Here is a 72,089-nt window from a genome sequence, read left to right as displayed (position 1 = left end):
CCTCTCATCCTGCTCTTATCCAGGAGTTCCAAGCACAGAGATTCCAGCCAGAACAGCAGATGCAGAAGCAAGACCAGGGATGCACAAGGTCTATTATTAGAACTGCAGGTATTTGTGGTTATTTTAATACAGGAGAAGAATTGAGAAGTGGTTCCTGCCATCAGAGCAGCCAAGGAAGAAAGCTTAATAAACACATTGAATTCAGAGACTTGGCAAAGAACAGAGCTCCTCTGAACGGAAGATGGACCCATCAACCTCCAAGACATTACAAGAACCTTAAAAGACAGGACTTTGCCACAGTTAGTGCCAAGGATGACCAGAAAGCATCACTGCTCGTCCTCCCCAGGGGATGCTGCCAGCATCAACAGTTGAAAGGCAAGGAAGGGAAATATTTGGGAGATTTGCACTACTACAGAATCACAGAATGATCTGGACTGGAAAGGACCTTAAGATCATCCAGTTCCAACCCCCTGCCATCAGCAGGGACACATCACACTAAACCATGTCACCCAAGGCTCTGTCCAGCCTGGCCTTGAACACTGCCAGGGATGGAGCATTTATCACTTCTTTGGGAAACCCATTCCAGTGACTCACCACCCTCACACCAAAGAACTTCTTCCTTATATCCAATACAAACTTCCCCTGTTTCAGTCTGAACCCATCACCCCCTGTCCTATCACTGCAGTCCCTAATGAAGAGTCCCTCTCCAGCATCCTTGTAGCCCCCTTCAGATACTGGAAGCTGCTCTGAGGTCTCCACGCAGCTTCTCTTCTCCAGGCTGAACAGCTCCAATGTTCTCAGCCTGTCTCCATACAGGAGCTGCTCCAGCCCCTGATCATCCTCGTGGCCTCCTCTAGACTTGCTCCAACAACTCCATGTCCTTCTGATGTTGAGGACACCAGAACCGCACACAGTGCTGCAAGTGCGGTCTCACGAGAGCAGAGCAGAGGGGCAGGATCACCTCCTTCAACCTGCTGGTTGATGTTTCAACCAAATTAAAAGCAGATCAACAAAACAAGCAGCTCTAGCCAAAACAAAGTCCTTTCACTCAATTAATTAAAAGCCAATTAAAAGAAGCAGTCTAACTTATTCTTGCAGAGTTCAAGACAGTGAAAGCATCACTCTGCCCCAGACAGAACTCTGGTATAGTCTTTTTCTACTTAAATGCATTTATTGATTAAAGTTCCCATGTAGGCAGTGCAATGAGTCACTTCTTACTGCTCTCTAAAGTGTAAAGGGATGGAGAGGAACAGTACTTAAAGAGAGGATGGAGACACAAAGCCTGTTAGAAAAGCTTTGAAGGGGATCACAGATAAAGCAAGGCAGCTCCTTACATGGGCTCCAAAACCTTTCCTCTATCTTCATAGCTTTCCCAAGGTCTGAGTCTGGCTGTCTGCTTGCTTACAGCCAGTACAGAAATCCACCCACTCTTCTCCTCCCAAAAATAACTTACCAAGCTTACTTCCTCCCTGGAAAAGCTTGGGAAGAGAGATCTGAAGCTCTAGTAGCAAGCAGGAAGGATGCTCCTCCTCCAACAGACTTGATGGCTCTCAAGTATGAACAGGACTATTACTGCCCCAATGGAACAGGATCAAGGCAGTCGATATAAGTTGGTACCATTAACAGCACAAGGTATTTTGTCTCTTTTACCCTTGCATCCAGAGAAGCCCCAGCAGCCACCAGCTCAGAGTGAGCCACAAATGTCCACACAAGTGGGTGAAGCCTGCAAGCAGCAGTTACAGTTGGTTTTGTGCTGAGGAGGAAGAGTCCATCAGATCAGCGATGCCAAGCTCAATGAAAAGCCTTTATCTCAGACTGGATCTGCAACAGCCCCGTTGGGTTCCACAACTGCTTTCACAAGTCTCAGGACCTTCATTCACCTCTCAAGTGCTCCTTTCATCAACAGAAGCTGTAAGGAAGCAAAGTCAGCATGGAGGTGTGACACGAGTCAGCAGAGAGGCTGGACAACAGGAATGGCACATGTCAGTGCAGCTTTGATTTATGTTGACTGCCAATGGGTGAGGGCTAGAATAACACCCACCATGAAAGCAAAGGGAGAGGCCACCCTAGCAGCTCTCAGCAGCATACCCAGACCTACTTGAACTAACCTTATCAGCCACATGCAGCAAAAAGTGATGAAAATATAACTCCCTAACCCCAGAAACACTCAATTTGCCAACTCAAATCTCCATAGGGATTCTGACAGCACAACAGCTACTGCACAGCCCCATCGCCATGTGGTTTAGATAGACTTTGACCAACAGACCCAAACCCCTTGACTGACCAGCATCAGCTATCCAAGGATGGGAAGTCGAAGATACCACAAAGAGCATGTTGCACCATCTATCTCCACGCCTGCAAAAGCTACCTGATAGTTACCAGATGGATGCTGTGCTGATGGCAAATGGGATCCCTTCAAACTTGTGCTCAGTCCTTGGGCAAGAAGGACCCTGATCCTTTGGAGCTTCCCAGCATTGCTGCAATAACACAAAGCCTAAAACAGGACCACCTGAGTCCAACTCCACTGCTGCCACAGTTTTCCATCCTGCTCATGTATAGCAGCAAAGAACATCCTCTTCTGGGCATCTTCTAGTAGAAGATGCTCATTCTCATTGCAGGGAGGTTGGGCTGGATGAGCTTTTTCCCTTCCAACCCAAACTATTCAGTGCTTTTATGATTCTATAAAACTGCTACAGGGATGGCCACAACCACGGGTCATACCTCAAGGCAGAGATCTTCTGCCTTACCTAGAATGGTATCTCTTGTCTGTCACTTTTCTATCTATTTATTCTACCTGAGAATGAACTTTCATTTATAAAGAAACAAAAATTAATAAAATCAAACCCAAAAGTGATCCAAAACCTCATAAAGCATATAAAAAACCCACCAAACTTAAGACAGAATCTAGTGAAACTCTTTCCCTGCCACCTAGCCTGCTTCCAAAGGGTTCACATGCCAATCTAATAATAAAGCTGTCATACGGGGTGATGTGATTTTAGCTTGCAAGCTGAAGGTTGCTATGGGAGGCTGTTCCCAGCAGCAGCACTGCACAGCATTTGTAGAAGGTTCTCAGCACCAGACACAGCTCTGGTTTTTGAGTAGGAAGGAATGCATTCTTTTTCCTAATGAAATCCCAGAAAAAGCAGCAATCCTAGAAAGAGATGGGGAGAAAAAGAAGTAACGCTTTGGGCTGTAATTCAAATGCCTACAGCAGTGTGGATGCAGTGAAATCCCATTATCAAAGCTAAAGCACTGGGTAAATCAGTGCACATCACTCAAGCCAGGGTCGCTGTAATTGCCAACACCAGGTTTGCTCCGATGTGGGAGAAGTTACAGACAACCAGATGTTCTCACACACCTTATAATCAAGGAGGAGAAATGGGAACAGTTATGGCAATGCCTTCTGGAAGCAGCACACTAAGCTGCAGGGTGTGTTGACTGTGCATTTAAATCCTGGCTCTACGATAAAAATGAGGTATCACCTCACAACAGGTTGAAGAAGTTTATCCTGCATGGGAAAAGCTTTTTAGAATATTATATATATATTTAGGGAGCTGTGGAAGGGATAAAATTCAATGATTCTATAAAATTCTATGATTCTAAAATAAGATCTATGTGCAGACAGCTATGCAAAGCTGGTCAAATACAAATGACTCTCTTACAAGCAACAAACAAGGAAATACAGAAGATATTTTCTATATCAAATTGCAAGATATAGAAACCTGTTAGAGCCTGCAGGATTGACAGAGGAAACCCAAGGAGGTTTACCAAGGATTTAACACAAGGACATAGCCACGAAGCAGCAGGAGGGGGAGATGGAGTAGCTATGTACCCTTACACAGGGAGCTGAAGACTACCAAATACTGATTTACAGAAGGCTTCTAATTCATGTTGTCAAAGCTTCCAACCATTAGGTGCTGTAATTCTTGGCAGATTAAGTACAGCAGAATTGGTAGACGAGACATATCAGTAGCGATGGACACTTGTAAAGCAACCACACTGCAATGTGGATGTGTGTCTATATAAGGTTAATGTAAAGATAAACATACAATTGTGTTATAGAGCTAACAAGGAGAGATGCTATGCTGGACCTTGTTCTCGCCAAGGAGGGGATGATGGGGAGTGTGAAGCTCAAGGGCAGCCTTGGTTGCAGTGATCATGAGATGGTAGAGTTCAAGATGCTTAGGGCAGCAAGGAGGGTGCAGAGCAAGCTCACTGCCCTGGCCTTGGAACTGGATGATCTTAAGGTCCTTTCCAACCCTAACTATTCTATGATTCTATGACTTGAGGAGAGCAGCTTCCAACACATAAAGGTGACCCACAAGAAATTTGAGAGGGGCTTTGGACAAGGGCCTGTAGGGACAGGCCAAGGGGAATGGCTTTAACCTGACAGAGGGGAGGCTGAGATGAGCTCTTAGGCAGAATCTCTTCCTTGTGAGGGTGCTGAGGCGCTGGCACAGGGTGCCCAGAGAAGCTGTGGCTGCCCCATCCCTGGCAGTGTTCAGGGCCGGGTTGAACACAAGGTCTTGGAGCAAGCTACTCCAGGGGAAGGTGTCCCTGCCTGTGACAGGGGTTAGAGCTGGATGAGCTTTAAGGTCCTCTCCAACCAAAACCATTCCATGATTCTATTTAAAGGACAAACTGAGAAAGCAAGAATATTGCTGATGATAAATATAGAGTAGTAGATGACACCTTTTGAGTGCTTACCTACATCTGAGCAGTCAGCCAAAAACTAGTGTACTTTGTACTCCAGTCAAGAAATGAGACATCTTTTCCTTTACAAATGACAACAGAAGATGCTATTTATTACAAAATGACCACCAGTTTCAGCAGAAATAAACCAGAAAGCCAAATCCTTGTGTTCATAAGGCTGTTCATACACTTGCCTCTGCCTCTAAAGCCTCTCACGCTTGTACCTAAGTGAGCTGCAACAATTCACTCTCACCCAGAACTTGCTCACTGCGGATCCAGTGCTCTGGTCTGTTCAGAGAAAAGGCTGGAACTAAAGGGGTTAAATTGGGCTCAAAATGGGTGGGAAATGGCAAAAATTAATTTGATTTAGTGCTGCTCTATTTCAGGCAAGTTTCCCTTCTTGTTACTTTAACCTGTCAATGCAAAAAAGGCTGTAATATCATATACTATATATTACATATTGCATATTATGTATTATATGTTATTAATATATTCATATATATAACATATATTTATGGACATACATTATATTTTATATAGACCCATTATAAGCAATAGATGCTTCCCTATTCCACACTGTTGTAATTGTGAATAACTAAACCTTTTCACTTACAACGTCCCAAAGACACAGACCTAAATGTTAACCACAAGGTCTCTGGAGATCAGGGAGATGATTTTCAAAGGCTCTCCGACCATCAGCGGCATCAACACCAATACCAGCAAGGATAAAAGGCCAGGATCTGGGGTCTATCATGGAAAGACTCTTTTCCCACTCTAGTATCTTGGTTCCAGAGGATCAGTGCAGATGTGCTGTCTATATGGTTGGAGGAACCTGGCTGATGACACAGGAGCCGTCAGTTCAGTGGATCAGTGGAGCATCTGCTCTATATGGAAAACAGGATAGCAAGATGGGCTGAAAACAGAACCAGGTCTGGAGTCCTGGTAGATGTAAAGGAGTATATGTAAAAAGTAGATGTGAACCTGGAGGATACAAGACTGCACCCTCAATTCTACTCAGCACAGCTATCCCCAGTGAGATGCTCATTCTTCATCAACACCAAGAGCCAGCAGGCTCTTGTCCTCAGGTAATGGTTGGACTTGATGATCTTAAAGGTCTTTTCCAGCCTAACTGATATATGTTTCTATGATCTTAAGAGAAGAGAAGAGAAAGAAAACCGATTTAAGGCCAATGTTCAGATGCTGGAGGAGATCTCCAAAGCATGGATGCACTTGGGTTCTGCACATCCCAGATAAGCATTTCACAACATCTGACACAAAACACCACCATGGACCAGAGAACCTCTGGCCAATGGGAATTTTACTGTTAACCCAAACAGAAGTCTCTATCAAGGAATCAGTATTTAAGTGCCCATATACTTCACCAGCAACAGCCCTGAGCCCACAGTACAATGCGAGAAAGACACTGAGATGTACCAACTACAGCAGCAGTACAAGGAACACATCATCCAACAGAAGTTATTGTATTAACTATTATTGCTTAAAGCAAACCAAATCATTGCAGAAGACCTTGCTATAAGACCAAGGCTTCAGAGCCCAGCCAGCCCACCAGCATCTACCACCCATCACATCCCACTCTGTTCCCAACACTCCTGTTAATAAGCTCAGGGATGCCCTTCCCAACAGTCTCAAGGCCTTGTCAGCAGAAATTCAAACCAATCCAGGTCTGGAAGCAGCTGCAGCAAATAACTGCATCACATTCAGCATTTTAACTTCTCCTATTGATGAATACAGTCAAGCTTGAAATCTCCATTTCCATGCAGACCAGTGATAAAATGATCCTGGGAACTCCAGAGCACAAGAATTACCATATGGGAACACTTTCTCTGTTTCAGCATCCCTTTTTGTCTATGAAGAGGGCTTTCTTCCCCAGAAATTAGGGTAAGGAACACCGCGCTTAACAGGAAAGCACTGCTGATACAGAATCTGAGTAACAGGGCAGCAGGTACTGGATGTACATCTCCAAATAACCACTAAGATCATCAGGTTTTGAAACAGAACATCTGCTTGAAGAGGGATATTCAAGCTGCCTTGAATTACTTCTATTTTACGCAGGCTGGATGGAAGGGCAATTCCAATTCCTTCCAGATTGATTCTTAAACTCATCAAAAATGGTTCTTTTAACAGCATTCATTTCTCCCCATGATGGGAACAGGAACTCTGTAGCCTTCCTAAATGCAGAAATCTCAGCTCATACTCTTAGAGCCCTTTCTCAGTTGTCCATCCACCAAACAATAGCAGCAGCACCAGCACCCCATCACCAGGTCACAGTCAAAGAGAGTGACTGACAACAACTAGATATGAATTAAAAGGAAAAGGAATTCCCACCTTCCCAAAGGATCTGCACTCTGCTGTTCACCTCCAACTTGCTCTTTTAATTCCTACAACAAATAAATGGTGCCATCATTCTGCTCTTGTTGGAAATAGATGGTTTATTATCCAAAGTGTGGGCAGAGGGAAACAATTTGCAACCAGATTTTAGGATTATTTAAAGAAGGGGGAAAAATGAGTGTAAGCTAATAAAATAGTCCTATTTGGGAAAAAAGCCTAGAAATCTTTCACTGAAGCACTTTGCTTCTGATACCAGCTATTGAGAGCACAGATATAATCATCTATTTCTCTCATATATAGTAAAAAAAAACTTTCAAAACCAAAGATAAATCACATGGGACAGAATCCAACCACAATCTTCCCCACTAACTCGAGAAGGATGTTCTATTGAATACTGCAGGCGTGATCACACTCTAACAAAAAGGCACCATGCCATGAAGTCCTATAAATTATTCCCACTCATAGAATCATAGAATGGTTTGGGTTGGAAAAGACCTTAAGATCATACAGTTCCAACCCCCTGCCATGGGCAGGAACACCTCAAACTAAACCATATCACCTAAGGCTTCATCCAACCTGGCCTTGAACATCACCAGGGATGGAGCATTCACAACCTCCCTGGGCAACCCATTCCAGTGCCTCACCACTGCTTCCACGCAAAGATGCCAGGAGGCTGGATAAAAAACCATGCTCCCAAATCAAAGTGAAAGACACTGAAGAAACATGGGGGATCTTTCAAACAAGCGTGTTTGAATCATAGAATGGTTTGGGTTGGAAAGGACCTTAAGATCATCCAGTTCCAACCCACCTGCCATGTGCAGGGACACCTCACACTAGACCATGGCACCCAAAGGCTCTGTCCAACCTGGCCTTGAACACTGCCAGGGATGGAGCATTCACCACTTCTTTGGGCAGCCTGTGCCAGTGCCTCACCACCCTCACAGTAAAGAACTTCTTCCTTAGCTCCAACCTGAGCTCAAACACCTCCATGGGTGATGCACGAGCTCAGAGGGACTCCACATTCTCAACTGGTGAATTTCAACCAGGATTCCCAAACATCTTCTCTTGCCACAGTTTCAGGTCCAGATAAGGGCAATGGAGCTGGTAAAAGGTCTGGAGCACAAGTGTGATGAGGACTTGAACATGAGTTGATTCTTCCACTTACATAAAGCATTCAGGAAATGTAGTTTGATATGAGTAAGGATTATCAACACTAGGCTGAACAACGCAAAGTGATGACGGATGCAAAGTGTTAGAACATGCACACACCTAACACAACCTGAAGCCAACAAAAAGGATGTCACCATCACCTCAAAGAGCAGCTTTGCCTAAGACTTCTTTCAGGTAAGCATAGGAAAGACTGAATAATATAGAGATTATGATTAAAAAATATAATTAATAGATGTTATTATAAGGACAAATGTTCAAGGCCAGGTTGGAAGGGGCTTGGAGCAACCTGCTCTAGTGGAAGGTGTCCCTGCCCATGGCAAGGGGTTGGAACTGGATGAGATTTAAGGTTCCTTCCAACCCAAACCATTGTATGATTCTTAAAGAAGCCTTTTATAAGCAGTGTAAAAGGCTCATTAAGTGCCATGAAAAAGGCTCTTTGCACAACCTGGTCTTGGTGACAGAACACCCCGAAATCTCTTTCCGATCAAGCTCTTGATGAAGCTTTTCAATGCATTTCAATGGGAAAAGAAAGTCCAAACTACACATGGGCTCAGAAACAGCCATCCTGGAAGATACTAAAAATATTACCAACTAAACACAGGAAGGTCAAAAAATAAACTCTTAACTGCCTTCTCAACAGAACGCAGAAAGCAAGTCTATTCTTAAGCACTCAGCAAGGCCAGTGAATTTGGGGAAAAGACAGATGGGAGAACATGTAGGAGAATATGTTCCCTGAATAATTCCACAAATAGGCTACCAAAAGTCAAGAGGGATGCTTTGTCACTCGGGCTGCAGAAGTCACAGGAGATGCATTACTTGACATTCTCCAGCAGGAGATCTTCTGATAGATAGAGAAGGCTTTACTATTTGTTACCGTGGGATTGCCTCCAGGCACTCATCCCATGGTTTTCCCATATTGCAAACAAAATGGTCAGTCTCCCATGGGCATGGAGTGACAGACACCACTTTCTCAGCCTTTCCCAGCAATGCAGTGATGATTACCACACAGAGAATTACAATGATACAAGAACCGGCAATGGTCTGCGCTGCCTTTCCCATTGACCAATCCTATTCCCCTGCCCTTTCAGATGCTCCCACAACCTCAAGCTGTTGTCCAGCTTCAGTCACATTGGAGAGGGAAAAGAATGAAATAGAAAGAATCCTAAAATATAATTACCACCCCCAAAACAATAAGTGAATTAAGAAGGGCTGAATCAAGGAAAGAAAGATGAGCGAACACCAGTAGAGACTCTTCATTAAGGACTGCAGCGATAGGACAGGGGTGATGGGTTCAAACTGAAACAGGGGAACTTCAGGCTGCATATAAGTAAGAAGCTCTTTACTGTAAGGGTGCTGAGGCACTGGAATGGGTTGCCCAGGGAAGTGGTGAATGCTCCATCCCTGGCACTGTTCAAGGCCAGTTTGGACACAGCCTTGGATGACATGGTTTAATGTGAGGTGTCCCTGCCCATGGCAGTGGGGTTGGAACTGGATGATCTTAAGGTCCTTTCCAACCCTAACTATTCTATGGAGAAACAGACCAAAATACAACACTTGCAGCAACTCTCCAGCACATGGACTGTTTATGAGTAAATTAATGGGCAACCAGCTAGAGTCCTGATTTTGTTTTGGTGGGGATAGCCAAGAGAGATGGGAAGTGGCAGAAAGTGTGTTAAGAGGTGAAAGGCACATGTATAGGAAACCAGGGGCCTTCGACTTGCTCTTCAGCAGATGCAGTGCAGAGAGCAGATGGGGATCCTCCTCCTGAGGCTCACAGAATCATAGAATGGTTTTGGTTGGAAAGGACCTTAAGATCATCCAGTTCCAACCCCCTGCCATGGGCAGGGACACCTCACACTAAACCATGTCACCCAAGGCTCTGTCCAAACTGGCCTTGAACACTGCCAGGGATGGAACATTCACCACTGGCAAACCCATTCCAGTGTCTCATCACCCTCATAGTCAAGAACTTCTTCATTATATCCAACCTGCACTTCCCCTGTTTCAGTTTGAAGCCATCACCCCTCATAACCTAGGCATAAATAGCAAGGTCAGTCTGGGTGTTGTAGCCAACAGTGGTGCACCCAGCCGTTACTGTTCCAGCTCTAAAGCCACTTCAGGCACTTGGGCTGCCTCTCATAGACATAATCTGTCAAGCACCAGATTATCAATATGTTGCAGTCCAAAAATCTCCTGTGAGGAGCAGCCATCCCATAATGATAACCCTGAAGTCCATGTCATTACTTCTCAAGCATACAGCACCCAACCAGCACACTGCACAGTGTGTTTGTACCATAAACCTTGGATGCTCTGAAGAATGCATCCATTCACATTGCTCCCCCATTTGATTCAGAAACTGGGACCACAAATAAGTGAAGCAGGGGCCTAGGAGTCAAAGGAAAGACCTGATCTTTGTTGCTTTACTCCAAAAACTAGACCTACATCATTCATTGCATGAATTTCCTTTCCTAAAGACTTTTGCCATCTACCACATACTCTTGTTTGCACTCAAGTCACAGCAAAATTGATGAATGCCAACACAGCTGGATGTCAACAGCCCTTCCACTAAACTGCAGTGTGAAAACTAAGGGAATGCCAGAAAAACACAGCAACATTCCTGTAGGACTCCAATCAAAAGTCATCTCATGTAGATGGAAACAACCCCAGGTGCAGCGGAAGCATGCAAAGGGAAGCACACATGGCAGGGTTTGTATCAGTGCAGCTTCTAACTAAGTCACAGCTGCCTTTATTGCAGTGACCCTCGTTGGCATTTCCAGTTGTGAGATAGGAAAATCAGCTGATGTGAGCATCTTTGCCTTTGAAAAAGAAGGATGAAGAAGACAAAGAGATTTATCCAAGCCACATAAAGAACAGAAACATAGAATGGTTTGGGTTAGAAGGGACCTTAATATCATCCAGTTCCAACCCCCCTGCCATGGGCAGGGACACCTCACACTAGACCATGGCACCCAAGGCTCTGTCCGACCCGGCCTTGAAAACCGCCAGGGATGGAGCATTCACAACTCTCTGGGCAACCCATTCCTGTGCCTCACCACCCTTATACCAAAGAACTTTTTCCTTATCTCTAACCTGAACATTCCCTGTTTCAGTCTGAACCCATCACCCCTTGTCCTATCACTACAGTCCCTAATGAAAAGTCCCTTCCCAGCATCCCTGTAGCCCCCTTCAGACACTGGAAGCTGCTTTGAGATCTCCACACAGTTTCTCTTCTCCAGGCTGAACAGCCCCAACCTTCTCAGCCTGGCTCCATACAGGAGGTGCTCCAGCCCCTGATCATCCTCATGGCCTCCTCTGGACTTGCTCCAACAGCTCCATGTCCTCCTTATGTTGAGGACATCAGAACTACACACAGTGCTGCAGGTGAGGTCTGATGAGAGCAGAGCAGAGAGGCAGGATCACCTCCTTCCACATGCTGGTCATGCTCCTTTTGAGCATTCTTCTTTCTTTCCCTTATACCAAGCTAGCTAAAGCAGTCCACGTTCTCCAGTTTCCACCACCAGCATTTATTTATCACTATCCTCAATTCTGAAAGCAAACTCCAAGTGATGCTGCATAATCCTCCTGCAAAACTAAACTGAGATGGATGGAGAGTGAGAGGTATAATTTAAGACAGCTTATATTGCTCACAGCACCAAGAACACTGAATTCAGGCTGCAGGAAAGGTCACTGGTAAATTGAAGTCAGCAGAACACAAAGCACATCTCTACAGGAAAAGGAGCTAATTTGGGCAGTCAGGGGAAAAGAACAACCAGAGAGCAAGTCTGGGTATTCAAGAGCCTTCCTCATCACTGACATACGATCACACTCATCTTCAGGGGCCCTGACCATCTTATTTGAAGCATACAGGATTTGCAGTAGTGTCATCAATAGCAGCACCCAGGGTGACAGAAACCTTCTCCTTGGCAAAGACAAACATACAACACAGGAGAACACTTTGGAGTTACTTCCCATCCTGTTTTGACCAGAGGAGATCACAGAGATGCTGCAAGGGCTGGAGCAGCTCTGCTCTGGAGCCAGGCTGAGAGAGCTGGGCTGGGGCAGCCTGGACAAGAGAAGGCTTCTGAAGGGGACACCTGAGAGCAGCTCCAGTGCCTAAAGGGGCTGCAGGAAACCTGGAGAGGGGCTTGGGACAAGGGCCTGTAGGGACAGGACAAGGGGAATGGCTTCATAATGAAAGAGAGGACATTTAGGTGAGGTCTAAGGCAGAAGGCCTTTACTGTGAGAGTGCTGAGGCACTGGAATGGTTGCCCAAGGAAGTTATGAATGCTGAATCCCTGGCAGTGTTCAAGGCCAGGTTGGACAGAGCCTTGGGTGATATGGTCTAGTGTGAGGTGTCCCTGTCCATGTCAGTGGGTTGGAACTGGATAATCTTAAGGTCCTTTCCAACCCAAACCATTCTGTGATTCTATGAAGTGAGAAACTTCAGACTCCCCAAAACCCACCCAACCAACAAAATCCATTTCCAAAATCACCATCATAGTGCTCATCTATTCTCACGTTCATACCCCTGCCCCAGACACTGCCTTTGTATTTAACTCTCTGGTTCACCAAGCCCACTGTGCTCCTTTCACCACCTTACAAACCACATCTGACTTCCTGCTCTGCTGCTAATACAGCGGCGAGCAGCTCATGCTGTAAATCACATCAGTGAAATACTCAGTTAAAAATAACAGCCCAAACCTCCTCCATTGCAGGAGAGCCTTTAGTATTACAAATGATGAAAGCATGCCGCTAAAAAAAGCAAGCTGAATTGAGAGCCATTTCTGAGAAGGTGACAAAAGAGCCCAGCACCAAGCCCAGCCCAGCAGAACAAGGGCTGGGCTGCTCCAAGCATTGCTGGGTCATCAAAAGAACTATGATAGTAGGAAAATGGGTCTCAGCATCCCCAGCTAGTGGTCACCTAGATCAAAGATGGTGCTTGGTTCCCAACCTGGACCTGTGTGGTGATGCTGTAAGAGCAAGACATTGCTTGGCTCCCATCCTGGACCTGTGGGGTGATGCTGTAGGAGTAGGATGATGCCTGGCTCCCACCCTGGACATGTGTGGTGATGCTGTAGGAGCAGGATGGTGCTTGGCTCCCATCCTGGACCTGTGTGGTGATGCTGTAGGAGCAGAATGGTGCTTGGCTCCCACCCTGGACCTGTGTGGTGATGCTGTAGAAGTAGGACATTCAGAGCATACCACTAACATCTGCTTGTGAGCTAGTCCTCAGACATCTCCTTGCCCAGAAGGACACGTTATTCCTGTGGCTGGGAGCCAGGGGGAAGATGTTGGGATGCAGCTTCCAGGGTCAAGAAACAGCATCTTTGTGATGTGCACAAGCATTTGACCTATGGTGCTTACTGGAACTGTGAGAGAAAAGAGACATCTCTGAGGTTCTTTACAACTATATATACATGTGTATCAGGTGGAGAGTAAGAAAATGAGAGTGAGAATGAGAAGTCATTGCTGTAGAACCCGTGTTTTAAAGTATCTTGGTTGATTTTCCATTTTCTTTGGCCTTCCTTACATCCCTGGAGAGGGACTCTTCACTAGTGACTATAGTGAGAGGACAAGGGGTAACGGGTTAAAACTGAAACAGGAGAAGTTTAGGTTGGATATAAGGAAGAAATTCTTTACTGAGGGTTGTGAGGCACTGGAATGGGTTGCCCAAAGAAGTTGTGAATGCTCCATCCTGGCGGTGTTCAGGTCCAGTTTGGACAGAGCTTTGAGTGGCATGGTTTAGTGTGAGGTGTCCTCACCCATGGCAGGGGGTTGGAACTGGATGATCTTAAGGTCCTTTCCAACCCAAATCATTCTGTGATTCTATGATTCTACCTGGATGATTGATGCTGAGAAATGTGAGGGATTTGGGGGCTAGAGATTTCCTTCCGCCTTTTGTCTGATCTACGCACCTTTTATCTAAGCACACATGTGCTTAGATAAAGCTAAACATGTGCTGTCATCATCCTGCAATCCAGATGGGATGTACCCCCCCACCTTGCACCACTGTTTCACCCACAGCAGCCAGATCCATCAGCAGGAGGACCTGCAATAGTAAGATGCACAACAGCATCGCATCTCCCATTCCCAGCCCTAGGATGCAATCCTGCTGCAGCAATTGTGGCTTTTAATACCTTTTACAAGCACCTAATTCACCCCATATTAATCCCTTAAGAGCAGTCACTCCTTCATTTTACCCCTGGAGACACCAAGCTAAGATATTTGTGGGCTTGAACGCGCAAACCTAGAGCTCCAGGTATTCACTCAGGACAGAGGAGTTGCTGTTATGCAGTTCTGATATAGTACAGCAGTATAACACCATCCCCGCAATAAAAGTACAGAATGAGCTTCTAAAGATGCCTTTGGAAACTATATGTTTCTAAGTGAATTTAGGTTTCATGACAAGCTCTTTTTGCTTACTTCTCACTTTTTCACATCCTCTTCTTTGGGGGCTGCAGGCAGACAGGGGTTGCTCTTTCTCAAGCTCAATATTAAATAAGAGGCACCCAAAACTGCATTGAAAATGAACTCTTCAGGTATGGCACACAGTATATTTCAACCAAATGGAGCTGAAAACCTCCTCATTATCAAAAGCTATTTCAATAAGGGGTTTCACTTACTTGAGACATTCACACAACTTCAAAGCTGAATCTCTTCCAAGTATTTTAACTCAATTGCATGGACAAACCCAGCAGCACAGAAAGGTACCAAAACCCCCATGGGCTATATTTCCACAGTGTTCCCAAGCTCCAGAGAGCTTCCCAAAGCTGTCTGCATGGAACATCAGGATTCCTCAGGACCTGAAACACCTTTGCTGTGAGCTGGGCTTTGCTTCCAGCCTCTCAACTGGCTCTGATGCTGATCATGTTCGAGTCCAGGTTACACAGAGCCTTGGGTGCCATGGTCTAGTGTGAGGTGTCCCTGCCCATGGCAAGGGGCTGGAACTGGATGATCTTAAGGTCCTTTCCAATCCAAACCATTCTATGATCATCTCCTTGCTTCCTTTCACTCTCCACGAAACTCAGTTATCCAAGTAAGGAAGCAACCTTCTTGTCTTGTGCTTGCACATCTTCCAGCTCACAATACCTATATCCTACAGCAATGCTCAAACACAATAATTGCCAGGTAATTCAAATGCTCAAACTCAATAATTACCAATTCAACAACAGGACACATACTGATACAGCTCTACTCTGCCCACATGCAAGGAAGAGGTTTTTGTTGCAGCACTCAGGCTCAGTCCCTTCTCCATCATTCCTGCCATACACCTCCACCACACTCCAGCTTCAGCCCACCACAACAGGATACAGCTTATTTTAGGATGAGCTTTCAGACACAGTCTCTCAGCTGACTCTTGCAGACCATATCCAGCTATCCCCAGACATCTTTAGCATCGCAAGAGCAAACCATGGAGGCGTGTGTTAATACGTGTGTATCACCCACATCTCAGCCATAACAAATCACAAGCACTGGACAGGGCCTGATACATGCTATTTTATTTGACCTTTGACTACCAGGCAAAGCAAGGTGATTCCAGCTTATAAATATTCCTGACTCAGCCAGCATATGCACACTGAAGAAGCTCAGACCTCAAATACTGAGGGTAAGTGCACAACAGTACTGAAGCCCTCCAATAGACAGGAGGGAGGTGCTGACACTCCAGTGATGCTTTGCAATCAGACAATATATGTTCCATTGCCAGGCTTGCATCAACTCTGAAATGAAGTATTGTGCATGTAAGAGAATTAAAGACAAGGCACAATCATCTCACCTGCATCCAAAGCATCCTAGTGCTGCTAAAGACTCTTGGTTTAAGAAAGGGTTGTTCTGCTTCAGTAGAGCACAGCAAGAAATGCATTTGCATCATTTTAATTTTTAACCTTCAAGTAGATTAAAAAAGGAAATTAAAGAAGAAAAAACACCCACGAAAGTAAAAAGACACAACCATTATCATCAAGGTGGCAAGAAACTGGCACCACGTTTATCACTGCAACAGTTTGGGAGTTACTCTGAATCGGTTCCTACCATTGATCAAGGCATTCCTTTGCCTCAGCCTGCTGCAGCAGGCAGATAAAACAGAGCTGCACCGTGTGCATAAAATGTGTGTGGATGCATAAATCTTAAGCAAAGTGGCTTCTTATTCTGAGGCAAAAAACAGAGAGAATTACATGTTGAGTTAAATATTTTCTCCTCTGGCCTCTCCTCGGCCGCCTGAAAGATCAATGCAAGTGCTTTTGCATAAAGCAGGCAGAGAGAAGCACTTTCCTAGTAAATAAATACACAATCTTGGCTTCTAATACGATTTCTAAAGCAAACGAGCACAGCAATTGAAAGATTTCCAGCGTGAAAGAGAAGATGCAGAAGGTTTAATCATCCACTTACAAGGTAACGAAAGAGATTCCTCAAGTTGTAATGTCTCTTGCAAGATGTCAAGTGCTCATCGCCAGTATTAGATGCAAGCTGAACAGTTATCCCTGCCCTCACACAGGAACAAGTGCAAGTCCCTCCCTTGTACTCATACAAATACGTTCTGTGCTTCCTTCACTTCTCTATTTGCAAAGAGATCAAAATGAAACTAGAAACAATCACGGCATGGCTTTTAGCAGCTTCCTCCCCTTATGAAGGTCTCGCTATCCTGCATATCACCAACATCTCCTCCAGCTACACTGCAGTGTCTGGAAGCAACCAGCACGAGGTCTTCGCATGCTGACCAGTAATGTGACTCTTAGCAATAAGAAAGCATCACTGAGTTCAACTGGTCTCCCAGTTACCAAATGTAAATGGAACTAAGAGAGAGGGGAAGAGAGTTCACCCCACCAAGCAACCTCAAAACCTACTTTATTCACCATCAGACTGCCTTATACCATGTCTTTCAAGGCACAGGAGGAACTGTTTCCTTCCAAACCCCATCTATTTAGCTCCTGAGACAGATATTTATGATGAGGGTGGTGAAACACTGGCACAGGTTGGCCAGAGACGTGGTTAAATGCTCCATACCTGGAGACATTCAAGCTCAGGGCTCTGAGAAACCTGGTGTAGTGGAAGGAGTCCCTGCTCATGGGAGAGGGGTTGGATTAGATGACCTTTAAAGTTCTCTTCCAACCCAAACCATTCTATGATACTTAGTTCTCTTCAATGGTGAACTCAGAGGGCCTTTCCAAGCTGTGCTGTTGGACAGCAGTTCAGTGGAATCATCCCTCCTCCTTCGCACAGCATCAGTAGTGAAGCACCCAAATGCTCTCCTACTTTGCCCAGCCAATGCCAAGGCGTTGGGCTGACTTCCAGCAACACAGTCTGGAACGGAAATCTCAGCTCCAGGCAAAAGCTGTGATAGGAGACAATCATAGAATCAACCAGGTTGGGAAAGACCTTTAAGATCATCAAATCCATTTGTTAACCTGACACTAACTCATGTCCTTAAGTGCCCCATCTGCATGTCTTTTAAACACCTCCAGGGATGGTGCCTCCACCACTGCCCTGGACAACCTGTTCCAATGTTTGAAAACCCTTACTGCAAAGGAATTGATCCTCATCTCCAGTCTAAACCTCCCTTGGTGCAACTTGAGGCCATTTCCTCTTGTCCTGTAGCTTCTTACTTAGGAGAAGAAACCAATCCCCACCTCACTACAACCTCCCTTCAGAGAGTTGTAGACTACAATAAGGACCCCCTGAGCCTCTTATGCTCATGGTGCAGACCAGCACCCCCAGATCCTTTTCCATGAGCAGTTCCCAGCCGCTCTTCCCCACACTTGAAGCTTGCACAGGGTTGTTGTGGCCCAAGTGCAGGACCCAGCACTGAACCTTCTTGAGCCTCATACAATGGGCCCTGTCCCATCAATCCAGCCTGTCCAGATCTCTGTACAGCCTTCCTACCCTCAAGCAGATCAACACTCCCATCAAACTTGGTGACCTCTGCAAACTTACTGAGGGTGCACTTGATCCATGAACCTCTCAGAATGTTTCCCCTGTGCTGTATTGTATTTCCAGGAGCCATCTGGTAAGCTCAAATTCATTGCAAGAACAAGGAGTGAGGCTTCTCCTAACTGCTTAGAGGATATTTCTTCTGTCTCTTCATCCTGGTTGGGTGGTCTATAACAGACTCCCACCATGATATCTGCCTTGGTGGGTTTCACCCTTATTCTTATCTATAAATATTCAACCCTATTGTCACCATCATTAAGCTCTACACATTCAAAACACTCCCTAACACTCAGGGCTACCTGACCACCTCTCCTTCCTTGCCTATCCCATTCTCAAGAGTTAATAGACATCCACTGCAGCACTCCAGTTGTGCCATTCATCCCACCCTGTTTCCATGATGACAATTGTGTCATAGTTTTCCTGCTGCACAATGATATTCAGCCCCTCCTGTTTGTTACCTGTGCAACATGCATTGGTGTAGATGCACTTCAGCTAGGTTATTGATCCTACCACCCTTTTGGGGTGAAAAGCCCTAATTCCTACATGACCATTCTTGGGCACTTCCATTGTTTCTAAAACATCACTAACCATAGCTTTTAGCCTTTTCTCCCTTCAAATGCATTTTAAAGCTCTTACAGAGAGCCCTGCTAACTTGTGTGCAAAGATCCTTTTCCCCTTTGACACAGGGGTACCCCTTCTGTTGCCAGCTGGACTGGTGTTATATAGACCAGTAAGACCAAAACCCCACTAAAACCCCTAGGACACCAAGGTAGGAGCCAGGTATTGATCTGATGTTTTTTCCTGTGTCTCCCCCCTTCATTCACCAAAGTCAGAAGGATCAAGATGAACACTACTTGTGCTGCTGATCCCTTAACCAGCCATACTCATACCCAAGTGCAAAAGAGCTAATAAGAGAAAGAGAAATCACTGCCCTGCTCTATTGAAACAGGAGGAAAACACCTCGCAATACTAAAAGAAGAAAGCAATAACAACGAACCAAAGCCCCACAGAAATCTCCAGCAAATAGAAACAAAAGCTAAGGGGCGAATAATTCATTTAGGCAATACGCAGTGCCCATGCTCTGCCTGAATTGTGTCAGCTGAAGGTTCACAGTTTAATCAGAGGCACCGTAAAAAGAAAAGCTGGAGTCAAAGTACAAGATTTATCTTGAGTAAACGAAATGGGTTTCTCAGGAAGGCGTTTCCATTTAAAATAGACCAAAAAAATACACTGCAGTTTGACAAGTGACCAGTAAGGGGAGTCGGTGCCTACAGCTTTGAGTCAATCACGCATATGCAGTTTTGGGTGGAGAAAACTGGAATATACAATTCTGAGGTAGTGGCATCGAGAAAGCATTGATGAATGCCAGAAGATGCTGGAGGAAATGGACAGAGAGCACCGTGTCCAGAAAACCCACTAAACTAGAACAAACAGAGATACTACAGTAATGGAAAAGTCATGGTTTTGATTGGAAACGAGTATTTCTCTCCCTGAAAGACTTAATGAATAGCATGCGATGGAGAGCATCCATCCCATCTTCATCCGTGGAAGAAGAAAGGCAAGGGACAAATGAAATCAAGTTAAGACAGAGCTTGGGATAAGAAAACAAGAATTAAATCTCATTACACTACTTATTACAATATTCAGCATGTTTCCCAGGAAAGACTTAGACCAGTTCCTCTGTGGCATTGAGGAGACATCTAAGAGGGTATTAGATGCCTGGGAGAAGACTTCAGGAGACAAGTGCCTATCAGATGCACTGAGCCCCAGCACTAGAAAAAAGACAAGGAAAAAAGATAAATAAAGGTCTAAGAAAATAAAAACCTCTTACAAAGAGTGGGATTTAATGATATGATATTGTACCTACAGAAAAATGCCAGCAGTAGGAACTCATTAAGCCCTGTACAAGGAACAGCAGCAAAATCACTATTGCATCTACAGCCATGCTGGGCCTGGGGCTGCCACCGGCTATGGGCCCATGGGGACGTGCTTGTGTTCCATTGTCCCCTTAATCTCATTACCCTCCTATTTATTCTGTTGTTAGTGATTACTCAGGATGCTAAGAGTCATAGCTTTTGCATACTGTTGACTGAATGGTACAGATTTGGTTAGCTCTGCATACCAAATAGGGCTGAAACCTGCCAAGGCTCCCTATGCTATGGGAAATGGAGGTAGTAAATAAAATCCTTCTAAAACACTTGTTTCAAAGACCATGATTTCTCAAATAAGAATTAAGTGCAAGATAACCAACTGATTCAGTTCAATATATAAAACCATTCCCATTTTCTAATTGTAGAATGCTTTCTGATGTATTCTGTGAAGAAGGAACAGACACCAAACCAAAAATACCCAAGAAAAGACTTACTTCCTACTCTTTAAGTTGAAGCACATGAAACAACTGTTCTAGCCATGATAGAAATTACTGTTAATGGTACTCCAGGTGGGAAAAACAGATGTAGTTTAAGAAAACTATTTCTGCTGATCAAATGCTCTATAGGTTTTACAAATACAGTCTGTTACACATTGAGAAATGGAAGTTTCACTGACCATCTGCTCCTAGCAGGGAGCACCATTAACACTCGCTTTGGTCAGAAAGGCCAACTCAAAGTCAATGCATCATGAGAATGGGACATCGGACATCACAGAGCGTAACGAACCCACAAAGCCACACAAGATCAACCATCAGGGGGAGAATTTGGATGGAGATCACCAATATTAACCAGTTAAAACAAGGAAACCACCCACAAGAGCAGAAGACACCATCCAGAGGTGAACATCTGCTAGTGCTGATGTTTCGTAGACTCTAAAGGCTGAGTCTACAAAAGCAATGAAGGGATACGGATAGAAACAACTAAACCATAGAAAAGAACCTGAAACAGGAAAGATTGTCAAAGAAAGCAAACAGCAAAATGTAGCTTACCCACAATAGCCTTTGCGTTGGGGAGCCACTTGTTCGGCACTAGGCAGCAATAGCCCAATGGAGCCAAGGCTGTCTCAGCAGTGCTGGCTCTGTTAGGAGAAAGGAAAGAAAATGGAAATCAGAAGTTCATACAGGTTTTTTATCTGCTGGTTTCCCCCCCCCCCGTCTAAAGCACAGGTATGCCCAAGCCTCAGGTTTTAGCCATACCTTTAGGCTTGACTTTGGGAGTTTTCACACCCTGTGAAATACTTAAAGAGAAATATATGCATTAGGCATTGTATATATTGTATATCTGCCTTTGGCCCACATAAAATCACTTGACAATGTAATAAACATTTAAAAAAGCCCAGAACCAAACCACTCCTTCCATTTATTTTCTGGATGCAAGCATTAGGGAATGCCCATTGAAATACAGCAAGTAATTTGTTATCTGCAATTTATGATTTCAGGTAACTGCCATTTCCCCCTTCTTCATGATCCCATGTTTTATATTCACTCTCAGCCAGTTAAGCAGGATCTGTCAGCTTTTCCTACATTTCCGACCAAAACAAAGCCCATCCAACTGAAGGGGTTGCTAAGCTAGAGCCACACAACCAAGTGGACCCAGCACTGGATGCGGTCTCAGCATAGAAGAGCAAAGCCTTCGCTAGGATGGTACAACACAAAGCCACATAGAGGACTCTTGCCTTTCTAACAGCAACCAATCTGTTTTAAAGCAAAGATACCAGACTGAAAAATCATTATGGTATCTTTAGCATTGATTTTTCAACTAAAAATACACAGAAAGGGGAAAAAATAAATACTACTTTGGGGAAGATTATTCAGACATATGCACATGCTTGTGTATCGAGCAATAGACAGAGATATCTTATCTACACAGACAGATACACAACTGCATATTTTGGAACAAAAATCCATAAAGATCTGATAGCTGAAATAACTCTGGAGACTTTAGCTAATGATGGAATAAGCCCATTTCACACACATATACATTAACAATGTATTTTACATCCCAAAATTGGAAACCAACGCTTCGCAATGAATTTAACATGTTTCTAATGCGGATTATTAGGCTTTAATAAAATATAAAACAGCAAATAAGAGCAAAGAATGGCTCAAGCAACTCAGGAAGAGGCATTTTACACTGTGTAAAGTTAAGTACACAGAAGTTCTTTACTATGATAGTAGTGAGGCACCCACTGGTCGCCCAGAGGAGCTGTGGCTGCCCCATCCCTGGCAGTGCTCAAGGCCAGGTTGGACACAGGGGCTTGGAGCAAGCTGCTCTAGTGGAAGGTGTCCCTGCCCATAGCAGGGGTTGGAACTGGATGAGCTTTAAGGTCACTTCCAACCCAAACCATTCCATGTTTATATGAATTATATGAATTAACTAAACTGCTGAAAATTTTGGCTGGTTGGTTGCATAGTTTTAAACAGGAGAAGCATCAGCCCACTTATCATCAATGCTTTCTTATCCCTTCCTGGGACGGGATGAGAGAGAAGGTCAAATCACATCGGATGACACGGGGGTTGGAGGGAGCAGCAAAGGATGCTAAAGAAGCTCCTGCCCCAAGTTCTCATACCCATAGAAAAAATACAATTACAATTACCTTTTCCTCTTCTTCAATGAGCACAACCTCTTGTTGGCTCTAAAGCCAACAGCAGAAGCTCCAACACATACAAAAACCCATTAAGGGCCTTGAAGTTCAAAGTACAATACTTGGTGCCAGCTTTCAAAGACAGGGTAAATAAGTAAGACCTTTAACTTTTAAGATGTTCCTCAGCAACACCTTGTCATGCTACATCACACAACACTTCTTCCTCTTTATTTCTCTGGCCAAAGGTCAAAATCCATCTTCCCAAGAGATGAACCATCCTATAGAGCAAGCAATGAAACTTTTGCATGCACCTGCCTCAGGAGCAATCCCCATCTCCATCTGGAGACCTTTCAAACATCAAGACATGCTCTGACTGCTCAAGGAGGCAGACTTCCCTCTTTCCAATCACAGCACAGCAACACACAAAGCATGTGCATTGGTATCATAGAGATGCAGGACTCCTTGTTCAAATCCTTTTCCTCCTCTACCACATGTAAGGAAGCATCGATATGAAGTACCACTATCTGCTGGTTCACCACGACACATTGACAGGGAGAAAGCCTATCTATCAATAGCCAGCAGTGCTGGGAGTGGTTTATCTGTGGTTTGAGTGTTTCCTTTGGCTTTTGTGGGCTGATTTGGTTTGAAACCTATTAAAAAACATGTAAAAGCAGAGATCCCTCCAGTCCTGCCGTACAGGAAAGTCATTCTTTGACCAACTGTACTGCTTTCCATGTGTTACCAAGTTCACAAAGAGCAGCAGTGAGCAAGCTACAGAAAGCAATGCTGACAGCTGCAGTTACCTATTTTCATCTGATTGATTACTCCTTTCATTTGTAAAAAATGAAACACCTAATATTGCAACTTAAGGTGAGGGAAAGGGTTTAGAAACCAATCTCACATGGAAAACTCCTGCTCCAAATTGAAACAGCATCAGTTGTCCAGCACTGAACTATCAGGGCGCTCACGGCTCCTAATGCAAGAGTTTTCCATCACTTTCATGCAAACTTGGGTCAAGTGGTTTTAAGAAGCCTATAGAAACAAAAAGTCAGTAATCATTCTGATTTTTCAGCACAAGCTGAGCCATGAGACATCCTTAACTATAGAAACCTCATGGGCCAGAGCTATAGAAGTATCAACATTATAGCATCACAGAATAGTTTGGGTTGGAAAGGACCTTAAGATCATCCACATCCAACACCCTTCCATGGATAGGGACACCTCACACTAAACCATGGCACCCAAAGCTCTGTCCAACCTGGCCTTGAACACTGCCAGGGATGGAGCATTCACCACTTCTTTGGGAAACCCATTCCAGTGCCTCACTACCCTCACAATAAAGAACTTCTTCCTTATCTCCAACCTGAACATCCCCTGTTTCATTTTGAACCCATCACCCCTTGCCCTATCACTACATTCCCTAATGAAGAGTCCTTCTCCAGCATCCTTGTATCATAACCATCTCAGAGCACCCAATGGCGCAGGCAGCCCTAAGAGGGTGAAAACCAACACCGAAATGATCAGCATGCACTGTGTCGCGCATGAGACTTCTTGCCGACCCATCTTCTCCTCATCTTATCCTCCCACCCTTCCTATCCCACGGATCTATCTGTTTTCTTCTTCAATTCTATCCTGTCAGGTGGTTTCTTTGCAGAAGGATCTCTCTTTCTCCTAGAAACCACATAGGAATGCAAGAGGGACAAGCATCCGTAGGAACAGCTCTGGTACAGGGAGGAATTAATGACAACTCTGCCTACCTGCAGGAGTTTTGGGGGTTTTTTTAAGCCATCATGTCTATAACTCACATGATGTCAGTACAGGAATATCACGCTAAAGAGCTGGAATGGAAGGGGCGGGTTTTCCTCGTTTCTATGGTTATCAGCAATTTTAATGACCAACCTAAATAAAAAAAGCTGGAAGAGAGAGAAAGTAGGAAGGAGGGAGGTGGGTGTTTAATTTTGATTGACAAAACATAGCATAACTAGTTAAGATCTGTCAAATGCCTGCTGAGGATCACAAATCCTCAGCATCGCATGGTAGGCAGAATTAGTCTCAATGCAGTGCTTTAGAAGAAAGCTTTCTGTCCCAGTGAGATCAGAGATCACCGTTTCATTTTCCCCACACAAAGCTGCTGGTGTCAGAGCTACCATAAAAGCCAAGGTAGGGACAGAAGAATAATACATAGTTTTTATTCTTTGTGAGGTTTTTTATGTTAACATGCTACAATGTCTTAACTTTTGTTCCTCGCCAATATATATATATATAAATATGCATATATATGTATTTAAATATATGTATATATGTTCATGTGCAAGGTGTCCCTGCCCATGGCAGGGGGTTGGAACTGGATGACCTTAAGGTCCTTTCCAACCCAAACCATTCTATGATTCTATATTCATATATATAAAAAATATATCTATAAATACACACATCTCTTCATCAGGGACTGTAGTGATAGGACAAGGGGTGTCGGGTTCAGGCCGAAATAGGGGATGTTCAGGTTGGAGATAAGGAAGAAGTTCTTTACTGTGAGGATGCTGAGGCACTGGGATGGGTTGCCCAAGGAAGCTGTGAATGCTCCATCCCTGGCAGTGCTCAAGGCCAGGTTGGACAGAGCCTTGGGTGACACGGTCTAGTGTGAGGTGTCCCTGCCCATGGCAGGGGGTTGGATCTGGATGATCTTCAGGTCATTTCCAATCTTCACTATTCTATTCTATGATTCTATATAGAATCTGCATAAATTCTCTCTATATGCAGATATATATATTTATACATATAGTTTAAAAAGGGACAGCATTCCCAAGATTGTCAACTACCACAACAATTTGAAAGGTATTATCACAGCATCACATTAAATGCTGTATAAATAAAGAGTAAGGAGATGATTCCTGTTTTGAAGACCTTAAAATAGGAGACTGAATGCAGAGAGGGTTGAACATAATTTGGATGGGAACCATCAGGAGACACTGAGACAACCTTGGGAGACAGAAACACTGGTGTGACATTCTGCTGTGATATTCCTTGAAGATATACCATCAAAACCAGCAAGGTTTGGGGAAATCAGCATCATTACATAATGTTCATGGGTGATTTCATCAGAAAGGCAGAATTTAGAGACTTGGAGCATTTCAGAATCAGGAACAGAGATTCATGACCTGGGAGGGAAGAGTCAACATCTCAATGAGGCATACGGCAGCACAAGAATTGCTCTGGAAGACGTAACCAGCAGCTTGTGTTTAATGCCAAAGAGATGCAGGATGCCATAAAGGACAGGCACAAGGAAGATTCAAGATGTGCCTGAACCAAGCTACAAAGATGATTCTCCTCTACTTGCTCAGCACTGTTGAGACGCAAGCAGGACACAGTGAGCTTCACGAGGCTCATGTGAGCGCATGAGACCAACACTTTCTGAGTTTCTGTGTATCTCCTTGTGATGCTTTTAAAGGCTCTGCTATTTTATCAGACTCTATTTGACTTTTAAGGAGGGCAAACCTATGCAAGAGAGGCCAAGGTTATACAGGAGGGAAGGCAACAGCTCCGGAGACGCCTGCCAACAGGATCTGCACTTATTTTGGCAGAGAACACCCTCAAAATATGATATTTAAAAGTCTTATGGGATTGGAGCATATAATTAAAGTAAAAGGACACAAGTGAACGAAGAGTGATCAACACAGACTTGTACCAAAGTCAGAACATGCTTCCGCAAAGTCTCAAACACCCAGTTCTTCCATGCTACATTGAAAGGAAGAAGAATTGGCTGCCAACTACTTTCATTTCCACTGGAGACCATCCCTTTCAGCCTCTCAATGGTACAGATTCGTACCCATCTCATAGGACTAAAAACAAACCAAACCACACCAATAAAAACCCCAAACAAAACCAAAAACACACAAGAAGGTGCCTTATTTACTGCCAGCTTCCAGTCTTAGAGCAACATATTTATTATGATACAAATCCTTCTCTTTCCCCCAGCAATGCTCAACCTTCACAATATAAGAATAAATAAAACCCTAAAAATTAGTATTTCTTGAAGAACCACAATACTCACTTCTCAAGAACGGGAATAAAAGGAAAAAGTTCCTTACTGTGAGGGTGCTGAGGCACTGGAATGGGTTGCCCAGAGAAGCGGTGAATGCTCCATCCATGGCAGTGTTCAAGGCCAGGTTGGACAGAGCCTTGGGTGATATGGTTTAGTATGAGGTGTCCCTGCCCATGGTAGGGGGTTGAAACTGGATGATCTTAAGGTCCTTCCTAACCCAAACCACTCCGTGATTCTATGACTCAAATCCTCTTCCCAACCAGTCACCTCACTGCAGTAAGTTCACTGACCTCCATCTCTTAAAACATTTGCAAGTAATTATACTAAACGTGTATGAAATGTATCTGCCCACCAGTTACACCTTAAACAAGCACAAGAGCACTCATAGATTAAGTCACCTCCTGCAACCAGTACCTAAATTCTTTATACAAATCTCGGCACATTTGGGTACAGATTCTTCAGTTTTAACTGAAAAATTCAACTGATCTCTTAAGTCATACAAGCACAGAATGGTTTGGGTTGGAAAGGACTTTAAGATCATCCACTTCCAACACCCTGTCATGGGCAGGGACACCTCACACTAAGCCATGTCACCCAAGGCTCTGTCCAATCTGGCCTTGAACACTGCCAGGGATGGAGCATTCACAACTCCTTTGGGAAACTCATTCTAGTGCCTCACCTTCACAGTAAAGAACTTCTTCCTTATATTTAACCTGAACTTTCCCTGTTTCAGTTTGAACCCATCACTGCTTGTCCTATCACTACAGTCCCTGATGAAGAGTCCCTCTGCATTATCCCTATAGGCCCCCTTCAGACACTGGAAGCTGCTCTGACGCAGCTTCTCTTCTCCAGGCTGAACAGCCCCAGTGTTCTCAGCCTGGCTCCATACAGGAGCTGCTCCAGCCCCTTATCATCCTTGTGGCCTCATCTGGACTAAAAATCTATCATCACAATGATGCACAATGAGGAAAATCAAGCTCCAGGGCATGTTCTCCTTCCATGCTATCAGGCCCTTTGGGTTCACTCAAGTCTAGCCACGGCCCATGATGATTTGATGGGGTGTACAAGTCAAATGCACACCTTCATCTCAGATTATTTAAGTCCCTGAGAAATCACATGTGAGAGATAAAAAGCATTGCAGGTGCAGTCTTCCAGCCTTCCTATCCAATGGCTGAGGAATGAGGATGCTGTAATGGTCCACTCTATCCAATGGCTGAGGATGATGTAATGGTCCACAAGGAAAAACATTTGGTCAGCTCTGTCCAGGAAACATCTATGGAATTATACCCATCACCAACACACAGGTATTGCTCTATAACTGTGGTTTTAATCTAGTTATGGTGGATGCATATGAGAGCAGGGAAAGGACATGAGCTCTTGCTAGTGTTGAAGTCATCAAGGACATCTTAAATGCATCACTTAATGAGACAAAGAGATACCACAAGTCAAATGAGGTTCAAAAGTAGGATCAACAGGAATATTGGGCAGCAGTGGGTAAGGAAAGAAGATATGGCAGTGCAGAAGAGGTTAGAACTTCCACCTGCCTTTCAGTCCTCAAATACTAAATATGGCACCTTTTGGCCTGCGATCCCATGGTACGTGACAGCTTCTCTTGATGTCCCTCAGTGCTCCGTGTCATTACTGGAGCAGGACCACAGCTTTAGCAAGCTGAAACCCCACAGAGTTCCTGAGCTGTAGCTGCTGAACACAACTTGGGGGATAAAGAAGGGGAAATGGTACCTCTGACTTGTACTGATGGACACGGACCAGCTTGGACAGTTGCAAAGCAAGAAGCAGGAAACCACTGCTTTGCTCACCCTCATTTACTTCTGTTTCCTTCACAGCAGTGCCATAATGATGTCAATAACCAGGAAAATAAAACAATAACAGAAGAATGATTCATATGTTACCCAGTTTCTTAGTGCAAGGCTCCAAACAGCCAAACTGCCCATCACCAACTTGAAGATGAAAGTCAAAGCCCCACCGAGTCAGCCAGCACAATCTCATTTATTACCAGCTAATGCCTCCAAACCTCCCAAACCAACTTGGTAGCCATCAGAGCCACCTCTTTCCAGGACAGTGCCCAGGAATGATTTGCAAATGCAATGCAACCGGATTTATTGCTTTTGTAACCCTGGAAATTCAAGTTCCAATAGTGCTGTTACACTTGGTTTTACCAATGCTAATCTAACACCTTTTCAAAGGTGCATACGTTTCACCCTGTTGGCTTCCAACACTGAATTACAAGCTCTGCTGAGCTTCAGAATAAATGAGACCAGTGTGTGCCCCTCTGGGCAAGAATCCCTTGCTGTAATCTTTATTCAAAGCACACGGCTTCGGAGCCTTGCATCCCATTGCCAAAAATCACCTTGAGGTTTGCTCTTTAGATGGCAATTTGCATCTCAACGTTTTACTGCAGAGCTTACCCAATGTCCCTGCTATGATTTTAATACTCCACTGTGGGCGGCCCCCTGAGTGGAGTACAGAAGTACAGGCTAAAAATACTCCTGTCTTCCCCACTGGCTCCGCGCATGACCACAGCTAACACGGGCTCGGGTGGAAAACCAGGAGTGACGGCATCCATCCGCTTCTTGAGGGGGATACACAAGCTCCAAAGCACTCAAAAAGGATGCTAAGAAGCAGGAAAGTCTCTATGTGTGGATGAAGGGAGGAAGGATGCACGCAGCAGCTGGAGGAGGAAGATGGTGCAAAGAGTTTTGCAGTCAAGGAAAGCAGGAGAGGTTTATCCGAGCACGAGGCATACCTGGGAAAACACATTAAGAGGTAATAAAGCAGGTGAGGGAAGCATCACCCAGGACATGAATTTCAGATGACGCTGAACAGAGGAAAGAAACCTCATGCTCAGAATAGGAGTGATCCCAGGTGAGCAGGAGCGCAGCTTGATTCATGCCCCAAAAGGGACATCCCGGTCCCACCAGCAGCACTGTGTGGATGAATGCACACCAAAACCACATGGATTGCAGGTTTTGCTGTGCTCTCACCCCCTCGCCCAGCAAACCCCAGTCTCAGAGGTTGTAATTATCTTTGGCAAGATGTAAACAGGTCCAGGAAAAGCAACTGAAACCCAGAGTTATTTACACGATGTGATGCAGGGAGCCAGCATCAGAGACCACTACCAATGCAACTAGTGCAAAGTCACCCCCATCTGCTTAGGAGAGCAATTTTGCAATGTGCTGTGCAGCCACCCAAGCAAAAGAACCACCCTTGGTGTGCCCACAAAGGCAAGTAATGGAAATGGAGCACAGTGACCCACCAGAAAACATTGCTTCTGTTAACTACAAGGCTTTGAGTTGAAATCCATCAAGATGATGTTCACCCAGCCCTTAACTGACCATGACAACCCTCTCTGGGCTATGGGAGAAGAGCAAGGGCAGCAGGTCCATAAGTCTTCCTCTACCAAAGGTGTTCTAGAGGGAGGCAGCCAAGTGGCTCCATCTACATGTAAAAGACTGGTGATCACCACTCACAGCCTTACCCTGAAGGCCACCACCTACTTCCAAGGAGCTATTCCAAGGTTTATTCCAGGGAGTCATTCCAAGAATAATTCCAAGAAGTTATTCCAAGGATTACTGCCTCAACCCAGGAAGAACCACAGTCTGGAAAGCAATTTGCTTGCAAAGAGCAAAGCTTTATAATCTCAGTCTCATTTCTGCTGGCAGAGAATGGCAACTAAAGCTGAACCTCACTGTATTCCAATGGGGTTGATGCCAGCAGCATCTCAAGCCCATGAAGCAACCACAAGGAAAATGAAGCCACTGGAAAAGGGACAGTCAAAGCCAGGAGGTGTGTGGACTGCTTTGTGCACGCTCTTTATATTCTGCATTCAAATGCTTCACAACCAAGACAAAGACCCATTGCCCTGTTTCCAAATACAGCTTTATGCTAAATTCTAGCTGAATTTAAAAAGCACAATAAACACAATGCTTTAGATAAGGAGCTGGACAAAGAGAGAAGAGGAAGCCTGTAGACCCCAGAGCCCATGGGACATCTCTCTCTATATATAAGGAAACAAATGTACGTCTGTCCAAGAGTTTCCACACACAAAGAAGAGAATCATTACAATTAAACCCCAGGTATTTCCATGAGCAGGGTGGGAAAAACAAATACAGATTGAAATCTTCTCCACTGCCCTATGTTTGGGGCAAAGGGGAAGGAACCCATCTGCTTGAAGCTCTAAAGATGATAATCAGGAAGGTATCTGTAGTGAGACTGTCAATCTGTTCTTTCACATGCAAAGCTGCAGCAACCAGGTTTACTGTAACACTGCAGTCCTGTTTACACTACTGGCTAAGATGCATCTCCAAGGGATGAGTTCTGGCCCTTGCTTGGGTAGCAATCCATTATATCTGTAGAAGAACAACATTATACTGTAGAAGAACAATACCTACTTATGAAACTCCCCCATGGTGCATGATCAATACTTACAGAGGGCTTTAGAAAGCATGCACTTGTTCTCTAAACCAGAAGTGTCAAAAAGCTTAGGACAGCATTTCTGGAGCTTCAACACCCACATTATGCCACCTACGTCCACCTTTACAGTTAACAGAAGTGAAATGTCCTTGACACTGAGAAGTCGAGCCATTAACATGCAGTGGCCTCAGCACAACTTCAAGCACCATCATTGTCATTCCTTTTTTTGCCTTCTTGATCATTATAGTGAAAGCAGTCCTAGTAAAATGACTTGATATTTCACTGTCACTACCAATCTGGATAAGCTTTCTAACCTGGAGGAGATGGTGTGTGACAGGATGGTGAGCATTAGCAGGCTGGACATGCTTCCCTGATCATAGGAGTGCTTATTCACCGGCCCACACTGAGCCTTTTGCTCCATCCACAGTGGAGAAAAGAATGAAACTGTCAATTCTTCCAAATAAAAGGAAAAATAACACATGCACTATTATAGATATGTGAATTTCATATATGTGACCTTATGTCCCATATTATAAATATAGAACATACAATGATAGAATAGTTTGGGTTGGAAAGGAAATGAAGATCCAAACCCCTCAGTTCCAACCCCTGCCATGGGCAAGGACACCTCACACTAGACCATGTCATCCAAGGCTCTGTCCAACCTGGCCTCGAACATTGTCAGAGATGGAGTGTTTACCACTGCTTTGGGCAACCCTTTACCCTCACAGCAAAGAACTTCTTCTTTATATCCAACCTGAACTTCCCCTGTTTCAGTCTGAACCCATCACCCCTTGCCCTATCACTACAGTCCCTGATGAAGAGTCCCTCTCCAGCATCCTTGTAGCCCCCTTCAGACACTGGAAGCTGCTCTGAGGTCTTCATGTAGTCTTATTTAATTACATATATTTGCTTATAAGTTTAATTTCTTATGCTTTTTAACTGAGCATCCACTCCTGGCTACTACATGCAGCAGAGTATTTGATGGGACTGGCATTAGGGTCTTCCAGCAGCAACAGGCACTCAGGTAAGAGAGGGGCAGGGGATACATCAGGCAGATGACAGAAGACATCAAAAGATGTGGGAAAGATAAATCATATCTCAAGCAATTTAACGGTATGTTCAGACTTGTATAAATTGGGTATTTAAGAAATAAGGAGGTTCCCATGAGAGTTAGAAAGGTAACAGTGCCACAAAGGGTCATAAATCAACTGGTTTGTGGGGGCAAGTAAGTCAACCGCTGCATTAAGCTCTCACTTTGCAAGAGGAGAAAGATCAAGATCTGCAGCTCTCAAAGGAGGCAGCTACATGGGAGATGGTTAAAAAACAGCATGGATGAATCTATACCTTCCTGCACAGCACCTACTGTCACGCAGCCACATTACCTTTATTAGCTGGAAAGAGAAAATTAGCTCCTTGGAGTTAACTTCAAGTTGTAGCAATTACCATTAAAAACAATAACCTTTTCTTTCTCATTAATAGATTCCATGGCAAATAGGAGTGACAAAGAGAGACTTTCAGTTACCAGCGGGATGTTGAGCGGTGCCTGTGCACAACCAGCATGGTAAGGAAACAGTCTTCATTATCAGCCCAAAAAGTCAAGCCCACACGTTGGAAAAGGGATGCTTTGACAGAAGAAATGGTAAAATTACACTAACACAAGAGGCTGCTGCCTGCAGCTCCTGTTTCCAGATGGATGAAGTGCAAAAATAGGAAACAAAGAAAATCTGTCATGTACAGTGTTATATTAAACAAGGTGTTATCCAGCAAGCCAGCACAAGTCCTGCAGCCTTATGGATCTTCCCATCACCAAACACATCCATAGGAGTGCTTTTCTCTCCCCTTTCCAAAATTCATAGAATCACAGAATGGTTTGGGTTGGAAAGGACCTTAAGATCATCCACTTCCAACCCCCTGCCATGGGAAGGGACACCTCACACTAGACCATGGCACCCAAGGCTCTCTCCAACCTGGCCTTGAACACTGACAGGGATGGAGAATTCACCACTTCTCTGGACAACCTGTGCCAGTGCCTCAGCACCCTCACAGTAAAGGAACTTCTTCCTTATCTCCAACCTGAACTTCCCTGTTTCAGTCTGAACCCATCACCCCTTGTCCTATCACTACAGTCCCTGATGAAGAGTCCCTCTCCAGCATCCTTGTAGCCCCCTTCAGACCCTGGAAGCTGCTCTGATGTCTCCACGCAGCTTCTCTTCTCCAGGATGAACAGCCCCAGTGTTCTCAGCCTGGCTCCATACAGGAGGTGCTCCAGCCCCTGATCATCCTCGTGGCCTCCTCTGGACTTGCTCCAAAATTAGAACAACTTGGGGCATAACGAACATCACCAGGTTGGGATCATGGGATCCCATGATACTGTAAAGCATTTGCTAATAAGTACTCTCAAATATAACCACAATCATCAACAGTTAGTTGGAACCACAGCTCCCCTTGTTAAAAACCCCTTCTTTTAGCCACTAATATGTTTCCAACCCAAACTAGACACATTAAAAACTTCAATAGCTGTTACCTAACCAAGGACTAAATTCAAGGGAGAAATTTCAACAAGAAGAGGTGGTTTTTACATCAAAACCTCTGTCTTTGCACAGCACAGACTGGACTTTCCCTACAGTTATCTTTGCTGAACTCAAAGCCACCGATGCACAGCTCACAAACACCATCCAAGTCTTCCCCAAGACACCCCAAAATTGGGGCACATGAGCTGGACACTGAACTACTGCATGAGGACTGCAGTCACAGTCATGAGACCATAGAACCAAACAGGTTGGAAAAGACCTTTAAGATCAAGTCCAACCACTACCCCAACACTGCCATGGCCACCACTAACCCATGGCACTGAGAGCCTCATCTAAGCCATGTGTGAACACTTGCAGGGATGGTGATTCCATAATAAGGGAATTTCAGGGTGGGAAAGAAACAAAGATAAACAGCATTCACAGATATGCATTGTCCCCATCACAAAGCTCCTGAGCTATCTGCTCATATGAGCTTCTTTTACAGAGCAGACACTAATAGCAAGTTTCTGAGTTCCCTCATCCCATATTTGAGTCTCTGGCACATCACACAGCAAATAATGGGTGAATCCAAAAACATGGGTCACAACACCTCCAAACCTGCCTGGTTTTCACCTGCAGTCAAAGGAAGGAGGCACCTGCCTCCTCCATACACAAGCATTACAAGAAGATTCATTGTAAACTGGAGAAGGAAAATAGCAACAGACTTCAGCAATGGGAATGATCAGTGTCCCTCATGGAAGAGGAATATGTTTTCCTTTACAGAAATAAGGACTAGGGCAACCTACAGCACAAGAGTGTTGGAATAAAAACCTATAGCGCTCCTTTACTCCATGCACCAGATGATGGAGGAGTCCTACAGAGGGGAAGAAAATACATGGCCACGTTATTCAACACTACAACCATAATAAATGTATGCGGCAGGAAGGACAAATCAAGTCCTAAATAACCTCAAAAAAGTCACATATTTACAATGTGTGGCTTTGCAGCAGGGTGATAGCGGAACAAGCACAAAACAAATGCTACATAGTGAAGAGCATCAAACATTCTGCAGTCCTTTTCTGCTTTTATTTAGGGAAGAGATGACAGAGATAGCAAACAAATTGCAGCTTAACCCAATACAAGCATTTACTTGATAAAAAAAGAAGTAAATTTACTAAAAGTAAGTAAGTAAAGGTGTTGCAGATGGGTTTAACTTCATTCAAGAAGCTGGAAACTGGTTTGCAGCATCCCAGCGGATGAGGAGCCATCACATCTAAATTGCCCATGGGAGAGCCCAACCCTGCATCCCAGCCAAAAAGCATTAAAAAGCACCCACTGCTCCACCAATTCTTCTTCTTTTTGTATTCAGAATACATTTAAAGAAGCAACTGATCACCAGTTCAATCTCTAGTTTCTAATGGTGCTGCAAAAGAAAGGGACATGGGAATAGAAAAGATCCAGCCTATGCTATTTTTCCCCATCATCATCCAAAGCACTGAAAAGCAGAGACGTGCCCATGCAGTGCAACAAAGAGATGGCACCTGCCTACTGCATTTCCTCACTAGTGACACTATGAAGAAAAAGCAGAGTTTTAAATAGAAACCTCCCTGCAAGTGTTAACTGAGATTAATTTAACTCTTTTGCATTATTTTAATCTTATGTACCATCATTTGCAAGGGAAGCAGGGGAAAAAAAGAGTAGGATTCTTATCTTGACCATATTCCTATGTATTATTAAAAGCCACAAATAACCTTTCTGACAGCAAAAGACACATCCTCCCAGCTCCTTTTGCAGTAGGGTGATAGCACAAATGTTATATGTAGCTTCCTGGGCACTCGACATCAAGTGATAGGCATGAGCCTCCCTTCATCCTTGCAATGCTTAACACCAGTGCTGGCAACACCAACACAAGATTGTGGCCAGGTTTTGTATAAGCACGTGTCGAAAACTCTGCTGTGAAAGACTTAAAATGTAATCTGAAGGGTTGGTGATGCTGCTGGAGGATGTGTCACAATGCTTCCCCAGCAAGAGCAGTACGTAATCACTATAAAGGTTCATTTTGTGAGTTAAGCTCATGCTTAAATACCTGGATGGAATTTAGACCAAATGGATCATGACAAAGGCAAACACTTTCATTCACAAAGACCATGTCCTGGGTGGAAGGACTGAGTCCTCCACCCATCCATCCACGGCTGGATGCTCACACTGTAGTCAATGGCTCAATGTCCAACTGGAGATGGATAATGAATGGTGTCCATGAGGGGTCAGTGTTGGGACTGATCCTGTTCAGCATCTTTGTCAGTGACATGGATAGTGGGATCAAGGGCACCCTCAGCAAGCCTGCTGATGACATCAAGCTATGTAGTACAGTCAACATGCTGGAGGGAATGGATGGGATACAGAGGGCCCTGGACAGGCTTCAGAGGTGGGACTATGTGAATCTCATGAGTTCTACAAAGACAAGTGTAAGGTCCTGCACACGGTTTGGGACAATCCCAAGCACAAACACAGGTTGGGCAGAGACTGGATGGAGCAGCCTGAGAAGGACTTGGGGTGCTGGTTCTCGAGAATATCCCCCATGTGCTGGGCTGCACCCCCAGAGTGTGAGCAGCAGCTCAGGGAGGGGATTCTCCCCCTTTGCTGTGTTCTGGGGAGACTCCACTTGGAGCACCACATCCAGCTCTGGAGGCAACAACGTAAGAATGTGGAGCTGATGGAGCAAGGCCAGACGGGGCCATGGAGATGCTGCGAGGGCTGGAGCAGCTCTGCTCTGGAGCCAGGCTGAGAGAGCTGGGCTGGGGCAGCCTGGACAAGAGAAGGCTCCTGAAGGGGAGACCTGAGAGCAGCTCCAGTGCCTAAAGGGGATGCAGGAAAGCTGGAGAGGGGCTTGGGACAAGGGCCTGGAGGGCCAGAACAAGGGGAATGGCTTTAACCTGACAGAGGGGAAACTCAGATGAGTTCTTAGGCAGAAGCTGTTCCCTGTGAGGATGCTGAGGCGCTGGCACAGGGTGCCCAGAGAAGCTGTGGCTGCCCCATCCCTGGCAGTGTTCAAGGCCAGGTTGGACCCAGAGGCTTGGAGCAAGCTGCTCTATGGAAGGTGTCCCTGCCTGTGGCAGGGGTTGGAACTGGATGAGCCTTAAGCTCCCTTCTCAACCCAAACTATTCTATCCAGCAGATCTCATGGGGTCCGACCTGGATGCACAAGTCCGCCCAAGCTAAATGAAGTACAGAGGAGGATGACAAGGACAGCAGAAGTAAATCACATTTCCTTCTTACAGTTCTTTCCATTTTCATCCAGCAGAATGAGTTTATGACACAGGCAGGGAATTGAAAGAATTATTTTTATCTTGATATTATTTACCCTTTCACACTTTGCTATTTAAATATCCCTGAATTCCCCGAAGAGCCAGCAATTCAAAATACCATTTGCTATACATTCCTGAGCAAGGGGAAGCACAGACTCATTCATTCTCAGCTTGCCTACTTTTCCCTTTCTAAATTAGATTTTAAGTGCTGTAATATCAATGTGCAAATTTATCAAGACACAAAAGTCTTCTTTCTCCTTCACTCTCAGTAAAGAGTCTGAGCCCCAGAGCAGGCATCTTGCTGGATGGGAGACCTGGTCATAGGAGCAAATGATTAGAGGTTTAAATTAATAATTCATATAAATTAAACATAAATCAAGTTGTTATTAAAGGAAGAGGAGTTTTTGCACAAGAGAAGATGGGAATTGAAGAATTCCATAGTAAAATCTCTGTTCTACCAGTCTCTGTAACCAAATAACTTGCAGTCATTACACCAGAGGCAACCCTTAATGCCAGGGAAACCACAGCAGCACAGCATTACACTGCAAACCCCTTCTGAAGCAAGGAGTTGCCAACACCCCTCTAGATGGGAGACATCATATGCAGAAGCTCAGCCTTGTTTTAAGTATAATGGCAGGAGGAAATGGGGATGGAGAGCCAATTCAGAAGCCAGGACTGCAGCAGTAGCTGCACTGCTCCAATGTCCATCAAAGCCACATCAATGGTGGTTGTGCTGATTTCTAATTGCATTAATATCCACAAGCCAACCAGGCAGGCAGGAGGCTTTGGAAAGAGCAACAGGGTTTATCTGTTGCTCAGAAAGAAGGAATCAGCACATCATTAGCACCATGGAAAAAGCCCAGAGACCAACCTGGACATGATGAAATGGAAAAGGACACAGCTGGAGAACACAGCAGAGCAGGAAGGCACTAAGGGGCCAGAGAGCAGCTGGCCTGAGTCATTGGTGATTGAAAGACCTGAATCAGCTGCACTGACTCTATGGTTAATGGCTTTAAACTGGGAGAGGGGAGATTGCTTCCCCATGAGGATGCTGAGGCCCTGGTACAGGGTGCCCAGAGAAGCTGTGGCTGCCCCATCCCTGGCAGTGTTCAAGGCCAAGTTGGACACAGGGGCTTGCAGCATCCTGGTGTACTGGAAGATCATAGAATGGTCTGGGTTGGAAGGGACCTTCAAAGCTCATCCAGTCCAACCTCCCTGCAATGGGCAGGGACATCTTCAAGTAGATCAGGCTGCTCAGAACCACATCCAGCCTGGCCCTGAATGGCTCCAAGGAGCTCTCCCTGCCCATGGCAGGTGTGTTGGAACTATACCATCTTTAAGGTCCCTTTTATAACTCCTGGGCCAATGCAATGCAGAGCCCAACAAGGCAGGATGGGGCACTGCACATTCAGTCACACTGCAAAGGGAAATACCAGCCTGGAAAAAGAGGTAAATACTGGCTAAAACACAAACCTTCTTCCTACAGGATGAAGAAAGAAAGGGAAAACAACAACTCCCAGTTTAGCCCAGCCTTCCCAGCCCCACACAAGCTTGCAAAACCTCAGCATTTCACAGGATAAAGCACAAAGATCAAAACTTCACCCCACACACGTGTTAGGAAAGACACTTGTTTGAGCAGTGCTCCCAGACCATTTCCAGCTGCAAATGTCATGGAATACCTCAAATGCAAACAAGCAGAGGTTGTGCAGCACATAACAGGGTGCTGGTGGAGGGAGGAAAGTGAGCTTTTAGGTTTCCAAACCCTCTCTTGCTTTTTGATGTGCACACGAAGACACCAAGCAGTTCAGTGGAAGCACAGATTTCCCCCTCAAGTCCATTCCAGTGCCAGATGCTGCAGGTTAATTGTAGCATGCAGCTAAGGAGAGCTTTTATCAAGGGCTTCGAGCCACAAGCACTCTGAAGTACAAACACAACAGGACAAGTTTCTGCACTCAGCCAAGGCACAAAGTGGTGTTTTCTACATTTAAAAGCAGTTTTATTTCCTTTCCTTGCACTTACAAGTCCATTTCACTGACTCAGTCATGGCAAAACCCTCCTGAATTAGCCTGGAAAGAACCATCTAACAAATACATACAACTATACCATATAGGAGGTTAAAACTGAGCCATAAACCTGTTATTTAACCTGCAACCCGGAGTAGTTCCCAACGCTGCCATCACACAATACATCAATGTTTCCCTGCGTTAACCAACAGGACAGTTTCATGGTGGCTGTTGGTGACAAGGGGATGCAGGGATATCCCATCTTCACCCCATCAGCAGCCTTGAAGGATGTGAGCGTGGCACCCTAACCACGTGTGCCCCTCGTGCTTGCACCCACGGGCAACACCAGGACTGTCCCTCAAGTGGTTGTACACACACAACCCTGTGCAAGGGCAGCCACAGGCTCTGGTATGCACACACAGAGCCTTGAGCCTGCTCCCAGGACAAACACAAGAATCTATATACAAGCCATGAGCCTAAAGTAACACATACACGCTATAGCTAAAGCCCCATGTCCCAAATTACACACACACAGTGCAAGGCCCCCATGTCCCATGTTACACACACACAGTGCAAAGGCCATGTCCCACGTTACACACACACAGAACAAGGCCCCCATATCCCACGTTACACACACACAGTGCAAGGCCCCCATGTCCCACATTACACACACACAGTGCAAGGCCCCCATGTCCCACATTACACACACACAGTGCAAGGGGCCATATCCCACGTTACACACACACAGTGCAAGGCCATGTCCCACGTTACACACACACAAAGTGCAAGGGCCCCATGTCCCACGTTACACACACACAGTGCAAGGCCCCAATGTCCCACGTTACACACACACAGTGTAACGGCCATGTCCCACGTTACACACACACAGTGCAAGGCCATGTCCCACATTACACACACACAGTGCAAGGGCCCCATGTCCCACGTTACACACACACAGTGCAAGGCCCCAATGTCCCACGTTACACACACACAGTGTAACGGCCATGTCCCACGTTACACACACACAGTGCAAGGGCCCCATGTCCCACGTTACACACACACTGTGCAAGGCCCCATGTCCCACGTTACACACACAAAGTGCAAGGGCCCCATGTCCCACGTTACACACACACATAGTGCAAGGGCCCCATGTCCCACGTTACACACACACAGTGCAAGGCCTCCATGTCCCACGGTACACACACACAGTGCAAGGCCATGTCCCACGTTACACACACACAGTGCAAGGCCATGTCCCACATTGCACACACACAGCGCAAGGGCCCATGTCCCACGTTACACACACACAGCGCAAGGGCCCATGTCCCATGTTACACACACACTGTGCAAGGCCCCATGTCCCACATTACACACACACAGTGCAAGGGCCCCGTGTCCCACGTTACACACACACAAAGTGCAAGGGCCCCGTGTCCCACGTTACACACACACAGTGCAAGGGCCCCATGTCCCACGTTACACACACACTGTGCAAGGCCCCATGTCCCACGTTACACACACAAAGTGCAAGGGCCCCATGTCCCACGTTACACACACACATAGTGCAAGGGCCCCATGTCCCACGTTACACACACACAGTGCAAGGCCTCCATGTCCCACGGTACACACACACAGTGCAAGGCCCCAATGTCCCACGTTACACACACACAGTGCAAGGCCATGTCCCACATTGCACACACACAGCGCAAGGGCCCATGTCCCACGTTACACACACACAGCGCAAGGGCCCATGTCCCATGTTACACACACACTGTGCAAGGCCCCATGTCCCACATTACACACACACAGTGCAAGGGCCCCGTGTCCCACGTTACACACACACAAAGTGCAAGGGCCCCGTGTCCCACGTTACACACACACAGTGCAAGGCCCCCATGTCCCACGTTACGCACACACAGTGCAAGGGCCCCATGTCCCACGTTACGCACACACAGTGCAAGGGCCCCATGTCCCACAATACACACACACTGTGCAAGGCCCCATGTCGCACGTTACACACACACAGTGCAAGGGCCCCCATGTCCCACGTTACACACACACAGTGCAAGGCCCCATGTCGCACGTTACACACACACAGTGCAAGGGCCCCCATGTCCCACGTTAAACACACAGTGCAAGGGCCCCCATGTCCCACGTTACACACACACAGTGCAAGGGCCTATGTCCCACGTTACACACGCACAGTGCAAGGGCCCCATGTCCCACATTACACACACAGTGCAAGGCCCCCATGTCCCACGTTACACACACACAGTGCAAGGCCCCCATGTCCCACGTTACAAACACACAGTGCAAGGCCCACATGTCCCACGTTACACACACACAGTGCAAGGGGCCATGTCCCACGTAACACACACACAGTGCAAGGGCCCATGTCCCACGTTACACACACACACAGTGCAACGCCCCCATGTCCCAGGTTACACACACACAGTGCAAGGCCCTCATGTCCCACATTACACACACACAGTGCAAGGCCCTCATGTCCCACATTACACACACACAGTGCAAGGGCCCACATGTCCCACATTACACACACACAGTGCAAGGGCCCCCATGTCCCACGTTACACACACACACTGCAAGGGCCCCCATGTCCCACGTTACACACACACACTGCAAGGGCCCCATGTCCCACGTTACACACACACAGAGCAAGGCCCCCATGCCCCACATTACACACACACAATGCAAGGGCCCCATGTCCCACGTTACAAACACACAGTGCAAGGCCCCCATGTCCCACATTACACACACACAGAGCAAGGCCCCCATGTCCCACGTTACACACACACAGTGCAAGGGCCCCATGTCCCACGTTACACACACACAGTGCAAGAGCCCCATGTCCCACGTTACACACACAGTGCAAGGGCCCACATGTCCCACGTTACAGACACACAGAGCAAGGACCCCATGTCCCACATTACACACACACAGAGCAAGGCTCCCATGTCCCACGTTACACACACACACTGCAAGGCCCCCATATTGCCCCCCCCGGGGTTACCCGAGGTCACCCCCCGAGGGGGGGGGGGGCAGTCTCTCACACACTCCCCCCTTCACCACTTACCCGCCACCTCCTCAAGGCTACGCCGCGCCGCCGGCACCCAAACATCACGTGACCTCGGCCGGGCCCGCCCTGACCACGTGTCCTTCCCCCCCCCACCCCCACCACCACCTCTGTAGTCCGCAGCCCTCAGGTACCGCTGCCCGCTAGCGCCCACCTGGACTACAATTCCCAGCATGCATCACGCAGCAGGACGTAAAGCGCCACGCCCCCTTTTCTGCCTATGACCAATCAACGGAGGGGAAGGGTAAGGTTAGCCCTGCCCATTGGCTGTCTAGCGCAGGTTGCTTTAGTGCGCTGTGGTGTCTGGTTGTGGTGTGATTGATCCCGTTATCCTCTGCCTGTTCCTGCTGCCTTCCTCCTCCTTCCTTCCTTTCCCCTTTCCCCCTTCCCATCCCTTCCTACGGACACCACAGGCGTTGTGCGGATCGCCGCTTGCTGCCTTCCTCCAGTAACCGAGCTCCACAAAGCGGATTCCTTCCATGCGGCTCGCCCGCTGCCTCCTCAGCCCTCTCCCCCCTTCTCTCCCTGCTATACCCCACCAGCCCTAGTGTTCCTAAGGGATTATAGTGATGGAACAGAGGGTAAAGGGTTAAAACTTGAATAAGGGAGATGAAGGCTGGGTGTAAAGCAACCGGTTGTAAGCTCTTCCCTGTGAGGGTGCTGAGGCGCTGGCACAGGATGCACAGAGAAGCTGTGGCTCCATCCCTGGCAGTGTTGGACACAGGCGCTTGGAGCAACCTGCTCCAGTGGAAGGTGTCCCTGCCTGCGTCAAGGGCTTGGAACTGGGTCTGCTTTAAGGCCCCATCCAAATCACTCTGTGATTCCCCTCCTATACTTTATAATTAAAATGAATGGTCTGAACATCTCAGCTGCCTGTTCTGAATGGAGCTCCAGGGCCAGAGCGTGGGTGATGGGTTAAACCTTTGCTTTCACCAGCTGGGGAGCACCGCATGAGCCAATTCTCTTTCAGTCATTAATAAAATCACTCTCTGTTACTCCTTAGATCAGGATAAGCCTTTCTGAGGCCAGGTTGGTGCCTTCCTTGGTAGTCCTGCACACCAGAACAGGAATGAATACATAAAATCACTGACTCATTGCTACTGAAGCTACAAATGCTGTTCAAAACACCACAAATCGCAGACTGAAAGTGGAACTTCACCAAAGAAGTGCTTTGGAAAACCACTCTGACACAGGAGGCATTTGCTCCAGCTCCAGCTGTACCATGGAAGGGTTTGCTTTTTCATTTGCGAAGTGACAGCAGCTTTACTCGGTGGTTGGCTTTACAAAAGGAGTTATAAAGCAAGGATTTTCTTGATCGCGCCTTTAAACAACAATTCATTTTAACAAGGGCTCGACAAGCCAGCTGCCTTCTCAGAAATGGAGTTCTGCACCAGTAGCCCTGCTAAAAACAGCTTTTAAAGGGCTTAGGGGCCACCTGAGCCTCCATAAACCTCAGGGTTTTACAGCACCAAACTGCTGCCGGAGCAGTTTCCTCCATCTTTTTGCTGCATTGATAATCATTTATTTCTGTGGAGTCTAAAGAGCATCCCTTAGGAAACGCGTTGATGACGAAGTACAGCTGTCTGCTTGCCATCTGCAGCATCCTCTGACTACAGTGCAAGGCACTGGGTGGGTTTTGGGGGGCTGTTAGAGGAAGGAAGAGCAGGTTAATCCTGCAAGAAGCATGGATTATGGTTCAAAACCACTGTGTAAAATAGTACTTTTCAGTACACACACAGTGTGAGCCTCATGAAGCTAAGTAAAAGCAATATATAAACATGTGCCAATATAAGACAGACAAAATATTCCAAGAGACAGCAATCATAAAAATTATACAGTGAGATAAAACTCATGTGATTGCTTTGGTTTGCAGCCTGCATCTTGCTGGTTCTGCATTTTGTGGCTGAAGAAACACCACTTAATCAATAAGTGTTGTTATTCATACAATAATAATGCCGGGTGTTCTCTTAGGACATTTTACTTCTGAAGGATTTGGGCTTTTGCAAACCTTCATATTGTGTACGGCCAGGGTGGTGCTTGTTATTACCAGCTGCTTATTGATCTGTTGCAGATTCCAAAGGAGCAAGGGTAGCTTCTTGGTGTGGAAATCAGGCCTATTCCCTAAGCAGACAAGGAATCATCTAAAATGATGCTGTCTCTGAACTGGGGGAAAATATTAACAGCTTTGTTCCATCCCATAGGAACAGACTTAATAAAACCTGAAAAATATAGTCAACTGTGTGGGGACCACAAGTCCTAATCATGGAATCATAGAATCAGTCAAGTTGGAAAAGCCCTTTAAGCTCATCCAGTCCAACCATTCCCAGCACTGCCAAGGCCACTGTTAACCCATGGCACTGAAGCCTCATCTCCACTGTGTGTGAACACTTGCAGGGACGGTGACTTCAGCCTGTTCCAATGCCTGAGCACTCTTTGGGGAAGGATTTGTTCCTCAGCTCCATCTAAACCTGCCCTGGTGCAGCTTGAGGCCATTTCCTCTTGTCCCATCCCTTGTTTCTTGGGAGCAGAGACTGACCCCACCTCACTACAACCTCCTTTCAGGTAGTTGTAAAGAGCTAAGGGCCAGAGCTTTATTTAAACAGTTTAATCTTCATGCTTATGCTATGTTTCTGGTTGGAGGTTGTCCATTTGCCAACTGTGGCCTGGCATTTCCCGGTGTGGAAGCAGGGATTTCATTCCAGGATGAGCAAAACTCACAAGGGTCAGACCTGCATCCTTGGAGGAGTTTGGTGAAGATGACACAGGGGGAAGTCATCAGAGTGTTTCTGCTTTGGAAAAGTGATTCCTCTACAGATGAAATGGGCTGCACCAGAGGATCTCTATGTGAATTGAAATGAACTCAGCAGTGACACTTGCTCCTCTTTCCTGCTGAGGGAATTATCCCATTAGGCTGTGTCATTAAGGGATTTTTCTCCAGTGTTTGGAAGGAGTTTCCTTTTGCCTCCCTGGTTGGTTTTGTGAATCATCTTAAATCCTACCTCTTTACTAGCTATGCTATTGAAGTATTTATAGAAAGGTTATCCTGTTGTCCTTTAGGTTGATGTTTCCTAAGCTGTGTTGATTGCCTGGAGAAGCTGCATGGAGATCTCAGAACAGCTTCCAGTGTCCAAAGGGAACTACAAGGATGCTGGAAAGGGACTCTTCTTTAAGGACTGTAGTGACAGAACAGTGGGTGATGATGAGTTTCTTTCTCTAACATAGAGTAGAATCATGGAGTAGAATAGAATCATAAAATAGTTAGGGTTAGAAAGGACCTTAAAATCATCTAGTTCCAACCCCCCTGCCATGGGCAGGGACATCTCACACTAAACCATATCACCCAAGGCTTCATCCAATGTGGCCTTGAGCACTGCCAGGGATGGAGCATATTATATTTACTATATATACAGTATATATAAAGTGTACTATAAATATACACTCTAGAGTGTGTTTGTACATGCTGTAATAGTATATAGTATACTATATACTGCTATATAGTATATATTATGACCTAATATATATCGGGTACCACATATATATACACACTAGTATATATATAGTACATAATACTATCTATGATAGTACATTATATACTATATAATCTATATACTACTATGCACTATTTCGTGTGCATATATATTTTAAATATATATATATATATATATATACACACCATCATAGAATCACAGAATAGTTTGGGATGGAAGGAACCTTAAAGCTCATCCAGTTCCAGCTGCCTGCCACGAGCAGGGACATCTTCCACTTGAGAGGTGGACTTGGAGCAACTTGCTCTAGTGGAAGGTGTCCCTGCCCATGGCAGGGGGATGGAACTGGATGATCTTAAGGTCTTTTCTAACCCAAACCATTCTGTGATTCTATGATAAGGGATGGTCATGTGGATTTCTTAAGTTATCATTTGTTTTGCAATCTTAACATCACCTCTTACCATATGAAAATGTCTGTTAATTTCTTCTCTGCTTTGGATTGCCTGGAAGTGTGGATAGGTTCAGGAAAACAGAGGTAATTAAATAACACCACAAGAAGGCTTCAGCAACTGCTTCATTTATCCCATTAGCACACAGTTGCTGTGTCACTCCCAATACCCATGTAAACAGGATGTAATACAGCAACAACGGGAAAGTAAAAAGCAACTTCTCACAGAAGCAATGAGGTTTGAAAAGACCTTTAAGGTCTTGAAGTCCAACATGTGATACCCTATCATTATGGTGTCATGAAGGAGACAGCCTGAATACTTCTCTGGAACAAGAACAAATAGGTTTCTCCAGAGTTGAAAATAATCAGGGAACTCTTTAACTAGAGCAGTTTTCCATCTTCTCCTGTGCTTAAGGAGAAGCAAAGGAAAAAAAAAGCCCAAAAACCTTATTTTCATAACCCTTTTTGTTTGTTTACTCCTATTTCTTTTCAGATCTCGATGCCGAATTATCCACCCCCCCAAATTATTATCATCTTTTGATATATTTTCCTACTATTTTAAGTGCTTGGGCAGGGGTTATAGCTTCTCTGAACACTGCTAGACAAAATACAGCTGGTTGTTAGCAGTACTTAACTTTTCAATCCTGGACTAATTGGACAATTTCACAGTTGGAAGAGTGTTTTTCCTTCTTTGATCAAAAAACGCTGTTTTCCACTCAAATGCCTTATACACCAAACCAGTCAACTGCAAGGAGCACAGGAAAGAAATAGAAGTTGGTCTGAATGCTTCACAAAAACAGGGGTGATTCTCATTTCCTATTTCCAGAGATCCATGAACCTAAGATTCCCAGAAAGCAGTACAGCTTAGAGCGCTTATTGCAGCCTATCTGTGTCTTGTAACCTGTAAGCTGTTTAAGCAAAAGTATAGCAAGCCTAAATGGAGGCTGGAGAATGGCAGCTAATCCCCAAACAACCTTATTTCAATCTATTTAATGTCCAAGAGAGACTTGAATTCCAGACCCTAGCAGGTTCTGACACAAAAAGGATGTTTTCATCCAGTCCTTCTGTGGCAGCAATACATGTCCCAAGCTGGTGACTATGGGTATGTCACAGAGAGGAAGCACCAGCCATGAAAAGCTGAGTTTCAATACTTTACACCTGGGTTTAACTGCAATAGGTGCAGATTTTAGTGGCATTAAATCTGGGTTTCTCTTTACATCACTAGATTTGACCCTTCCTTTTCTAGAAACATGTTATTGTGCCTGAATTAGGGAAAGAGTTAGGAAAAGTTCTGGTGTCCTCGACATAAAAAGGACATGGAGCTTTTGGAACAAGTCCAGAGGAGGACCACAAGGATGAGCAGGGACTGGAGCACCTCCCATATGAAGACAGGCTGAGAACATTGGAGCTGTTCAGCCTGGAGAAGAGAAGCTGCATGGAGACCTAAGAGCAGTTTCCAGTGTCTGAAGGGGGGCTATAGGGATGCTGGTGATGGACTCTTCATCAGGAACTGTAGTGATAGGACAAGGAGTAACAGGTTCAGACTTAAACAGGGAAAGTTTAGATTGGATATAAGGAAGAAATTCTTTACTGTTAGGGTGCTGAGGCACTGGAATGGGTTCCCCAGGGAGGTTATGAATGCTCCATCCCTGGCAGTGTTCAAGGCCAGGTTGGACAGAGCCTTGGGTGCCATGGTTCAGTGTGAGGTGTCCCTGCCCCTGGCAGGGGGTTGGAACTGGATGATCTTAATGTCCTTTCCAACCCAAACCATTCTGTGATTCTATGATTCTAGGAAAAGCTTCAAGCCAACATAAAACACTTAGCATCCGAGGCAGTGATAAGTCAATCAGCTTATCAATAGAGCATGCCCTGTACTCCCAGTAAACCTGGTGATCAGCTTTGCTTATAAAAGCTTGAGATACTGAGTTCTTTGCCTCTCTGAGCAGGGATGACAAGTGGCAACTGAAACTGATGCTGACAGAGCTAAAGGAGCACATGCTGAGTGCAACAGATGTAACACAACGGAGAGGGAGGAAGGCTAAACCAACCTGGTGGGGAGGAAAACTGGGAGGTTGGAACAAATCCCTCATTCCATTTAACTCGGTAACAAAACACCGCCGATCATTTGCTCGGTTCACTAATGCAGTGCCTGCAGGAGGAAAACTTGGCTGATGGAGAAGAGCAGTGGTGCAGGAATGATAATAGGTATAAAGGATGCAGGGAGAGCATCTCAGAGAGTGAACAGAGGGAGATTTCCAGATCTCCAAGTCCTAGTCCCTCCTTCTCCCTTATGACGCCTAAAAACATGACAGTATCCAAAGCAGAACTGAAACCCTCCTTTCTATGAGATGCTTATGAAACAAGTGCTTGCAGACCAGAAAGCCAAGTTTATTGTAGGCTGTGTATAGAGAAGCGTGACCAGCAGGTCAAGGGAGTTGGTTCTCCCCCTTTACTCCACTCTGGTCAGACCTCTCTAGAGTTCTGTGTATAGCTCTGGGAATCCCAGCAGAAGACACACATGAACACGTTAAGAGCTGGTCCAGAGGAGGCTGTGGAAATGGCCAGAGGGCTGGAGCAGCTCTGCTATGAAGACAGGCTGAAAGAGTTGGGTTGGTTCAGCCTGGAGAAGTCTCCAGGGAGTCCTTAGAGCATCTCCAGTGCCTGAAATGGGCTACAGGGAATCTGGAGAGGGGCTTTGGACAAGGGTGTGTAGGGACAGGCCAAGGGGAATGGCTTTGACCTGCCAGAGGGCAGACTGAGCTGAGCTCTTAGGCAGAAGCTCTTCCTTGTGAGGGTGCTGAGGCACTGGCACAGGGTGCCCAGAGAAGCTGTGGCTGCCCCATCCCTGGCAGTGTTCAAGGCCAGGTTGGACACAGGGGCTTGGAGCAAGCTGCTCTAGTGGAAGGGGTCCCTGCCTGTGGTGGGGGTTGGAGCTGGATGAGCTTTAAGGTCCTTTCCAACCCAAACCATTCTATTATTCTATAATCTTGCAAAACAATGAACCCCGAAATGCAACTCCATACCTAGAAAATAAGAAGCCAGTCTGGATTTAAGATATTAATTTCTAGTTTAATTCTACAAACAAATGTTTGTTTCATTGCCTCCTTTTAAGGCTAAATTCTCACTACAGGGATCAAGGCTTTATTTGGCTCCTCTTACTAGAGCTGCAGTTATGACCACTGTTTAGTCAAGATTTGTCCTTTCTGCCTCTGGTCTCATCTAGTTAATAGGTTATATCCCAAATTACTCATTTTGGCTGGAAAGAGATTATTGTTTTCTGCACATTTGTAATGCATCTTTCACAACAGATTCCCACTCAGTCTGCAAGTGCCACTGCACAATCATTTTAACATAATAATGCTGTGCTGAGAAATGCCATAAAAATCTTCCATTTCAGAAAGAACTTATTAAAAATGACCAAAGATGAGCTCTAGGTTTTGGGGATTTGATGCCAAAAGCAAATGTAGTTTCTCCAGTGTTTAGAAAGACTCAGCTGAATTTCTGTCAAGTTTTCCATTCACACTGAGACCCAACAAAAGAATATCCAGAAAACAGCAGCAAAGATCTAAGTTCTAAACAATATAATTACAAAGTTTGAAGGAGATGGGTTTATTGAAACTGGGAAATAGAAGGTCTGGGGAAATGGGAGTAACTTAGAATCATAGAATGGTTTAGGATGGAAAGGACCTTAAGATCATCCAGTTCCAACCCCCTGTCATGGGCAGGGACACCTCACACTAGACCATGGCACCCAAGGCTCTGTCCAACCTGGCCTTGAACACTGCCAGGGAAGGGGCATTCACAACTTCCTTGGGCAGCCCATTCCAGTGCCTCAGCACCCTCACAGTAAAGGCCTTCTTCCTTATATCCAGCCTTATATCCACCCTTATATCCAACTCCTCACATATATGAAGGCTCGCTGCAAAAAGACACAGGAAAAACTATCCTCCATGCCCACTGAGGATAGGTCAAGAAGCCGTTGGCTTAGATTGGCTTAGGTTGCTGGGAGAAGATTTAACTTAGATATGACAAAGTTCTATCCAAGATTAAGCATAGGAAAGCACTTGTACAAACTGCTTGGGAAGACTTCAACTTTTTGCTGCAGGGAGTTTTCAAAACCCAATTGGGTTCCAAATCATCTGTGGAAGTGTTTTTAGTGGTGATTCAGATGATTTGGGGGATGAAGGAAATCATAGAATCATAGAATAGTTAGGTTTGGAAAGCACCTTAAGAACATCCAGTTCCAACCCCCTGCCATGGGCAGGGACACCTCACACTAGACCATGTCACCCAAGGTTCTGTCCAACCTGGCCTTGAACACCACCAGGGATGGAGCATTCACAACCTCCCTGGGCAACCCATTCCAGTGCCTCACCACCCTAACAGTAAAGAACTTCTTCCTTATATCCAACCTGAACTTCCCCTTGTTTAAGTTCTAACCCATTGCCAAGGCCACCACTAACCCATGGCACTGAGGGCCTTAGCTGCATGGTATGTGAACACTTGCAGAGATGATGACTCCAGCACTGCCCTGGGCAACCTGTTCCAGTGGTGAGCATCCTTTCAGTGATTATTTCTTTCCTAATATCCTGTGTAATGGATGTTTTCCCTAATATCCAATCTATCAATGGCTGCTTATTTCCTTTAGACACCTTTTATTAAAACTCTTTAAAATCCATGAACATTTTATGTACTGGGTTATTAATACCCACAAGTTAACCCATTCAAGGTCAAGAGATCTATAAGGTGCAGAGAACCAGAACTGAAATCATTTCACCTTCCTTCAGCAACATTTTAGCCAATCTGCTTGCTTCACACGTCCGGTTTATAAGTTTGGAATTCTCTGGATCTCTCCTGGATCCTCTCCAGTCTTCACATCCCAGGGACGTTTTCAGGGAAGCATCACACATTGCTATTAATAATTCAGATAAGTTAATTTTTCATTTTCTATGAGGCTCTTGAGTGAATAGATCTGAGTAAAATCATGCTGTTTTGTCTGTGTTTCTTCTGTCTTTTTAAGCTATACCTGATGTCCAATTTCAGGCAGGTTCTTTGCTGAATCATCTATTCAAAGTAGATCTGGGATGTTTATCACCCCTTTGTCTTCCATAGTGCAAAGAATCCACTTGGCTTCTCTGCAGTGACCTTTTCCTTTGTGAGTGATTCTTGTATACGGTTGCTATCAATTGGTCTTACAGACTTCTCACCCCTGACGTGTTGAAAGAACGATATAAGTTTGCCTTCAGTGGTTGCTCCTCAGTCCCCTTTGCTCTGCCTTGATGTATTCTTATGTTTAATCTGCCAGAGTTACTGATTTCGCCTGCTATTTTGGGATACAGCGTTAGCTTTTTGAAGGGTGCCTTCTTATTTGTAATAACAGCCTTTACCCTTCTGTTCAGACATCCTTGCTTACTTTTTTCTCCATTGTAAGAGTAAAAGAGTGGTAACACCAGTGCCATGTTCCCTTCTCAACACCTTTCAGTACTGTCAACACCTGTAAGGATTTAATTCCTCTAACTTCCCTTTGAAACTACTTTTAAGAGCTTAATTTCACACAGTCCTGCTGCTGAATGTGGAAAAAGCTTTGGCAGACTGCTCAGTCCCTATTGCTTCCATGGGGATGTTGACACAAGGTAAATCATGGAATCTGCTGCAGGATATTGACTTCATGGTAAGATTTTGAGCTAGGTTTCTATATCAACCCAGAGGTTACCTATCTTCTGGGATCAGTAATAACCAGCTGCTGTTGTCAGATGTGACATTTGCTCTGTCTCTGTGGAGGTGACTGATGTCAAAATCATAGAATCATAGAATGGTTTGGGTTGGAAAGGATCTTAAGATCACCCAGTTCGAACCCCTTGCCATGGGCAGGGACAGCTCCCTGTGATAGAGAATCATAATACAGATGGAGCATTGAAAGTCAATACAGGAGCACTCTGTGCAATCCTGGTGTCCTCAGCATACAAAGGACATGGAGCTGTTGGAACAAGTCCAGAGACGGCCACGAGGATGCTCAGGGGCTGAAGCACCTCCTGTATGGAGACAAGCTGAGAACATTGGGGCTGTTCAGCCTGGATAAGAGACCTCAGAGCAGCTTCCAGTGTCTGAAGGGGATCTATAGGGATGCTGGGGAGGGACTTTTCATTAGGGATTATAGCAATAGGACAAGGGATGATGGGTTCAAACTGAAACAGGGGAAGTTTAGATTGGATATAAGGAAGAAGTTCTTTACTGTGAGGGTGCTGAAGCACTGAAACAGGGTGCCCAGGGAAGTTGTGAATGCTCCATCCCTGGTAGTGTTCAAAGCCAGCTGGGATGGGGTCTTGGGCACCATGGTCTAATGTGAGGTGTCCCTGCCCATGGCAAGGGGTTGGAACTGGATGATCTTAAGGTCCTTTCCAACCATTCTATGATTCTGTATGTCTCAGATGTGCCTGAAACCATCTTACACTCATACTCTGCCTCTCCACCAGTCTCCTGGGACCTGCAAGAGATAAGGGATCATTACAGAGAACATTGCCATAGAGGTTCTTCTCTCTGGTTTCTTTTCCAGGAGGCTAAATTTTGCCTCCACACACAAGTCCTCCCTTGCCTGTACCATTGATACCCATTTGGGTTGTGACGACAGTCTCCTCATCACTTCTAATTTTCCAACCACCTTTGCATGTTATTAACAATGTATGTTATCATCTCATATATTTAATAGGTGATAACTTCATTCTGATAGATCCTGCAGTTTTACTCCCCTCTTGCAACTGGTCTTAGTACCTTATCGATGACGGTTTCTATGATTCCTCTGGAGGAAGTGGAGAAGGGACAAAAGAAATGAAACAAGAACCTTTCAATGTGATTTAAACTTTATGATGACCTGGAAAGGAGACACAGAGTGAGGGAGTTTTAAGGATATTGCACTGCAAAGCCCATGAGCATATGCTTTAATTAAATTTAGCAGTTGGAATCAGCTCCTCCCCTTGGATCTGAATGGATGGCAGATAGTCTGTGATCATGGAAATTCGCTTTCCTTTGCCCTTATTTATGTTACTAAATCTCTCCTAAAATTTCTCAGTGTCGTGACTGCATATAGCAATAGTGGGAGCAAGAAAGAAGACAAGATATCACATAGACCCACACAAAGCACTTTGGCTAACAAGGTGCTCATGGTACAGGTTGCCTCTACTGACTGGATCCGTTGTCGCTTCTAGTGATGGAGATGAGATCCACATGAAGAAACTTTAGCACTTAGGTCCTGTTTGATTGGGAAATGGATGGTTCCTAGACAAAACTACCTGCAGAAACATCTGTGTCCATAAATGCCAGCACTTTTGCTATTAAACATAAGATATCCAATGTTTTCTCCTGTGTGTTTCCAGAGGGCTCAATGGGGCTGAGCAATTCCTTGCCAGCACTTGAAGAGCTGCATGACATTGGCACTCTTTTCTCAGACACCCCACTGAAGCTCATCTCAAAAGCATGTTCTGGCTGTGAGTAATCATCACCAGTGGCACTGCCTTGACTGTCTAGCAATGCAAAATCTGTCCTTTATGTATCATAATAGGGATTAGCTTGCTTAGAGAGGTGGGTGGTTTAGGCTCAAGTCTCTCAGGTTGGGAGGTTTCCAATCTGCCATTCCCATATCCTAGAAAAATGTGCTAATCGTGCAGCTGGGTTAAAGCTGTTCTCTATCCTGTTAGGCAAAGCTGTGCCTTTGTGCAGAAAAGAGGCCTTCAAGCTCCATCATCCAATGAAGGAGCAGCCAAAAAGAAACATGACGTTGTAGCACGTTAATGAAGGAATCCTAGGCAACCTCTTGGAAGAGAGGGTAGAAAGGGTGTAAAAATGTACTGCAGAGGGCCTTTACAGTGAGCACAAAACACTCATGTTTGATGTGATGAAGAGGGAAGTAGTGGGGGGGATTTGCCTTGAATTTCCCTAATCCTGACTTGGAAGAGCTCTCTTCCTAGAGGGTGTCCCACTAAATCACAGAGATCACCTCCCTTAGGGGATGCCCTTTGTGATGGTGATGCACCCCATCCTTGCTCTTGAATAGATTGTATAGGGATTGTAAGATTACTCTATCTTTCCTCTTAGAAATGAGGTTTTCCTAACTTTTGTACTGAGGAAGGGCTGTATGATTTTTAGGAGAGGTTTTATCACTGATGCTTTTCAGGCTGAACATCCTTTTTAATAAATGACATCAATTCTAAATACAAATAGACCCGGCTTCTCATTGTAAGAGCTTTGTATGGTTTATTGTGTGAGTGGGACAGATTAGCTCAGGTCTGTGTGGCTCATCTAAGTGGAGGGGACACACTAACACTGAGATTTGGCCTTGCAACCCTGTGACATTAGACCAGGATTTGCGCTGTGATTTCTGGGCATCTTTTATACTTTATACCCACATTTAATGTGTTTACTTCTTTTAAATATACTAGTTATTCAGTTATTTCAAAGGTCTTGTTGATGGCAGAGCTCCAAGGGAGAGGCTTCATGCTGCAAAAAGGCAACCACAAGGTAAACTTTCCTCTGCTTCACAACTGAACAGATGCTCTGGTTTGTGGCCAAGAGGGTAGTATATTATTGAGAATCCCTATTGAGATTGTGAGCTTATTCTCCTGTTATGGGAAATCCCTATGGAGAATCCTACTATATTATGGAGAATCCCTTCATCCTGAATTATAACTCCTGATCACAAGAAGGGTGAGCAGAAGGTCGAGGGAGGGATTCTCCACTCTTGTTAGATCCCACTTGGAGCACCACATCCAGCTCTGGAGGCAACAACATAAGAAGAATGTGGAGCTGATGGAGTGAATATAGAGGAAGCCACAGAAAGGCTGCGAGAGCTGGAGCAGCTCTGCTCTGGAGCCAAGCTGAGAGAGCTGGGCTGGGGCAGCCTGGACAAGAGAAGGCTCCTGAAGGGGAGACCTGAGAGCAGCTCCAGTGCCTAAAGGGGCTGCAGGAAAGCTGGAGAGGGGCTTGGGACAAGGGCCTGTAGGGACAGGACAGTGGGAATGGCTTGAACCTGCCAGAGGGGAGACTGAGATGAGCTCTTAGGCAGAAGCTCTTCCCTGTGAGGGTGCTGAGGCGCTGGCACAGGGTGCCCAGAGAAGCTGTGGCTGCCCCATCCCTGGCAGTGTTCAAGGCCAGGTTGGACACAGGGGCTTGGAGCAAGCTGCTCTATGGAAGGTGTCCCTGCCCATGACAGGGGTTGGGACTGGGTGAACTTTAAGGTCCTTTTCAGCCTAAACCGGTCTGGGATTCTGTAATTCTATGATCACTTGAAGGACAGATGAGGATGGTTAAGAAAGGGCAAGTTGGTCTCTGAGCTGACACCAAGTAACCAGCAGAAGGGTTTATTCCATCTCCTTAAATGTCAGAAATAATCCAAATCAATGGATGTATCTCATTAAGATGCCATGTCCCATAGTTTTGCATGATGATTGGAGCTGATACGCTGATGAATAACCCCTCCACCACTGATCAAAAGGGGTTGTACTTCAGCACTGGCTCAGCTGCATTTCAGTCCTGCTCCAAGGTTAATGTGAAGTCAATGGAAAGACTTCTGCCGAGTCAATAAGCTTTGGATCAATTTCCTATGTCAGGTCACAAAGTGCTTTTGAATGATTTATGCTGAAAGCTTGATATAGAATCAAAATTAGTGTTTTTATTTCCTTGAGTATCATGAAAATACAACTTTTGGGGAAGATTGATTTACTTAGTTATTTATCTAAGTTATTTAGGGGTTGAAGCTGCCCTAACAAGCATAGGTTACTAATCTGTGTTTTATAGAATCATAGAATAGTTTGGGTTGGAAAGGACCTTAAGATCATCCAGTTCAAATCCCCTGCCACAGACAGGGACACCTCACACTAGACCATGTCACCCAAGGCTCTGTCCAACCTGGCCTTGAGCACTGCCAGGGATGGAGCATTCACCACTTCTCTGGGCACCCTGTGTAAGGGCCTCACCACCCTCACAGTAAAGAACTTCTTCCTTATATCCAACCTGAACTTCCCCTTGTTTAAGTTCTAACCCATTGCCCCTTGTCCTATCACTGCAGCTCATGATGAAGAGGGACTTACTTAATAGAAAAGTGGGAGTAAACAGCAGAGAGTTTTTTGCAAAGAGCAAGAATTTCAGTAGAGGAAACTGCATTTTAGAGCTGAAAAATGCAGAGTTGGGATGAACATTGCGAAAAGTAAATTTAAATTAATCCTGGCAAAGAAAATGACAATGAGGAGCAAGGATTTGTTCAGTACTTACACATGAAAACAGAAAGAAAAATGTCGCATAAGAAATATAGAGCAGATATTAAAGATGATAATAGAAATGTGACCCTATTATTTAATGGTCTACTTCAGCTTGGTTTCCTGTAAGGACTCTGATGGTAGAACCTGCTGAGGATAGACAAGATGATGAATGGGAAGAGGACTGTAGACATGGAAATTTCTATTACCAAAGTGGGAACAAAGCTCTTTGAACTAGTTTCATTTAGCTTTGGAGAAGGGAGGGGATATGGAGCTGGGTAATCAGCATGCCTGATATCTGAGAGCTGGCTCAGGAAATCACTTCTCCGACTCAAAGCTCTTTAATAAATGTATGAAGTTAGGGGGTGGTTCCATCTGGATGTCAGATAATAAATAGAGTGTCCATATCGGAGCAGAGAAAAGCAACCACCCAACCCCACCAGTGTGCAAGCTTTCAAATAAATCCTCAACAGAACATACAAATGAATGAATAGTTAAAGGAATGTCCACAAGGAGGTGAAAATACATCAAGGTGGGAGGAAACACAGATTTATCAGAGGCTATTGGTGTGTGGTATCTTGCCTGAAAAAGGATAACCCATTCTTATGGCTGAGAAAAATGCTGTCGACATAATCCACTTAGACTTCAATGAATATCAATACTGTGCCACATGAGATATTATGAACTGGAGAAAATGTGGATCATTTCCAAACTCCTAATGTGGTAAGTAACTCCTATTCCAAAATGACCTGGGGTTCTGGAGAGAAGAGAACGTGTAAGCTCACAGGGCAGTTCTTAGTGGAGTTTCACAACGTTCTGTCTTTGGCCTAATCTTATTTAATGTTTCCATTGGTGACCCTGCCTTAAAAAAGAGAGGTTTCCTAATGAATTCTGTAGACTGCACAAAGCTGGGAGGTACGTGCAATTCAGAAGAGGATTGGTGTATTAGTGAGGTGAAGTGGATGGAGAACCGAAGAATACAGCAATACAAAGGGTAAGGTCGTGCTTGTGGAGATTAATCACAAGAGAAGAGGCAATAAAGCTGTAGCTTGTCAGTGGAAAATGAGGGATGAAAAAGGGCACGTTGTGTTTGTTGATCGCAGCGTGATAGAGCCCTGGAAAAGCAAACATCCATGGGAAGCCTCAGCTGAGATGTTCTCAGGAGAGGTTTTTGATGAGGCTGAAGAGAGGCTTCTTAAGGAACCGAGTATGAAATCCTTAGCTCCCATACACAAGAAATACGACTTCAAGCTGCTGAAGTTCATCCAAGCCCATCAGTGGCATGGAGAGGTTTTACCAGATAGGGAAAGCTGAGGATTGTTTGTGTTTTATACAGCCTAGGGAATGAAAGCTGAGAGGAAGTATGGATATTCCTTAAATACAAGAGAACTCAAGGAACAGAGAGCTCTTTAAGCCGAGGGAGAACAGTGATGCAAGAATACAATGGCATACATAGTATGTGGATGAATTTAGTCTGGAAAGTCTTAAGAATCAAGGTGGAAGGGTCTGCGACAGTGTCCCAGTCCTGATAATGGGAACAAAAGACCTTAATTTCAGGTAGATTTGTTAAGAATCTGAAAGATACCACCAAGGATGACACCAGCCATAATAGAGAATGGGCTTTCATTGCCCAGTAAGATTCTAGATCCACTGAGCACAGCCGTGTCACCTTCAGCCCTGCACTAGTATGTCTGCATTTACTGATCTCTGCCTCTGATAGCTTGGCATCTTTGCATTGTTCTCTACTGCATGGTACAAACCTAACTTGAGTGAGACCTTGGGGTCTATTCTTGCTTCCAGGCAGGAAGGATTCTACTGATCTTTAGGTGGAGGAGATGTATGTGAGGCTAAATCATAAAATCATGGAATGGTTGGAAAGGACCTTAAAGCTCATCCAGTTCAAATCCCCGCTGCAGGCAGGGACACCTTCCACTAGAGCAGGGTGCTCCAAGCCCCTGTGTCCAGCCTGGCCTTGAACACTGCCAGGGATGGGGCAGCCACAGCTTCTCTGGGCACCCTGTGCCAGCGCCTCAGCACCCTCACAGGGAACAGCTTCTGCCTAAGAGCTCAGCTCAGTCTCCCCTCGGGCAGGTTCAAGCCATTCCCCTTGTCCTGTCCCTACAGGCCCTTGTCCCAAGCCCCTCTCCAGCTTTCCTGCAGCCCCTTTAGGCACTGGAGCTGCTCTCAGGTCTCCCCTTCAGGAGCTTTCTCTTCCCCAGGCTGAACATGATCTCATACATGAGTTAAGCCATGCTCTGAAGGTGACTTATTCCACATGGAGACTCTTGGGAGCGCAGGGTGATTCCAGTTTAGTTAAAACCCTGCCATCACAGAATCACAGACCCACAGAATCAAAAAATGAGCAATGATGAATCCAAGCAAAGCCATTAACATCCAAACTATAACTACATGAGCAAGGAGAAAAACCTTCTCTTTGTATTTTGTACTTCCACCTGCTGTACTGACATTAGGTATTATAGGCAACCGCAGTTGCAGTGAAAGGATGTTTGTCAAGATGGGAGGACGTCATGTCCCTGTTGAGCTGTCCTTTTCTTTCCCAGCCTCTCGTACTAAACGTTTCAGCAGAACAAGAAGTTTTTCAGTACAAGGGTAGCCTGCTGTACTTGCAGAACACGATTTACATGCTTACTCACACTGTGTATCCAAAGGAAATGTTCAGAAGCAGGCAAGAGACCTTACTCAGCAGTGACTTTGTACACTCGTTGTTGTAAGTGATAATTTACTCAATTTACTGAGTGAAGGAAATACAATATAAGGTTAAACGTCTCACCTAGAAGCATATATAACCTCCTCCTCACTCTCCTGAAAAGACAAAAGAACCCCAACATGGACAAAGGGAAAATGCATTTCTTTAAAGCATTGATAGTTTACTCAACAGTCAAATAATGAACAATAATAGATCATTTTAGAGAAGAATCAGATTTATTTCTTTTACGAAATTTAAAATGAGCTCTCTGAGACTGCAGTAACTTACCCACATCAAAGATGCATTACACAGGTTAGTTATAGAATCATAGAACCATTGAATGGTTTGGGTTGGAAAGGACCTTAAGATCATCCAGTTCCAACCCCCTGCCATGGGCAGGGACACCTCACACTAAACCATGTCACCCAAGGCTCTGTCCAACCTGGCCTTGAACACTGCCAGGGATGGAGCATTCACAACGTCTCCAGGCAACCCATTCCAGTGCCTCAGCACCCTAACAGTAAAGACCATCTTCCTTGTATCCAGCCTGATTATCCTAGTTAAGAGGGATGTGTTTGTCCATGGTCAAGGAGTACCCCTCTCATGGACTCAACTGCAATAAAGCAAGGAGAAAGGCATTCCTCCATGAGAAGAGATCAAAATATCAGGTTTGAAACCATTTTAACAAACACTCTGTGGTGCTTCCAAAGGCATCTTAAGGAAAATTCTCTTTCTTATGGTTACAAGCAGGTCAGCGTGAGCCAATGGTTACAGCCAACAAGAGAGTCAATGGAGAAATGACACATGGTTGTCCTGGGAAGGTATCAGGAGTGTTCAGACAGCAGCCAAAAAAGCTGGATACATATTAACATTGATTGCAAAAAGGGAACTATTAAAAGCAAAAACAGTAAATAGAATTTAATGCACATGTTTTGCTGTGAAGTGTCCCTGGCCATGGCAGGGGGGGGTTGGAACTGGATGATCTTAAGATCCTTTCCAACCCAAACCATTCTGTGTTTCTATGATTTACAGGTGATTAATGTGTTTCAGGAACCCACATTCAAGTGACAGTCACTGATGTGAAATTCCACCAGTATTTGGGCCATGTTGTATACAGAGAAGTGATCCAGTGAGCAATCAGACTGAAAACATCAGTCCTTGTTTGGAGAAAAAGGGACGTGGAGGAGAAAACCATCGCAACTGACTCCACTGTATTCCCATAGTGACGAGAGAGGACAGTCCTTGTATCCATGGTGTGTGTAAGCGAGGAATATTCTTGATGTGCAAAAGGATGAGAGCTGATATTGGAAAGGCTGAGTAGTTTAAAGGGAAAGCCAGCAATTCAGAAAGAACTCACCACTGCACACACACACATATTCATTCTCATTTTGGTGAGTCAAGCAGAAGGATGCTCTTTGGTGGGAAGGCTTGAAGAGCACATCTGTGCTCTCCCCTGATTCAGCTCCGAGGTGATACTTGGTTATAAGCCAAGAATTCCATGCAGAAGAGAAGAAATAAGAGCACAAGGCAGGGGAGGGGGTGCAGTAAGCCAACAAAGTCGAGACTTAATGAAGGAACAAAAGGGATGTTACAAAGAAAGGAGAGATTTTTGTGGGATCAGGTGTAGTTCAGACGTGACGCTGCAGCAGAATTGAGACTAACACAAAACATGCCTTTGACCTTGCTAATGTTGAGCTAATCTTTGAATGGTAGTGATGGATTCTTCAATTTCAATCATTAAACTAAAACCAAAGCAAACCAGCATTCAGAGAAAGCTCGCTCATTGTGCCAAGAGTAGCCTGTGTGCCAGAGCTCTAAATAAACAGCCTAAATATACAGGTTCATAAATCTTGTGTATGAAATTAAAACAAGGGAAAGGACATTGATTTATCATGTGTTTGTTGGAAAGCTTAAAACTGAGTCTTTAGTTATAACAACAGTGTCCTCTATGCTCCGTATGAGGGCAGAAGTGCTTGACTTCAATTGTGCTTTTCTTGGTTCGAGTAAATATAAGGTCAGTAGGAAGTATTCCCACAAGAGCAGTTTTCTGGCTCCACTTTCAGGTTGTTTCTAGGTTCCCATTATAAGTTCACCACTCAAAGCTCCCCACCAGAAGCTGATCTCCTGAACTTCAAGTACAGCTCTTGTCACAGGGAAAGGATTCTATGGGAAATACCATAGAAATCATAGAATCATAGAATGGTTTGGGTTGGAAAGGACCTTAAGGTCATCCAGTTCCAACCCCCCTGCTGTCACATCAAGATAAATCAAGAGAAGCATTGGAGAGCTCTGCAGTCAGGTTGTGACTGATGTGCATCATGTAAGCTTGGCTTCTTATAAAGAGTTAATGAAGCAATAGTAATCCTATACCACATGCAGATATGCTGTGGTTTATTAGAAAGATATCTTTATGATTATTACTAAATATGTTGGGGGGGGTAAGAACTTTTCCCCCTCCCCATTTATAACCTCTAAACTTGGGTAGCTCTTGTGTGTACTGTGCAGAGAGAAGGGGATGTATGGGCAGAAAAGCTTTTCCTTTTAGCACTACTCCAGGTCCTAGCTTGCTGGACTGAGTAAGGCTTGAAGATACCAGTGACTGTAAGAAATAAGGAAATAATAAGTAATACTTATAATAAAAAATAAGAAGCAGCCTTCCAGTAATTGGAAGGGGGCCTGCAAGGATGCTGGAGAGGGACTTGTCATCAGGGACTGTAGTGATAAGGCAAGGGGTGATGGGTTCAAACTGAAATGGGGGAAGTTCAGGTTGGAGATAAGGAAGAAGTTATTTACTGTGAGGGTGCTGAGGTGCTGGCACAGGGTGCCCAGAGAAGTGGTGAATGCTCCATCCCTGGCAGTGTTCAAGGCCAGGTTGAACAGAGCCTTGGGTGACATGGTTTAGTGTGAGGTGTCCCTTCCCATGGAGGGGGTTTTAGCTGTCTTCATAAGGGAGGTGCTCCAGCCCCTGATCATCCCTGTGGCCTCGTCTGGACATAGGAGTCCCTTCTTTGTGTACCAGTCCTTGAGGAGGATATGTCCTGCTATCCAAACCTTTGTGTACTGGAAAGCAGGGCTGGTTAATCCACAAATCTGTCTTGCTCACGTCCTCTAAGAGGTTAAACCAGCTCCTTAGAATCATAGAATCATAGAATAGTTAGGATTGGAAAGGACCTTAAGATCATCCAGTTCCAACCCCCCTGCTCCTTACATCTTCATGAATCACAGCCTTTGCTGTCCTCTGCAGTGAACTAGGAGATGAATTTGGGATGTGGACTTATCATCCAGCTCTGTCACTTTACATGATCTTTATCTCCCTAAAAGTTCCACGATCCAGATGCTCCCCATTGGCTTAGATTAGCCGTGCTGGTAACCATCCTTACTTTATACCTCCTAATACCTTTGACACAAGTCTGGGTACAGTAATCAGTGCAAGTAAATAGTATCTGCAGAGCACACTTGAATTTAATTAAAGGAGTAATAATAACCCAGATTTTGGCACACTGCAACCACCATTGGGGTTTGCTGCCTATACAGCTCCAGACAGACCTCCTCCTCCTCTCCATGTGAGTAAACTGCCTGGGTTTACCTGGCTTATGGCACTCACTTCTGAGAGTCTTTAAGAAGAATAATTATCTTGTCAGGTTGGAAGATACCCGAGATAAATTATGTGGGGAAGGGATATCCTTAGTGCCACTCAGTGTCAGCACCTGAGAGACGCATTTAGGAGCCTGTCTCCACTGCTTTAAATAGCATTATATTAGTTTGAAATATCCTTAAAACCCTGGGGCACCTGATGTGGTTTTCCTTATCCAGATGGCTGAATTAGAGCCTCGTGCCATCTGTGGTCCGATTCCTCTGTCATATTGTTTGCCACCGTTTCTTTCTCTATATCTTTTCTCCTGAGGATAGGGAATGCCTTTGAAACCCTCTCAAACCAGCCTCCTCTTACACAGAGACTGCTGTAACTCACACGTGACACCGACAATTAGGAGCAGGCTTGAGCCAGCAACTTGCAAAAGGCATTCAGGGCTTTGACCATCTGCTAAGGGGTCCTATCCTCCTCTGTTACCTGTCAAAGGAGCACTGAGCAGGATGCTCTGGATGCTTCTCTTGAAAATAAGACAATTATCTTCTCTTTTCATCCTTCTATTCACCTAAGGATTGCTTCTAAACCTGGATTGCTAACAAAAACCTTTATTTCCCTGCAATATACTGTGAGACAACACTTCTGTTAGCACAGTGGCAATGAATACAGTTGTTTCTGGGTTTGGCAGGGGAAGGATGTTTCATTTGGCTTTTCCCTTTTCAAGTGCTTCAGATGGGCAAGGCAACAGCTTTTCTCCCAAGGCTGCCTCCATGGTCTAAAAACAGAAATGGATCTGGAATGGCAGGTAACTGCCTTCCATCCAAAGTTTGCTGCTGCCAAGAAGGGAGTTTTAAGCTTCAGACATGTGCTATGAAGGCAGATACTCATGTGTCAGTGCAGCTATGAATCCCACCATCAAAATGCATAATAATTCCTTGTGTTAATTGACCTGATGGCCCAGATGACTCCTTAATTTCACATGAATTCCACCTCCAGGCAGCCTAAGACAACAGGTCATTGACTTTGTAAATCCTGTGACTCTTAGCAAAGACCTTTCTCAGGGTATAGAATCATAGAAAGGAAAGAGCCTTAAGATCATCCAGTTCCAACCCCCTGCAGAGGCGTTGAAGGACATAAGCATGAGGAGGATCAGAGTTGCCGTCCCACTCACTGAGTATAGAGAGCACTGGGAGAGCAAGGCCATTGTGGAAGGCACTGGATCCTGTCCATCACTGGGGTATGGAGGTCTGTCCATCACCCAGCTTCACTCAGGTTCCTCACTTGAAAGAGGCAAAGAATTTACCCAACACTACTGAGCTAAGGGGATGAAACAAGTTGAGTTTGGGGGTTCATTTCTCCATAGTGTCAGTCCAAAGTCCTTACTATGAATCCCTCCTTTGATCCTGCTTCAGGCTTTTCAGCTGTCTATGCAAACAGATCAAGGAGCTCTTAGGCCAACGAGGTGAAATTATCTTCTCTTTCCTTAGAACTGATTTCTTGGAGGTAACTTCAGAGCAATCTGGAGGTCAATATCATAGGATCATAGAATCACAGAATGGTTTGGGTTGGAAAGGACCTTATGATAATCCAGTTCCAATCCCCTGCCATGGGCAGGGACACCTCACACTAAATCACATCACTCAAGGCCCTGTCCAGCCTGGCCTTGAACACTGCCAGGGATGGAGCATTCACAGCTTCCCTGGGCAACCCCTTCCAGTGCCTCAGCATCCTTACAGGAAAGAATTTCTTCCTTATATCCAACCTGAACTTCCCCTGTTTCAGTTTGAACCCATCACCCCTTGTCCTATCACTACAGTTCCTGATGAAGAGTCCATCCCCAGCATCCTTGTAGGCCCCCTTCAGATACTGGAAGGCTGCTATGAGGTCTCCACGCAGCTTCTCTTCTTCAGGCTGAACAGCCCCAACTTTCTCAGTCTGTCTTCATAGCCTTTCTTTCCTTCTTTCCCTGGATAATGGAAAGCCACAGACTTCACTAATCTGATGAATTTCAGCAGTGACAGCTCTCCGGGAAAAGGTGCAGTAGAAATAAGAATCCACACATACTGAAACACCCCTGGAGAATACCAGTGCAAAGGAGAAGATGCGAAAACAACATGTGAAGAAAGAGTGAAGTAGTTGGATTTGTTTAGCCTAGAAAAGAGAAACCCAAAGGAAACCAGGTACATGTTCTTGCAAGGAAGGAGAGGGCAAGTATGGAGATCGATAGTTCTGTGCCCTTGGTGACTAGAACAAGAAATCTGTTCCTCTTCCAGCAAAGAAGAGAAATGCCAAGAAAGAAAATGAAGAGTGAATGCTGTCTGGAGAGGATTTGATAACTCTTTGGGTGTTTATTAGAAGGCCTGAGGCAAGCAAGCTCTGGATTGGTGTAGGTATCATTGACTCTGCTTCAGTGCAGAGGAAAGGACTAGGGCAGTGGTTCACAAACTGAGGGACAAAGAATGTACCTGAGAAGGTAAGAATCCCAGAAAATTACTTTCAATCCTTGGAGTCTCCCTTTACCCTTGTTCTTTGCTGCTTCTATCCCCAAAGGCTCCTTGAAACCCTATGAAACAAACCACACCATCATCACTGCTCTTGTCTTTGAACCAATGCAGCAGTGAGAACAAGTTCATTTCCAAGGCATTTGTGAGGAAGAATGAAGCAAAGGACTTACTCATCTATTCCAGAAAAGGTAGCTCCATATGAAAAAGACCAAAAGCTTCAGGAGTTGATGACCTTTAGGTCCATTGCATCTCCTGGAAAATCCACTTCTAAGTAAATATTCATTGCTGACGCATGCTCTAACAAAAATGGCATATTGCAGTCATTTGCTGGTTGGTGCATAGAGTCTCGTCAGCTCATTTAGTGCCAAATCATTCCTTTAATCATAGAAGGAGAAATGTTACACACGCTGAACAAATCTCCCTCGTTAACTTCAGTGGGTTACTACTGCAGTCTGCTACACTTCAGCTTCTATTTTCAGAGGAGGTCTTGTAACCTATTGTGTGCATCAGTCACAGCTATCTCTGCCAGGGTACAACTACAGGCTAGCACTCAAATAGTGCTAGATGCCTACTTCTAAAGAAGTCCTCAATCTCTCTGCCCCAGGATGGAAATACCTGCCCTTCATCTTTACTGCATACAGTGATCCATTGAATGGCAGTTTTTATTCTTAGCAGCCTGTCATGGTTTGAATGTGGTTTTGTTGTTGAAATAATTGAAGTCCCACTCAACCTCTGTATAGTGTTAGGATTTGACCTTTTATAACTGTATTGTGGCTTAACCCTAGCAGCAGCTAAGACCCACACAGCCACTCACTCTCTACCAATGGTGGGATGGGGAAGAGAACTGGAAGCGTAAAAGTAAGAAAAGCTGTGGGTTAAGGTAAAGACAATGTAATATATAAAGCAAAAGCTGCACACATAAGCAAAGCAAAGCAAGGAATTCATTCAGCACTTGCCATGGCCAGGCAGGGGGTTCAGCCATCTCCAGAACAGGCTCCATCACACTTAATAGTGACTTGAGAAGACAAACGCCATCACTCCAAGTGTCCCCCCTCTTCCTTCTTCTTCTTCCCCCAGATTTATATGCTGAGCATGACATCATAAAGTATGGAACATCCCTTTGGTTGGCGTCAGTTACACTGGCTGTGTCCTCTCCAACTCCTCATGCACCCCCAGCCTGCTCACTGGTGGAATGAAGAGCAGAAAAGGCCTTGATTCTGTGTAAGCGCTGCTCAGTGACAAGGTAAAATCCCTGTGTTACTAACACTGTGTCCAGCACAAATCCCATAAACAACCCCATAGCAGTACTATGAAGAAAACTAACCCTACCCCAGCCCAAACTGGCACAAAGTGTCATTCACTGGGCAAAGTAAAGCAAGAAAATAACACACGCCGTGGGTGCCCATCACCCTAAATCTGCCTTCGAAACCTCACATTTTTGCTGTCAGCTTTTGTAAGGCAAAAGAATAATCCAGGCTGCCATTGGTAAGAAGTTAGTTAAGACCTAAGTGCTTTTACCTGTATGAGCTGTGAGTTATGATTTAGCAATGCATGTAAACACATGCTTTCCTGGGTTAGGGACCCTTGCAGAGTTTTGCCACCAGCAAAGAGAGAGCAGAGATTTCCATCAGCTGCAGATACAATAGGCTTGTTTTCTCAGGAGACACTGTCTGCAAGTGAAAATTAAATGTACCTGGGCAATAAGGGCAACTGGTACCTCATAGAATCACAGAATGGTTTGGGTTGGAAAGGACCTTAAGATCATCCAGTTCCAACCTCCTGCCATGGGCAGGGACACCTCACACTAAACCATGTCACCAAGGCTCTGTACAACCTGGCCTTGAACACTGCCAGGGATGGAGCATTCACAACTTCCCTGGGCGACCCATTCCAGTGCCTCAGCACCCTCACAGTAAAGAACTTCTTCCTTATCTCCATCCTGAACTTTCCCTTGTTTAAGTTTGGACTTAAAATCATGAGCTACCTCTGTATCTGAGCCTGGTTAGATGCCAAATGAGCATGGACCCTGGAAGACACTTACACCTGAGTTGTGCCAGCAGAGCCTCACTGGCACATACCAAAGGCAAGCCAAGGACCTCTCCAATCTTTTGCTAATATAGATGGATCATGTTCTGATGCCTGAGGACATTCCTGGGCAATTTAATATACTGGTACACAGCCATCCAAAAACACTGTCCCAATCTCATGTTCATCTGCGCAACTCCATTTAATGCCAGCATATATTGTTCTGTCACAATTAAGTTACCATCATCCTCATTTGGTGGGCTTTTTATAACCATCTCCTGTCATTTGAGGTCACCAAAAAAAGACCAGTCATTTATTTCATATTTAAACTGTAAACTTATATCAAGAAAAAAAGGAATATAGATGTTACACTGGTCAAGCTTAAAAAAACCCCCAAAAGTCTCTTTAGTTCAAGGTTATCTCATTATGCTAGTGGCTTTGGCTCATGGTAATAAGTGTTATCACACCATTCAGTCACTTCTGACCATCATGGTTGTCATTTTCCATGTGAGTTCTGTGTGTGTTCTGTACCTCCAACAGGTAAGTTTAAAACATCAGCGTATGCAGCTATATATTTTTAAAGCACAAGTTAAAGGACATACAAGAAGACAAAAGATGAGATGCTGAGATGTGTTTATGTGCATGCATAGATTGAGTAAATTTCATTTTCTATACTTTTTAGGACAGAATTACAATTAAGAGGCATTCAGACGAAAAAATGTACATTAGTTAAGTGATCTTTTGGATTTCAGAGATATTAAAAGCCCCCAGAAAGAAGGCTTGTACATGTTCAGAACAAGAATAGAGAATGATAACAATGTGTTTGCTTCTATTTTAGTTTGTTAAAGGGAATCATAGTTGGTATATGAGCTGTTTTGTTGACAGAGGGAGATAAAAAACCCATGAAGCCAAGACAAACCATTCCACCTACATTATTAATTGTTCCAATATGAAGATGCCATTTATTACTACCCTTTTTTCAACAATATATTTAAACACTGATGAGAAAAACAAGGATCAAATCACTGTTTCTTACTCATTTGAGCCAGTTACACCATTAATATATTAAAAGCGTAGATGTCTTGTAATTTAAGTGTTCACATTCCTCATTCTATTTCTGTATCTGATCCTGAACACCCAGATTATAGGGGCTTTTAATCAAAATGTTGCCAGTTTTTGTGTTAAAATCCTTTCTTTTGTGAGATTTGGAAACATAAAATTATCAGCTTCTATTGAATAATAACAAAAATTATCAGTTTCATTTTGGGTGGAAAAGGCTTGAAAGTGGGACCTGAATTAATCTAAAAGCTAAAAAGAAGCAGAAGTTGCAGAAGAACATTTCTCTTTGTTGATGTTTTTTTCTGATCACAGGGTTTTAACTGTATTGGATGAAAGTCACAAGTGCTTCAGATCATTGTAAGTCTTTCTCCCCACCTTCCTCTACAGGTCAGTCATAGGAAGAACATGGCAATGTCTGTAGGTGGTCTGCAAGACAGTGGCATATGGCAATGTGCACACAGATGAGCCCATTCCACTGCCAGGGACTCCCAGACATAACAGGAGCTGCAGAGATAGACACAAGCAGGGCTGCAACTGTGACTTAATTTATTACTGAGAGGTTCTTTGACCTTACTTTCCTGGTCCTGCAAGTTATATGTGGGAAGCTGCTGTTGAAGAGGAATGTTTGATGTATAGGACCTCCTTATTACATAGAGACCTCCTTATTATATTGGGATAGTGTTACGGGGTTACATCCTGTATGGAGATAGGCTGAGAAAGTTGGGGCTGTTCAGCATGGAGAAGAGAAACTGTGTGGAGACCTCATCGCAGCCTTCCAGTATCTGAAGGGGGCCTACAAGGATGCTGGGGATGAACTCTTCATCAGGAACTGTAGTGATAGGAGATGGGGTAATGGGTTTAAACTTAAACAGGGGAAGTCCAGGTTGGAGATAAGGAAGAAGTTCTTTCCTGTAAGGGTGCTGAGGCTCTGGAATGGGTTGCCCAGGGAAGCTGTGAATGCTCCATCCCTGGTGGTGTTCAAGGCCAGGTTGGAGAGAGCCTTGGATGCCATGGTTTAGTGTGAGGTGTCCCTGCCCATGGCAGGGGTTTGGAACTGGATGATCTTAAGGTCCTTTCCAACCCAAACCATTCAATGATTCTATGATTCTATGGAGGACATCAGCCTCAGTGAACTTCCAGAGGAGCAGTGAACAGTGATTTTAGAAGTGAGAGGCAGTACCTATTGAGATGGGACTCTGATGAGCAACATATGGGTACAAAGCATCATAGAGTCATAGAATGAACTAGGTTAAATGCAACCATTACCCCAGGACTACCAAACAGGCTGGTACTTTCCTGCAAGTTCCTCAAGATATATTTGAGAACATCCAAGATATTTGAGAATTAAAGAAATTATTAACCATTATGAACAAGATGATCTTAAGGTTCTTTCCAACCCTAAGGTCCTTTCCAAGCCTGACTTTTTTTTGATTCTATGATCATAGGCTTAGGGAGTCTTTAGTTAGGAAAAGACATTAACTTGAGTAAAAATCCTGAGTTTAAAGGGTTATTGCTTATTTCTGGAAGACCTCCCTAAAGATGGCACATCATTTCTTTCTTTAAATAACCTTTATTTCCCTCAGTTTTTCTAGGTAGGTAAAAGATCAGCTTAAACATCAACCAAAGTTCTGTAGAACAGAAGCAAAGTGGACATTAACGGCACTTGTCAGTGCAAAATGTGTCTTGAGAAACCTTTAAACAAAAATGAGCACAAGCCTCTACACATGACTTTAGGACAAGTGGGTACATGCTGTAATTGCATGCAAGGAAGCAGATCTGTGAAAGGTCCATTAACAGCTCGGTAGGCAGCAGATGCTCACCAGAGATGCAGACCAGAATGTCTTATTGAGGTTATTTGTCAGTTAAAGCCTCAAGAGGTGGTGACAAGTGAGAGCTTTCTGATGGGTCCTTAATAGTTGTGGGTAGAAATCTTATCACAAGTCTCTGTAAGTATTCCTCCAAGCTTGGTAGCTTCTGGGCCTTCACTTTGGTGTGGAGACAACACGGAACGTGTCTGAATCCATTGTGGACCAGCAGTACCATGTCTGAACTGCAAAACAGAAGTGATCTTCATTCAGATGTTGGATAAGATTGAAGTATGGGTTCAGACTTAAAATGAGGAAGTTTAGGTTAGGTATAAAGAAGAAGTTCTTTACTGTGAGAGTGCTGAGGTGCTGGCACAGGGTGCCCAGAGAAACAATGCTTCATCCCTGGTAGTGTTCAAGGCCAGGCTGGACAGAGCCTTGGGTGACATGGTCTAATGTGCGGTGTCCCTGCCCATGGCAGGGGGGTTGGAACTGGATGATCTTAAGGTCCTTTCCAACCCAGACCATTCCGTGATTCTATGATAGAAGCTCTGAGATGGACAGTTTGGGAAAGGCAGGACTGAGAAAAGTCTACTAACACAGACTGCAGGATGGAGTTCAACAGATGGAGTAAGAGAAGCCCACAGGGGGTACAATCTGCCTTTGCATGCTGACCATAATCTTCTGCATGCTAAGAAGGTCGGTGTAAGACTAGAAGAGTGTCTTGTGGGGGCAAAATCTTGCACAGCTTGAGAACCGAGCTCTGCCATGTATGGCTCAGGACTCAAGATGGTCAGAGTTGTGAGGGTAGCAGCAAGACTAGAGCTTCTCCACGGGGAAGGGCAGATTTATAGGCTATGTTGGATGGGGCCTTGAGCAACCCGGTCTAGTGGAAGGTGTCCCTGCCTGTGGCAGGGGGTTGGAACTCTATGGTCTTTAAGGCTAAGCCCACAAGACCCAAGGAAAGCAGAGACAGTCACCATGTCACCAGGCATGACCATAGTCAAGAGGCAAGCCCAAGGTCAATCCCTCAGGAGTGTGTTGCCACACTGAACACAGACATACTCGCAATGTCCCACAATTCAATATTTAAATGCAGCTCCTGGGGCAATAGCAAGAAGATGGGCAAGTGAAGGCCACAGGCAAAGCTGAATGGGCCGATAAGCTCTAGTGGTGTAGGCAGGACCACGACAATGGTTGGTCCAAGGCAAGACTGGCAGTGTGATCCTTGTCATCAGCTCTGTTTAATTATTACTTCTGGGACGATTTCAATGAATTACACAGCCCATGACTCGATAGTGCTTTAGATGGTAACACTCCAACAAAGTGGGATTTAGTGGCTATAAATAAGAGACTTTACACTCACTGGAGATAGAAATTTGCATGGATCATCAGCGGTAGCAATTATTACTATGACTACTGTAGCTGAGGCAGAAGACTTGTCTTAATTGTTCATACTTGACTATCCCATGTAAGGCTGCATGCAAACAAAGTCATTTATAAACCAATTTTTATACACAGTCTAAGCACTTGGAATGTTTTCCATGATGAAGATGTGAAGAGAATTGCACATTCTAGCTTCGACAGAAGCATCTTAGGTGCCGCAATAGTATCTATGATCATTCACATGGGTCATTAGATGGAAAGAACAAATTAAATAGAGTTGTTTTACAAAACTCACCCATTGTTAAATAATATATCTTGGTAGAATAAAAGCATTACATATTTCTGGTAATATGCTAGCTCCATTTTCAATCAAAAGGATCATTAAAGGCTTGGTTGAAAAGGGTGTATTTTTCTCTGTGGCCACTGGTGCTTTAAACCATGGAAACGTTAAAATGTTCCTGGCAGATGTTCATTCCTATACAGTAGAAAACGAAGTGATCTATTGTCTGCTTAATTATTTTTAATACAAGGGTAAGAAATCATTATAAATGCTTGCAAATGCAAGAAGCTATTCGAGTCAATTGACTTCACAGGGTGTCGTCATTTGCAGATGACAAAGCTAAGACTGACTTTCATGGTATGAGTAATGTTGTAGGTCTCTGGTCATCTGAAAATGTGAAGTAAACAAAGTTTTAGTGAGAAATAATCTTTTCTTAGACAATCTAACAGAAAGGTGGAAAAGAAGAAATAACCCCCCCCACTAGTTTCTAGGCACACTCCAGTCTTCAAATATAGAGTAGAATCT

Source organism: Melopsittacus undulatus, chromosome 1 (genome assembly GCF_012275295.1).
Source record: "Melopsittacus undulatus isolate bMelUnd1 chromosome 1, bMelUnd1.mat.Z, whole genome shotgun sequence".
NCBI lineage: Eukaryota > Metazoa > Chordata > Aves > Psittaciformes > Psittaculidae > Melopsittacus > Melopsittacus undulatus.
This window is presented reverse-complemented; position numbering follows the sequence as displayed.